The sequence below is a fragment of the Mirounga angustirostris genome, unplaced genomic scaffold (genome assembly GCF_029215605.1).
Source record: "Mirounga angustirostris isolate CCGP_5_RB_7025 unplaced genomic scaffold, mMirAng1.0.hap1 SCAF_11, whole genome shotgun sequence".
In the NCBI taxonomy this organism is placed as follows: Eukaryota; Metazoa; Chordata; class Mammalia; order Carnivora; family Phocidae; genus Mirounga; species Mirounga angustirostris.
In genome coordinates, this window is record NW_026991719.1 from 124,085,697 (window position 1) to 124,157,785 (window position 72,089).

At 41.3% G+C, this 72,089-nt stretch overlaps 1 protein-coding gene across 1 annotated transcript; it reads left to right on the forward strand.

Annotated features, from left to right (window-relative positions):
- Positions 1–19,143: 19,143 nt before the first annotated feature.
- Positions 19,144–36,807, forward strand: GABRE (gamma-aminobutyric acid type A receptor subunit epsilon). The gene is made up of 9 exons (XM_045883768.2): positions 19,144–19,275; positions 23,163–23,380; positions 23,808–23,875; positions 27,237–27,457; positions 28,171–28,253; positions 29,616–29,753; positions 33,744–33,896; positions 34,009–34,208; positions 34,472–36,807. Exons 1-9 carry the CDS (start codon positions 19,220–19,222, stop codon positions 34,814–34,816), a joined length of 1,482 nt encoding a protein of 493 aa, XP_045739724.1. The 5' UTR covers positions 19,144–19,219; the 3' UTR covers positions 34,817–36,807.
- Positions 36,808–72,089: the final 35,282 nt, after the last annotated feature.

The following is a 72,089-nucleotide window of genomic DNA, read 5'->3' on the forward strand; positions in this document are numbered from 1 at the left end:
GAATGAATAAACAAAATACACTATGTGGAAGACTACTCAGCAATAAAATGAAGGTGCTGTTGATACACACAAACACACCATGAGTCTCAACCTGAGCAAAAGAGGACTTTCACAACAGAGTACATATTGTATGACTCCATTTATATGAAGCTCTATAACAGTCAAAGTAGTCATCCTGAAAAGATGCTAGAACAACAGTTGCTTCCAGAGGATGGTATCAATAAGGAGTGACTGGGAAGGAACACGAGGTAATAATGGTGATGATAATGGTCTACATCTTTCTAAGGATTTGGTTTACTCAGGTGTAGGCATTTGTCAAAACTTAGGCGACATCTTTAGATTTCTGCCTTTCATTGTATGTAAATTTTAAATGGAAAGAAAAAACTGTAAACAAATATTGAACTCTAGTTAATGAAATGCCTAATGAAATATTTGTGAGGGAAATAACTGTTGTCTCTAATTTATTGAAATGCACAAAAAAATAAGATAAATAGTTCAATAGAGGGATGGATAGCTGTGATAATACAAATATAATAAAACAATGGTAGAGTCTAGATGGTTGTATAAAAGTATTTACTTGGCTGTATGTTTTTTACCTAAGAGAATTGAAAATATACATCCACACAAAAATTTGTACCCAAATTTGTGTAGCATATTTATTCATGTTTGCCCAAAACTGAAAATTATATGAATATCTATCAATAAGTGAGTGTATAAACAAACTGGTATTAAAACTAAATGAACTGCTACACATAACATGGATGAATTTTACAGATATAATATTTAGCAAAAGAAGGCATTCATAAAAGAATCCATGCAGTATGATTCCACTTATGTGAATTCCAGAATAGGCAAAGCTTCTGCACTGTGATTGAAATTAGGTAAGGGGCATTACCTGGGATGAGAGGCAAGAGTGGTACTTGTGGGGACATTCAGGAGCTTCTTAGAGTAAAGCAAATACTCTGCATCTTGATTGTGATGATGATTACACACTATGTACATTTTTTAAAAAAATCTCATGCAGCTCTAGTACAATTGAACTGGGTGCATTTTATTATATCTTAAAAAAAAATTATGCTGCAATGAAGCAGATTTTAAAAATACCTAAGCCAGATCCTGATTTTCTCCTGTCATACAATGGCTCCCCATTTCATCTCATGGTAAAAGCTAAAATACTCCCCGAAGCTTAAAAGTCCCTAATGATCTGCTTCCCTTTCCCTTCTCCAACATCTCTGACTTCAACTCTTAATATTCTTGGCCTTGCTCACTCCACTTTTGCTGCACTTGGCCCCCTTGCTTTTCCTTGAAACACGCCAAGCATGCTCTCACTTCAGGGACTTTGTACTCACCCTTCCCTCTGTCTAAAATGCTGTTTTTCCAAATATCCACAACACAGCTCATCCCTCATGTCTTCTGGGTTTTTACCAAATGTTATCTTCTAAATGAGGCCTTCACTGACGCACTATTTAAAATTGAGCACACGTGCACAGACCTAACACTCACCATACACTTTTCCCTTCTTCTTGTCTTATCTTATTCTTTTTACCTTTTTACCTTTACATAAGGTAAAACATACATGCTTTGCATATTATATGTGTCAGCCGTTCTCAATACCCCCTTGTTAAAATGTAAGGTTCAATTTTTGTTTTGTTCATTGTTGTGTTGCCAGAGCTTGTTACAGTGCTTGAGACATAGCAGAGTCCCAATAAAAATTTGTTGAATAAAGAAATAATCTTTAGGCTGATATGGGAACCTTCTTGGAGAGGAAATGTGACAGAAGTCAAATGGCAAACTATCTCCTCAGACCTGAACGGTGTGACATTAATGGGACTTCTGTGCAGCTGCCTACTGGCTCCAAACAAGATTCAAAGTCTTTTCTCATAAGTGAATTGGATATTTTTCATGGGAATAGACAAAAAAAAAAAAAATGCCTTTAATCCCCCAGAGCTGGGAGAGGGGATTTGGGGAGGTGGATCCTACTCTGAAGTCCTTGGGGCCAATATCTTAACATACAGAGTTGGATTGTAAGTTTGAGGAAGATGACTGGCAGGCAGAGTTCCTGGCTCTACAGGGTAGAAAAAAGGCCCTCCTCAAGGACTACTGTGGGCTTTAAGCCAAACCTCCTCATTTTCCCTGACCTCAGTAAACTAGATGGCACCATTAGACCTGGCAATTTGGGGGTAAGGAGTGCAGCCCAGGAGAGTATGCTCTGATGAAGAGAAGGAAAGAGAGGTGTGGAAGATGGCATCCTGTTTAGGGAGGTCAGACTTACTGGGGCTCCAGACACCTGATGGAGGATGACAGAGCCCTGGATTGGGCCTTAGGTAATAAAAGGGAAACTGACAGCCTACTGACAAAGGACCACTTTCCTGAGATTTGGCCTCTGCTCCACAGTTCACTGCCAAAAACACTTCTAACTTCAAAGGTACTTTTTATGTATTTAAGGGATGAGAATAAATGCCAAAGCCTCTGAAAGACCTGTTACAATTAAATAAAATCAGAAACTCAATGCCTCTTGGTTGAACGGCTTACAGGCTGGGGGAGAAGGACACTCCCTGAGTTAGAATCTAAGGATTATGGTTTGAATCACAGCTTGGCAACTCTGGCAATGAAATCTTGGGTAAGTCACTTTCCTTCACTGATTATCAATTCCATCATCTGTAAAATATGGGATGCTCATGCTAGCATGTCAGCTCTACCTCAGGGCTAACATGAGGATTAAATGAATGTGTGGCCAGGAGATATTTTAGAAATTGAGAAGGTCTGTACAGTATCAGATGCTATTGTTCACAGGTTCAGGTAGCACACTGATGAAAAACTAGCTGGCCAACTGGAGTAACTGGATACATTTAAAGATGGAAAGAAGAATCTTCCAGCTCACTTGATCCTGGCTCAAGTGAGTTTCTGGGTAATTGAGAGCAATTACCAACATGTAGTCTTCCCTTGAGTCACCAGCAAAAGAATCAAGTGTATGAATATGTCCAGGGAAGGGCCTAGGAATCTGAATTTTAACAAGTCCACCAAGTGATTCTGATGGCCGTAGAAGTTCAAGACCTGCTTCATCTGTCAGCTACACATGAAATTTCATTGGCCTTTGGGTCTATTTCTCTCTAATACTTAGCTCTGTTGATAGTCTTACTAAAGAGTACACCTGCTCCTGCAGGAGTTGGGTGGATCATCTTGCTTATAGCTGGGAATAAGCAAGCTGCTCTATTAATCACAAAGAAATAATCTGATTGATTGCTAAACAATCTGTTTACCTGGCTTCAACCACAGGTGGAACTGTTCAGAACTGCTCACCATATATTCCTGAGCCACCTGCATGATCTTTGTCATATATCCCACTAAAGAATCACAGTCAGTGAGTTTTCAGCCTTCAGCCTTTGCTAGGTTCTTGCTGGGGGTTGTCAGAGACAAAGAAATATTATAAACTATATTTCCTATGTTGTACATTACATTTCCATGTCTTATTTATTCTATAACTGGAAGTTTGTACCTCTTAATCCCCTGTACCCTTTTCATCCATCCTCCTATCTCCTTCCCCTCTTGTAACCATCAGTTTGTTCTCTGAATCTATGAGTCTTTCAGTTTTTGTTTTGTTTTAAATTACACATATGAGTGAAATAATATGGTATTTGTATTTCTATGACTTATTCGATTTAGCATAATACCCTCTAGGTCCATCCATGTTGTCACAAATGGCAAGACCACTTCTTTTTAATACTTTTCTAAAAGCATCAAGGAGCAGCCAACACAAATATTCTGACTCTTCTCAATGACTTTTTTTAGTGCTAGACTCTCAGTAAGCATTAGACTGAATTTCAAGTTAGTTTAGGTGACAGTTTTACTATGCTTTGCCAAAACCATGCTTTGCTATGCCAAGAAGTTACCAGCTTTCAACTCTATAATATCAATATATTTGTCCCCCTCCACACACATATCTGCTAGGTTTTTGTTATAGTAACGATACAATAATATTTTGTATTTCAAGATACAATTCCACTTTAGCTAAGGTAAAGTTAAGTTGTTCTAACAGAAACACAACAATAGGATGGCTGAGATAAAAAAGCAGTTTCTCACTTAACTGTCCTGATGTGAAGGATGCTGGCTGGCAAGTGGTTCTGCCCTTTTGAAAGTCATTTATGAGCCCGGGTTCCTTCCAAGTTGTTACTTGGCTATCCATTAGGGCACTGATATAATTGACATAATTAAATGTGGGTAACCACCATAAATGGGTCCAGCTGGTGGGACGTAGGAAGAGGACAAGGAGGAAACACACTGTGGTATTAAGGTACATACATTCCATTAGGGATAATATAGTTATATGACAGAATCTGACTACAGGAGATTCTTGGATATGTGGTCTAGCTGGGAAGCAATGTTCCCAGCCACAATTTTATTATTATGGAAGGAAATGAAACTAGATTTAAATGCACAGCTAGCAGTCTTGACCACACCCATTTCTCCTTGCTTCTTCCACACCCAGAAGCTACACTGAAACCTTTACTTGCATTTATACCTAAAGATCTCTGTATTGTTTAACTTAGCAAGCACTTTCTCAGCCTTTAGCCCGCTTGACCTTCCCAATAGCACTGTGAGGCAGGCAAGGTATGAATTTGGGTCTCCAGTGGAAAGAGAAATAAAACAAGGCTCAAGGAAGTTATCTGCCCCACAATGGCATATGTGTGGTCAAAACCCTGATCTTCCAATTCCAAGCATGTGTAATTTTTTACTCTTATATTCCATCTTTCTTCCTTTCTAATAATCATCTGCTATATGGTTCTTAGCTATTTACCTCCATTGCTGCCTTGCCAACTGCCTTCTCCTCCCAGGAAATGGTCAAAGCCACACAAGAATAGAACCTTTTTTACCTTGGCAGTTTGATGGTTTGTGTTCCCAGTGGGGACTCCTGGGCATAGCCAAACCAAGAAGTTTTCTGTCCTTTGTACTATTGCTTAAAACAGGTTCTCAATCATTTTGCACATGTCACTTGCACCCTTTGATATACTCTCCATTCTGCTCTGTTAGAGCCTTTGTTCATCTACCCCTTCAACTCTGGGCCCAATACACACTTCTGAACAACATTCATTATGCTTATCAATATTCATATCCACAGGCCACTTATGTAGCCACCCTTGTGCTTCAATAGTTCCTTCTTTACACAGGGACCAGGGTACTATTTTTAAACTTCAAGTCTGATCATGTCACTTATATGAGTTCACTAGAGCTGCCATAATGAAGTACCACAGACTGGGCGGTTTCAACAACAGACTTATTTTCTCACAGTTTTGGAAGCCTATAAGTGTCAGATCAAAGTGTCAGCAGGGTCTTCTGAAAACTATCCTTGGCTGGTAGACAGCCATCTTCTCCCTGTGTCTTCATATGCTCTTCCCTCTGTACATGTCTGTGTCCTATTCTCCTCTTCTTATAAGGACATCAGTCATATTGGATTAGGGCACTACCCTAATGACCTCATTTACTTTAATTACCTCTCTAAAGACCCTAGCTCCAAAAACAGTCACATTCTGTAGTACTAGGGGTCAGAACTTCAAGTATTAATTGGGAGGGACACAATTCAGTTCATAACACCACTCCTCTGTTCAAATCTCTTTAATGATCCCCCATTTCAGAGTGAAAAGTGGTGTCCTTTCAATGGTTCAGGATCCAGCCCCTGGCAATTCCCTGATTTTATCCTTCTACCACTCTCCCCTTTGCCTGCACTCCTTTAAGTCACACCAGGCCCAGTGCCATTTCTCCAACATACCAGGCATGCACCCACCCACCTCAGGGCCTTTGTATTCTTGTTCCTTCTGCCTGGAATGCTTTCCTCTCAGACATCCACATGGCTCACTCCCTCCATTTGATTCCCTTATAAATCACAGTATCCTATTTAAATAATGAACTGCACCTTCAGCACTACATTATTCCCTCCACTGCTTTATTTCCCTTCATAGCATTTTCCATCTTCTAATATATCACATTTTTAAAGTGTCTCCTCCCATAAAATGCAAGCTTTGTGAGGCCAGGGACATTTTCTGTTTTGTACTTCTATATCCCCAGCCTGTAAAAGAATCTCTGATATATGGTAGGTACTCTGAAAATATTTGCTAAAAGAATGAATAAGCCCTGCTTAGTGAGAATACAACTGAGTTGGGGGAAGGAAAGCCTCAGAGCAACCGAAATCACAATTATGAAGCCCATGCTCCACACCTTTTTGTGGAGGTGGGGGACAGTGCCCAGAGACTTTAGTTTACATAAAGTTCTATGAAACATATATATCTAAATTCCAATGGCAATACAAATGAGAAATGGCAAGAAAAAGTGATTTCCTTAAAGAAGAAGGCTTGTTGACAATCATGAGAAGCGGCAATTGACAGATTGTTAGTGAGGTCAGAGAAGAAACCCTGTAAAAAGAGATACACTGACTCAAAAAGCACATCCATTTGGGGCCATTTTCCATAAGAGTAGTGACTACATCTAAGTAGTGAGGAAGAAAACAATTGTCATAGCCAAGAACAGGACATGAAGTTCACAATAAGAACCAAGAGTAATTAGGAAGAGGTTGCATATATCTGGTGTGCTTTGTTTTGCTAAGGTAGAAAAATGTGCCATACCTGGAATATGTGGGTTTTTTCTTCCTAAGAAGAAAAATATGTGGTTTAAATAGCTATTTTCAAAAACCTGGATGCTGGAAGTGGTGAACTTTCTTTAGACTCAGTCATGCACATTCCTCACTCCCCAGGCTGGAAAATGTGATATAAGAAGTATGGCTGTTCTCAGCACAGCTCTGCTGCTCACTTTCTCCTGATCTGAGGATGGGAATAAATTGCTTTCAGTTTTCCTGAAGACATGAACCAGAGCTTCCATTGTCTCCCTTGGCACCCTCCTTCCTCCAACTCACCCCCAATTTGATGCTTGCCTTTTGGATTTTCCTCACTGCCTCCCCATGAGGACCATCCAGAAAATTGCCCTCCAGTTTATAAAGCCCTCATGTCTGTCTAACATGCCATGTGACACTTCACTGGGGTTTGTTTGCCAATCAAGCAAATCATAGTCATTCTCCCTGACCTACTTGGCAAGAAAGCAGGCCTGAGATGGGATGAAGAAACATGTCTGAATTCATTCCTTCTCTATGACACTCCCTGGGTGTTGACACCCAGAACCTGAAGCCCAGCCAGCCTAAGCCCTGGACAGAATCCAAGACCCAAACAGGGAGGCCCAGGGTGAGTCCAGTGAGTCAACAATCTAGGGATGCAGCCAGAGTTCAGAACCTCAAGATACAGTTAACAGAGCCAAGATCCAAAATACAAACTGAGTAACTTCAGTAGAAGCACAGGGAGGAGGAGGGTAGAGTAGATTTATGAGGAAAGCTGGGAAAAGTGAAGTTGCAGCATCCCCAGGTCCAGGAACCCAGTTAAGTCCAAAGGCAAGGGGAATCATAACATCACATTGATCAGAATTCTGTAGGCCCAGCTGCAGGCAGCTCATGTTTACTTCCATGAAAACTCCAGGATTCCATCTTCTGCCCAACTTTGTTCTTATTTTTCATAAGCTTTCTGAGGGACTTCAATTCCCATGGCTTCTCCCACTATCTCTGTGCAGCTGACTTTGCTATTTGAACAACAGTAGGAAATGTGTGGCATTCCGTATTAGGGGACTCTCATTCTAGCCCCAGCTCTGTTACTTCCTGGCTGTGTGATCTTAAGCAAGTCATCTAATTTCTCTGGGACTCAGTTGCCTCAGCTGGGAAGAGGGAAAAATAATGTCTACCTCATAGAATTGAGGTAAGGATTGAATCAAATCATGAAGATGAAGATGCTTTTTAAAACGTAAGGTGCTATATACAATATCATACATAGTACTCATAAGTCAATCTCTAACCTAGACCTCTGTCCTAAGCTCCAGCTTGATATATTCAACTGCCTCCTGGAACTTTCCACTTGGTCATCCCACAGATACCTCAGAGTCAACATATTCCAAACTACCAAAACTTTTATCTTCCATCTAAGGGCATTCTGCCTTTGTGATGGAGCCTATCTCAATGAAGGACACTTGAGGCACTAGGAGGCTACAACCAAAACTCAAAAGTTCCCATAGGCTGAACCCTCCTTCACCACCTACATCCAATCTGTTACCAACAACCAGGCTGAGACTAAACCTGAAGGACTCTCAGTCCTTTCTCTCTATCCCCTCTGCCTTGACCTAGGTCAGATTCTCAGTATTTCTCTCCTGGAATATTGCAATAGTATCTTAAGAGATTCAGCTACCTCTGGTCTCATACTCCACATTTCCAAATTCATGCTTGCCATCCCAGCCATACTAGTCTTTGAAAAATATAAATCTGACTATGCCAAACTCCTCTACTTAAATCATGCAATGTTCCTCAAAATAGATAACCCAGCCTTAGCATCTTGGCACTAGAGATACATGCCAACTTCACTCCCCACCCTATCCCCTTATGTACCCAATGCTCTCACCACTCCTAATCAGAAGCATCCTAAACAGACCATGTCTCTCTAACCTCCATGACCCTTTTCTATTCTGATATACCTTGAACCTTATCATAGAATTAGATCCTTCTTGGAGTTATGGAACTTTACAACCAATTGACATCAAAAGCTCCCCTGCCATAGCTTTCTTCAACTTCCAATGACTTTTTCCCCCAACACAGCCTCACACAGAAGGCAACTGCTAACTATGGAATATCCAAAATTCTAAGACAGCATGAGCACTGAACAGGGCTCTGGGTTAATTGTCAGATGCCTTTAAGTTCAGTTCTTGTTCTAGTTCAAGTTCTGCCACTAAAGAAAAGAGCCAACTATACTGTGTTATTTGTAAGATGGTCCTCAAAGACATTGTTGAGCAGCTGAATTAAGCAACTTAACGGCCCACATTACCTCTGGACCTCCTTATAAATGTTTTTGTTTTCTGAGTCAATCTAAGTACGGGTTTTTATTACTTTCAGCTAAAAGTACTATAATGTTCCAACACAATAGCTGAATCAAGCAATAACACAGGCCTGTAAAGTATGCATGGGAGCTATCATCTCTCTCACATCAATCAAGCAACCAAACAAAAATAAAAACAGGCTCAGAGAAGAAAAGTAATTTCCCCAAGAACACACTGAAATTCTATGGTTAATTCAATTGATTATGACAATTCTAAATAGTAGCTGCAGTCTGAATTATCAGGTGAATAAGTTTTGGTCCCTTCTAATTGTGCTATTAAGTTGCAGCATATTGGGTAACCAGATTTCCACAGGATATTTAGAACTGAGTGTAGACTAAGTAAACAGGCTCTGAGTAAAGTCCTAAGGGCTTGCCCATGAAGAAATGGTAGAAGCTTTATTGTCAACTTTGGGACATCCAGATGAGTATGATGTCTCTATATTCTTGGCTAATCTTTGGTCCATATAGTATCAGAAGCATTAGGATAATGTGTCACCTACTTATTTTTTTGTGTGTGAAAATGATTCCTGAATGTCAAAGAGTGCATACCTATAGAGGGGGAGCTCAAACCATGCCTGCCTATGTGGGAAGGGCAAAAGAGTAGTAGGGATGGGCTCTCTAATTTCTAGTTTAAATGTTTTGTTCTGGACAACTTAGAGTTGAAAAGCAAGGAGTCTGATTGGCCTTTCTAACTTCCCTCAGGTAATTCTTTACTTATGTCAAGGACATTTTGCTGTACAGCTAGTCTAAAAGTGACAAAAATGCCCTGTGAGTAGTGGGCAACCCATCCTTGGTTCAATCTAAGGTTGAATGCCCACTTGTGAGGGGAGACTATAAAAGAGATTCCTATTTCAGGAGGAAGTTAGTACCAGCTTCATCAAATCTTTTATAGTCCCTTCCAAATCCTGATTCCTTTTACAGCCCATCATACTAGGCCCTTAGAGATGAAAACATATTCTCTATCTTTTTCTCCTGTCAAAATTTCCCATAGAAATAGGAAGTCTCAAATTTATTTGGCCCACCATGGAGCCCTTTCTATTTCATACAAGAGCACCAGCCCTAATAATTTTGGAACTGAAGCCCAACCAGTGATATTATTGATGGTGCATCAGAAAAGAAAGAACACCTGCTCTTTACAAAGACCTTTTTACGTTAAAACTACATACTTCCTTGGTGAATTCACCTCCCAGTCTGTTGGAACCAATTGCTTTTGTAGAACAGGCTGCTTCACATTGTAGATTCAGTGGCAGAGCTTCCATACAGGGAGCCTCTCAGAGCACTTAACCAAGCTCAACACTCCCAACTGTTACAAATGATGGGCAACTGGTCCCAGCAAGCATTATGAACCTGCCAATCAGTTTTCCAAAGCCTTGGGAGGAGAAATGTCTTTCATGAAATAGGTTGCATTTGCCCAGAGCTCCAGAGAAAAGAAGCCTCTCTTGGGAATTCCAACAAAAGACTCCTTCTTTTCCTCCTTAACCTACAAGGCAAGGAAGTATGTCTGCTGAGGGAGGGCAAGTAAAATACAGACTCTTCCGTCTAGCTGCCTAGCTCCATCCCCACCAGGAAACCACCCTGCTCCCAGTCATTGTTGAAGAATCTGTTCCCTTGGGACCTTTGACAATTGGGAAAATCTTTCTAGAGCTGGGGTGAAGAAATGCAGCTCCTCAGGGCTATTAGCACTCAGAAGCTCTATCCCCTGAACTTCGGGCTTGGGAAAATAGGCAAGCCAGTAGACCATCCAGACTGTTTGGTGCAAAGTCCTGCAGCTCCGAAGGATGAGTCATCTGCTTTTACCACCACTTGAAATAAATGATAATGGCTTGGCAGCCTCTCATATATTAATAGCCTTGTCATTTTACCTTCCTCATGCTCCCTTTACTCCACAATGGAATTAGAGATGGCAAAACTGGTTTCAGAGCTGATTGCCCTGAGTGTTCAAGCTACCCAGAAGGTCCAGAAGGACCCAGGACATTTTTTGCACCCTGACCAGATTGACAGGCCATTGTCCTTATCCTGCAGTTATTCTTGGCTACATTACCACTTTTAATGGTCCCATGGTATTTTGTACTGGAAATTAACAGGTTTACTTCCTTATTTGAGTAATGCCTGTTCTTGCATAAGAATGTAAGCTTCATGAAGGCAGGGACTTAGTCTGGCTTTTCACTGTATCCCCAGCACTCAGAACAGCATCTGTGAGAAAGGAGAGGGGAGTTCAAAATGTCAGCCCCTCCCTACACAAAGAAGGAAGATACACAAAGAGGGCAGAAGTTGGTAATGGGGGAAATGTTTCATGAAAGGGAGAACAGGACTCGCTGTACCAAGGGGCTTTTTGATATAACATCCCATTTTCCCTAACCCCTGCTACAAACATGAGGGTCGTAGCTCAACCTATGGTTAATCTTAGACTTAATCATTAAGCTTAAGTGGTTAAAAGGAATAAAAACCTGGAGACTATAAGTGAAATGATTCCTCCTCTATTTAGTGTCTTCACTTTGCCCATATAACAGGAAACTTCAGTTGCCTGTGCTGTGCGAGAAACATTTCTGCTACTTCTCTTACTCCTCCCTAAGGAGAAGCAGTGGCCTACCTCATAGGTAAGACAGAGCAAAGGAAAACACAGCGATCCTTGGTTCTTCTGTGCCAGATTTCTGAGATACACAGGAAGGCCATCTGCCTTTTGCAGCTGCCTGTCCTCAGGAAAGGTAGTTAAGTTTAATTTGAGGCAGGGGTGAGGGATAGGATGGCATTTACGGAAGCCAATTTGGAGCCTCTGCTCCCTTTATTAAGGGATGTGGGGAATTATTTGTTCTTCTGAATCTGTCCGACCCCTGTATCTTATTTTTAAATTACTATGAATTTGGAGGGGACGGGATAGGGGTGCAGGTAATCATCTCCCTCAAACTCCAAGAAGACCCACCACATTCCACACCCCAGTTTCTGTAAGTCTCTGGGTTCATTGCTCTCTATATAGCACACCCATCCCTGCACTGCTCTGTGCTTCTGCAATTTTAATCAGACCCTGACCACTCTGGCATCCCCTATATCTTCAAAGCCTCCCACTAGCCCATCAGCACCTTGCTCTATGAGACAGAGGCCTCCACCTTCCCACCTCTTTATCCAAATCCAACTCTAGCTCCCCTCCACCTGGAGGACATGGCTTTCCCTGCAGGGCTCTCATTCACACACCCAGTTATTAATCCAGTCAATACACTGTGATAGGGCACCAGCTCTGGAGGCCATCTAAAGGGGTTTATTCTCCTGTACTCCATGTCCCTTAGGGTCTCAGGTGGGGCTGTCACCTACAATGTTGCTTCCAAACCATTACATCTTATCCTCTCTTGCTCACTTAATGACATCATCCTCACCCTGACTCCAATGTAGCATACTTTTCACTCTATACTTGGGCATTCCCATCAACTTATACACATGCTGTCTCTTCTCCCATATAACTTCTTGAGCCTCCTTCTTTCTCCAACAATTGTCCCATTTGGCTGCTGTCCTCTGCAATGAAATTCCCCCAAGGAATTGTCTATGCTCCTTATTTCCAATGTCCCATCCATCCAAAAGCACACACCATGCAAACTTCTTTTGTCAAGGTCACTAATGACTTATATATTGCTAACCACAATGATCAAGTCTTAGTCTTATCCCACCTGACCTTCCAGCAGCAGTTAACAATTGAATTCCTCCCTCTTTCTTGACTTCAGTGATGCCTCACTCTTGATTATTCTCTCACCTCACTGGTCACATTTCTCAGTCTTTTGGCTGGCTCTTTTTCTTCTCCCCAGTCTCTTACTGTCCTTGGTTCTCTTCTCTAGCTACACTCATTCCCATGTTCATCTCATCTAGTCCCATAGCTTTAAATGTCATCTCTATGCCATGTTATGTCACTCCTTTCCTCATAACTCTCCCAATGGCTTCCATTTTTAAGCAGAGTAAAAGTTAATGTTTTTTTCAGTGACACTACATGTTTTGCCAGCCCCACACCATTATTTCTCTGATCTCATCTCTCACTAACTCCTTGTTTACTCTACTCCAGATGCACTGGCTTTGTTGTTGTTCCTGGAACATGCCAAACATGCTCTGCCCTTAGGTAATTTTTATTGTTTGTTCCTTTGTACTAAAACACTCTTCTTTCAGACATTCGCATAGCCCAGTGCTATCTTCTTAGGGATGCTTTCCCTGACCATCCTATGTAAAATTGTAACCCACTCTCCCCAGCACTCTTAATCCTACTTACCTTACTCTGCTTATTTTTCTCCAAACCATTTATTACCCTCTAAAATGCTACAAATTTTCCCATTATATATATATTTTTTATGGTCAGCCTCCTCCCCTGGAATGTATGCTCCACAAGAGCAGGAATTTTTATTTTTCTCATTTCTTTAGCATCTAAGACAGTGCCTGGTGCCTGGTAACAAGTGTTGGTTGAATAAATGAATGAGCCTCTCTTTCTTCTCCTTTCCTTTTCTCCCTCCCTCCTCTGAGGAAGAGGTGTTCATCCTCCACTAGTAGATCAGTTCTGCGCACTAGACTCTGATTGTACCCAGCTACCTCCTTAAGGACTTCCTCCCCTCTGTCTTCCCTTCAATTGACTTCTTCCTTGTAGCCTATAAACATATCTCATTCATCTTTAAAACACAAAAATCAGAATTTTCCAAGTATTTGCTTCCCTCTAGCTGCTGCACTCTGACCTCCTTCACTATAAACTTCTTGAGAAGTTCTCTGTGTTTTCTGACTTCATATCCTCACCTCACATATTCATTCCTCACAGAAGACACTTTAGCTCCTTCCTTGGACCTCTTTCTCTTATTCTCCAAGGCTTTGGTCCAGGTCTTAGGGACCCAGAGAAGAATCAGACATGACCTCTTCATTAAGCCCCATCTCCACTTTTGGTCTGGGAAACAGTGACAGCTCTCCCTGCTTTCCAGCCAGACTTCTCAGATAAGCTGTGTTCATATTCTCCCTTCTCTCACTGACCCTTTCCTGCACTCCTCAACCCTCTGTGAACTGGCCCCCACCCCAAATGCTCCACTGCAACAGCTTGTGTCAAGCTTGCCAATGACTTCCTTATTGATAAACCCAGTGGGCATCATTCAATCCTTGTCTTACTAGAATGTTGTTGAACCTGCCATCCTAATAGAAATTCTCCTTTTTTCTGTTGGCTACTGTGACTGCTCTCTCAGGACTCAGGCTTATGCCATCTTCTTCCTCCCTGGGTGATTGCATCTAGTCCCATGGCTTTGAATAGCACCCATGTGCTGGGACTCTCAATCTCCATCCCCAGCCATGCCTCTCCTCCCTTGTAGACTGGACCTGAGTACCACCAGCCTAGGGTGTTCCCTCAGTGGTCCAATTCCCCAATGTCCAGAACCTGTTTTTTTCCAGTCCATTATCACCTTCTTGAAATAGGAGCCTAGCTCTGCCACGGAAATCTGGGGCTGGGCTCTTGCTCCCTGGTCAGACACTTCCTAGGTACTGTTCAAGACCTTAAGGATACCAGGTGTGCCTGCACTATTTTTCAGTAATTTATCAGTAATGGTGAGAATGGCACGTAAGTTTTGTTCATTCAGCTAGTATCTAGTGGAGGATCTGAAATTCAAACCCAGTCCCACCTGTAGGGCACAGGACCTAATCACTGCCCTGTGCTGCCTCTATCTCTACTGTCTATTTGTTCTGAATGCTGGTTGTCCCCTGTTCGCTCCTCCATCCATATTAGCTCCCAGCTTAGCCCTATAGAGAATTCTTCCTCCAGCTTGCTTCCCCAGTGTCCCAGGCATCTTGTTCTTGCTGTAAGCCCAGATACTTAACTAGCTAAGAATCTTGCACAACTTGTTGGGACCGGTATTTTTCCCTTGGTCTAATAGGAAAAACACGTTGTGCATGTGTTACAGTTTGGGCCAAGTGAGACAGGAACACACAGACTTTATGACCAGCAGCTCTGGTTTTACCCTTAAACCACATGTATAGCATGACACATGGTGGTTTGGTATTGGTTATTAAATGTGATCATTCACAAGTGACAAAGAGGTTGCTCACGGCTATTCTGATCAATGGGTAGCTTGGTTTAGTTATGAAAATGCAGCTGATATATTAACTTTTCTGTTTATATCAAGCTTGAATATCAAGTTGTAGAGAGATATATTTGAAGTGATGAGCCCAGGATAGAGAAGTGGGGAGACACACACACACACACACACACACACGCACACACACCTAGATAATAAATATGAAGGTTCTTGGGACATTAGAAAGTGAAACACAAAATGCAAGGGACAGTTCTCATTACTGTGACTAAAAGCTCTCTCCCTTCCTTCTGCCTTCCCTATTACTGTTCTGCCACCCTGGTCACCTGGGGAAGACCCTGAATCTTCTCTAGCAATCCAATTTCCTTTGCTTCCTCCCCCGCTCCAAGTAGATATCAATCGTGTCAGTTAAACCTCCCCCATGTTGCTCTCTCCCTTCTAATCATCCTGGTGGCTCTGCTCTCATTCAGATCCATACAACTCCTTTTCTGGGAGAAAATGGGCTCCAGTCTGTCCTTCCTGTAAACTCTCTCTTTTTTGTTTGTTTGTTTGTTTGTTTTTAATTTAATTTTATTATGTTATGTTAGTCACCATGCAATACATCATTAGTTTTGCCATTTTCCTCTAAAACCCTCAGTTTGTTTCTCAGAGTCCATAGTCTCTCATGGTTCCTCTCTCTAAAACCCTCAGTTTGTTTCTCAGAGTCCATAGTCTCTCATGGTTCCTCTCTCTAAAACCCTCAGTTTGTTTCTCAGAGTCCATAGTCTCTCATGGTTCCTCTCTCCCTCCGATTTCCCCCCTTTCATTTTTTCCCTTCCTTCTCCTAATGTCCTCCATGCTATTCCTTATGTTCCACAAATAAGTGAAACCATATGATAATTGACTTTCTCTCCTTGACTTGTTTCACTTAGCATAATCTCCTCCAGTCCCATCCATGTTGATGTAAAAGTTGGGTATTCATCCTTTTTGCTGGCTGAGTAATATTCCATTGTATATATGGATCACATCTTTATCCATTCATCTGTTGAAGGGCATCTCGGCTCTTTCCACAGTTTGGTTATTGCGGACATTGCTGCTATGAACATTGGGGTGCATATGGCCCTTCTTTTCACTACATCTGTGTCTTTGGGATAAATACCCAGTAATGCAATTGCAGGGTCAGGGGGTAGCTCTATTTTTTATTTTTTGAGGAACCTCCACACTGTTTTCCAAAATGGTTGTACCAGCTCTTGGCTGACCAATCAGAGGGGTCTCCTTGAAGAACAGTTCTGACATGCAATGTCTCTGTTTGAAAATCTTCTGTAACGTCCCCTTTGCCTACAAGATAAAGTACAGGTTCTTGGCTCAGCATTCAAGGACCAGAAATAGCCTGTCAAGCCTGCTTTATCTACCACAATGCCTCTTCATGCAAATGCTCCCAGCAAACTCTTCCTTGTTTTCTATCAAGCACCACACATTTCTGATTTCAATACCTTTGCTGACTCTATGTTTGGAATGCCCATATCTGCACCTCTGCCAGTAAGGCCCATCTATTGCTACAAGTCTCAAGTCCCTGTAAAACACAGACTCCTCCTGCCTGCAGTTTCCAGAACTGCCCAGCCAGAGGGAGACCTGGTCTTCCTGGGAATTCCAAGGCACTCGTGACTTTCTACCTTGTGCTAGTAATTTCTGAGAGAAGTCCCTTCTCCTCTCTTGAGCTACATATGTGAGAACCAAGACTATGTCCAAGGCCTTGCTTTATATCCCTCCATTGCCAAGTCCATGGCCTGGCTTAGACAAGCACACAGGAAGTACTAGGAGAGCTGCAACACAGTAATCAGGCCCTGTCTTTTAGAAGGCTCATGAATTTCCACAGGTCCTTGTAGCTATCCTATTGGACGAGATGGGTAAGGAAAATGGCAAAATGTGACTAATCTCCACCCTTAAGAGAAAGGTGCCCCAGGTGGGTCCTCTGACTAGAAAGCTGTAACTGCTTGCCTCTTTTGGCTGCCTGGGACTCGGTCATTTATTCAACAAATATAACTAATGCTGGTCATTAAACGCTGCACTCAACCCAGGAGAGTACAGGGAAATCAGTCAAACCTCCATCTCTTGGAACTCCAATGTCAAACCCAAGGCCGCTCTGCGCAGCACTCTGGTGCTAGACAGGAAGGCAGGCAGATGGTGGGCAGCTTTCTCCCTGTAGTAAGCTTGGGAATGCTCTGCATTTGCCTGGTCCCTGCTTTGCAGCATATCTCCCGAGGGCAAGAGTGGCTACATAATTTTCAGGGCCGAGGGAAAAATAAAAATGCAGGGGCACTTGTTAAAAAAATTATTTTTTGAATATTTTATTTATTTATTTATTTGACAGAGAGAGAGAGAGAGAGCACAAGCAGGGGGAGCAGCAGACAGAGGGAGAGGGAGAAGCAGGCTTCCCGCTGAGCCGGGAGCCTGATGTGGGGCTCGATCCCAGCACCAGTCCTGGGATCATGACCTGAGCCAAAGGCAGACGCTTAACGACTGAGCCACCCAGGCACCCCCTGTGTTCAAAAATTATTAAGAATTTCAAGAGGAGGACAGCAAAGCGTTAAACAAAGTGCAGCCCTTCTGCACAGGTCACAAGCCCATGAAGTTTGCCCTGCCACAGGGCTAGGAAACATGCACACAAGAGGCCTGAAAGTGTCCTGCAGTCTTTTCTTCTCCCTTGCACAGAGGCTGAAGGGAGGCTAGGTCCTAGTAAACTGGGTGGCACTGGGACATACACAGCTGCACACAGGCCAAAAACAAACATTTGTTGAGTGCCTACTTTGTGCCCCAAACTCATCTAGATTTCAGAGATATGGTGGAAAACCAAACAGACATGTTTTTTGGTTTGGTTTGGTTTCTGTCACTGAGCTTATTCCAGTGGGGGAAACCCACTATAAACAAGCTCACAAAGAAATGTCCAAGAATATCATCAGTTAGTGGACAGTGTTGTGGAGATGACAAAGCAGAGTGATGGGATAGGGATAGGGTGGTAGAGAGGGTGTATTAGGTTAGCTTGGTACAGCAAAGGCTCTCCAAGGAGCCTCCTGCTAGCTAAGATGCACACAGCCCCTTCTAGAGCAACAGGTGAGGATGCTGCTAATGTTTGGCATCAGCTTGACAGGCAAATCTCTGCAATCCTTTCCCCTATCAAGTGAATCATGAGGGTCTGGGTGACAAAGAGGAAGTCCAAGGATGCTTGAGACTCTTCACTATCCCCACTGAATGGGGGCACTGACCCCCATCCTCATGCCCACCCCCAGTGCTTTCTCACTTCTATTTCTGGCATGACCGAGAGTCAAGTCTCCAGAAAGATTTGGCCAGCCAGTCTTGGAGAGTTTTCTGAGGTCCCAGATGGTCCCTCTCAGACCCAGGCCCCAGGGCTAAACCTGGATCCACACTGAGTCACTCATTGCCTCTCTGCGGTTAAGGGAAAGTGCTCCAGTGAATGCCTAGGCCTGGTCCTCTGTTGGTGGGTCCTTCCTTGCCCCCAAATACCTGAGAAACTGGCCTGTGTAGTAGCTCAGATCAGAGCTTGCTGGGAGAGACACACCTCCCCCCACCAAGTCTCTCTTCTTCCCCTGTGCCAAGGAAGGTACTCAACCAGCTTCCTTCCAATGCCCAGAGATGTACTCTGAAGGCCTGGAAGGTCTGGAGTGAGGGTAGGGAAAATCTCAGAGGCCAGAAGACCTGGGGACGCAACAGGTGATAGGGGAGGGAGCCGAGGGCTGGAAGCCACAGTTTGATCCCGCGGTACTCTAGCGGACTGAAGGGATCCTATAAGGAGGCAGGAGCCCACCCAGTCCCCCATCTTGCCTAGCCGGGCCCAGTCTGTGGCCGCCCTCCCAGCCGCAGCCGCGGGCCTCCGGTTTCCCCTGCCCGGGGCCCGCGCCGCCAGCTCGCCTCTTCCTCCCTTTCCCGTCCCCCGCCCGTGGCTGTCTGGCAGCGCTGCAGTCGTGGCGGCGGGGGGCGGGGGGCCTTGGTGACAGGGCTTCCTCCTCTTCTCCCTCCGCCTTCCTTCCGCCAGCCCAAGCCTATCCACCCTACTCTCCGCAGCAGCAGCGAACACGTCGTCGATTTCCATCGGGGCTCAGGGGGCGGGGCCAAGGTGGGGGCGCGGGGCGGGGCGAGTGGGAGGAGTGGAAGTTGGAGCCCAACAAAACGCTGCACACCGCGCTCGGTGCGGCCAGACCGTGCGCAGCGACTTCCGCACAGGTGGTCACCCCGGTCCCCACCACGATGTTAACCAAAGTTCTCCTGATCCTCCTGGGCATGTCCATAATCCTTCCATCTAGGTGAGTCTCCATCCCGGGACCCAGGAGCTCTCTGCGCCCAGCTCCCTCTCCCCTGGAGCTAGGCCAGCTCCCCGGACCCCCGCGCCCCTGCGTTCCTCAACCGCCGCGCCCACCTTTTCCCAGCCCCCGCGCGAGCTAGCTGGATCCCGGGTCCCCGGGACGCGCTGCCAGCCTCCAACCCGCTCCCTCTAGGATGGGCACCCCAGACCCCTGAAGGAGCGCCCAGGAAGCAAGCCGGGACGCCTGTTCCCTGGCCGCTCCGGTCCTCAGACTCCCGTTCTCCAAAACCACGGCGACGGCCGGGGGGCACGAGCACGCTTCTCTCTCTCTGGGTCTTCAGTGGGAAGAAGCGAGTGGCCCGCGGGATGACCGACCAGCGTAGGCTTGTGCTTCTGAGGACTGGGGGAGACTTTGGGAAGGTGGCGTCCAGAAAGCCTCTCGGGCTTGGGGAACGAAACTGCGCCTAAATGCTGGAGTGTTGGCTTGTGTGTCCTCTCATTTAAATTTCTTTTTCTGAGCGCCTACTAACTACCAGGCACTGTGCCAGATAACTCTGACTTTACTTGCTTCCCTTCCCGCCGCGTCTCTTGGTGCCAGTCCCAGGCGCTAGCCCCAATTTAGTCCAAGGATTCCCGCCCCAGTTATCCACCCCACTCCTCTCTGCCGCCAGCCTCCCCTTTCCTCCTTCATCCCCCCTCCCACCAGACACCCTGCTGGGTGTTGGGCTGACCAGAGCCTGAGGTCAGAGACTGTTATTCTCTGAGGTCTGAGGTTTGGGTCCTGGATTTCAATCCCCATCCCCTTTTCCAAAGGCTAACAACAGGTTTCCCTTGAGCAGCCAACTTCCTTCACACTTTCTTCTGGCCCTGAGACTTTGCTAGGAAGGTTGTTCCCTGCACTTCTGACTTTATAGAGTAGGAGATGACTGCTTCATATTTTTGAGACGGTTTCCATTCCAGAAGTCTCCATGGCACTGGGCTCCTGTCTTGCTTATCTGTTTTGGGGAGAGGGGAGATGGCTTCTCTCCTCACCCCAGAATGCTTTAGCTCCCCTGAAGAGCTCCCTGCTGGCTCACCGGTGTCCTGGGATGTGGGGGTTGGCCTCAGCAGGGACTTGGCAAATATTTCTGAATGCGTGCTAGGAATTTCCAGCCATTCACATCCCTCCAGATATGAATTGAACTGTTTGGGAGAGCTGACATGGGGTCTGGCAGTGGGGGCAGAAGGAAGCATTAGGAGCAGGAAAAAAAAAAGAGCTGGGAAGAGGAGCTGTTGACATGGAAACTACCCTTCCAGTCCCCTGGAGTGGGTGGGGAGGGAAGGGCCAAGTAACTGGTGTTTAGACATTGTCAGCATGGCAACCCATGATGTCAGCAAAGAGCTGGAGGTGGCCTTGGGGTGTGTTGGCAAGGGCCACCTCAAACCAGGAAATCTTGCTCTGGTCCAGGCTCAGCCTCAAATGGTGGTGACTTTGGGCAAAGCCCTTCCCCCAGGTGGGATTCAGTTTCTTCATCTGTAAGGTGAAAAAGAGGGCTGATTTGGGGGGGGGGAACAACCCAGTGGGCCCCCTCCTAGAGCATTGCCAGTGCCCTCTTCCTCTCCTTCCCTCCCCCACGGTTAGTTGAAAGAGCATCCTCAGTAGTGGGAGGGGATGTGGAGTTTCAGCTCCATCTTGGACCATTGCATATAGAGGGATGTGAGTGCATGAAAAGGCCCCATGGAAAGATTCCCCTAGTCCAGTACATGAGTGTTTTTCAAGTTTTTATTATTTCTAGCCTTTAAAGGGGGCTTAATGGCTGGCTGAGGAAAGGTATGCAGTGTCAGCAGCTCCTTAACCTCAAGGATCCCAAGATGAGTGTGTTTGTTTTGTTTGTATTTTACTGGCAAGTGCTGTAGAACTACAGCGACCTCAAGACCTTCTGATATCATTTTCATCGCAGACATAGTTTGGGAGCATGGGGGCTTCAGTGGTCCCTGGGCTTTTGCTTGTTTGTTTACCCCTTGAACGTTGGGGCTCTTGTTGGCTTCAGACATTTGGGTGGTCTTGGCTGGCAGTGCCAGTCCTGATTGTGCCATGCTCCTAGCCACGTCACTCATTTTGCAGGGTGTCAGGCCTCTGTTCTCCCTCTGCCCCTCCAACAGTCAGAGGACTTGGGGGGAATGCCTCAGGGAAAGAGGACGTTTCTGCATGTGTTATTTGGAAATGGAAACTGCTTTTTCTCAAGCCCAGTTCTCCCCTTGCCCAGAGTGGGAATTAGCCACTTCAGACATGAGAAATGGCATAAATCTGCCACATCTGTATGCCAGTTAGGCAATTCTCAGAGCTTGTAATGCCGCAGGAAAATGCGTTTTGCTGCCCAAGTTGTCTGTGGTCTGCACCACAGAAACCTTGCCTATGTTGCTAGTCCTCTCCACCTACCCCCCACAAGCTTCACCATGTGCCCCCACCCGGTACACTCTCCTACCCAAAGGAAACCACTCTCCTGCTTTACAACATCATAGATTAATTTTGCTGAAGGTTTTTAAAAAGCTTTCAATTATAATTTTTTTCAAAGATATAGAAAAGTAGGGGGAACAATAAAGTGAAACCCCATGTACCCATCGCCAGCCTCATTAATTACAAATTCATGACCACAGTTAATTTCTCTGTCCCCCACCCACTCTCTATTTCAGCTTAAATTATTCTAAAGCAAATCTCAGACATCATAATCATTTCCTATGCAATTATTTTAGTATACATTTCTAGTCATAAGGACTCCAAACACATAATAAAATAACACTATGACACCAAAAATTTTAAAATAATTTTGTCATAGTGAAGAAACTATCCGGTCAGTGTTCAAATCTCCCTTATTGTGTCATAAATGTTTTTTGTTTTGTGTTTTAGTTTGCCTTTTGAGATCGGGATCCAAATAAGATCCATATATTAGCAGATTTTTATTAGCATTTTTATTTTTCAAAACAATTTTTTATTGAATTAGAACATATATGCAGAAAAGTACTCAAATCATTAGTGTGTAGCTGATGAGTTGTCAGAAAATGACCACACTGGTATCAATACACCCACATCAGGGACTAGAACATGACCAGAACCTCAGAAGCCCCCTGAAGCCCACTTCCTCACTGCTTCCCAGCAAAAGTACCAGGACCCTAACTTCTAACACCATCTGTGAGTTTCATACATTGCCAGATGGCTTTTTAATTTGTTGTTTTATTTAATTTAATTCTTATTTTTTGGCTGTGGTGCATGGCTGTGGCATTCAGGCTGGACTCCAGTCGGCCATCTCTCCTGGATGACAGTCTCTGAGTAAAGGACTCCTGCCTTTTCTCAGTGCTCAGAGCTTCCCCTCATCCCTGGCCCCCAACTCCAAAGCAGTGAATAACACAAAAGCAAAGAAATGCAGAATATTCCCACGGTGTCCAAGCCCTCTATGGGAGAGGCTATTCTGGCTTTCCGGAGCATTTCTCAGAAATCCTGGCCCTCTGCCTGCCCATTTGCTCCCCAGTGGTGCTGGTCAGGCAGACTGGAGACCAGGACTAGTAACGGCAGCTGGTTGGCCAAAGCTCATATACAAACACCCTCTTCACCTTACACTGAGAAGTTCTTTTAAAATCTTGAGCTTGGTTTTGTTATTGGGATATTTTTAAAATAAAGAATTACCATAAAGGAAGGATAGTATGGAAAGTGTCCAAAAAGCAGCAAGATTTAGAAGAAGTTAACAAATATAATCTGTTACTAGCTCAAAATATGCTGTTACCGGTCATTCTTTATGCCTTGGGATGCAGACTTATTTTGGTTTGCTTCTGTCCCAAAAGGCCTCAGCTGGGGCCCCTACAGAGTGGAGAACAGAGCTTCAGTTTTTTTGTTTGTTTGGTTTTTTGTTCTAGGAGTGAAGAACCTCATGTTGAATCAGAAAATGGACCTTCTGCCCATGAGGATGTCTATGGGCCCCAGCCCCAGGCTCCTGAAAAGAAGCTCCTCTCTGAGGAAACAGTGCGCACCCTTACTGGTCCCCATCGCAGACTTGGGAAACTGCCAGCAGCCACTCACATTCTGAACAGCATCCTGAACAACTATGACCACAAACTGCGCCCTAGCATAGGAGGTGAGTAGCAGAACATGGTTCTTCCCCTCCTGGAGCAGGAGATTGAGGGCAGAGGTGTGGGTATAGGTGACGGTGTCGTGCACATGGGCAGGAACATCTGCTGCTGACCTGTCAGGTAAGAGATATCAACTCTAGTTTCAGCAGTGCTCTTGACCTTGGTCTAGACTTTTTTTTCTTTTCTCACCCTCAGTTTTTCCAACTATAAAATAAGATGAGTAGACTAGATGACTGACCTTCAAGGTATGTCCAGCTCTTAACAGTCTGTGAATTGGATCTTGCCATGAAAGAACAAAGAAAGAAATAGCACTGGATGTTGAAACCATGTCTCTAGTCCTCACCCATCTCCTTGTTCTCCCCTCTGACCATGCCCTCCCCTGTCCCTGCCGCTATTTGACACTTACTTCGGCCACATCTGTCTCCTTTGCAGAAAAGCCCACTGTGGTCACTGTTGAGCTCTCTGTCAACACTCTTGGTCCTATCTCTATTCTGGACATGGTGAGTACTGATTTTTGATCACAGTGTCTTGTAGCCCAGAGAGCTGACCCATGGGCCCTTTCACATACTTGTTTTTTCTGCTCTGTGTCTAAGAGTTTTGTGGTTTTGGTTTTGGTTTTGTTTTGGAGAGGGGATATTATAACCAACACTGACTCTAGAAGGTGGGAAAAGGTAAGTCCCTTGTTGCCTGAAGGGGACTTTCAGAGTCCTGACCATATCTTCTGGTCTTTCATTCAAAATAAAAATAATAAAGCAACTTTAAACACCACAATGGAACTGCTCTTTTTTTCTGATAGTGATTTTTATAGATTTAAGTCTCTAGTTACTAACTCTTGTTGTAAGACTGCTGCTCTCATTTCTCTTTCCTTTTCCATTACTATCATTCTAGTGTCAGGACTGTCCTCAGCCTCTCTTATCTCTCCTTGGAATATGCAAAATTCAAGGTTTCTGCCTACCCCAGTCTACCTACTGACCCAGTGGCCTCCCATGTGATGTGCCTCCTGTAGGTCTGACCTGGCTTAAAGCGTGAAGTTCAACACCACACTTTAGTGGTCAAGGCCCTCCATGGCTGGAGCTAACCCAGAGCTCTGGTTTTATTTTTTTTTCCACCCCTTTAGAGACCACATGCTCTAGTCACAGTAGAGTATGGGTATTACCAAATCACCATGTACCTTTGAGTCTTTGTTCAAGCTATTTCCTGTTTGGAATGCCATTGCTCCAATTTTCTACTTGCCATAGTCTTATCCTTCAGGGTCTATCTCTAATAGCATCTTCTCTGACCTCCACAACTATTAATTGTTCCCTTTGTACTCACACCACACTCCTCTCTTTGGGATTCAGATTTTTCTAGCTTATATCATAGTTGTTTACCTGATCTTCCCTACCTCATTGTATTGTAATTATGTGCTCTTTATCTGCCTTGTTCTCCTGATTATGGTTTCCTTGGTGTCAAGAACTCAGTATATGTTAACTGAGCAAATGAATTATGAAAGATGTACTATAGAAGTCACTTTTTTCCCCTGATACCTAACAAGCCCAAGGGATACAGTCTAATAACTTAGCAGCCACTGGCACAGAACTCATGCAAAGAGGAGCCAACAACTTGATTTTCTTTGGCCAATAAAGTGCAGCTTTAACCTAGGCCAAGTGCCTTTAGAAGATGCCAAATACTCATGTGGTATTAAATTTCCCCCAAGAAGTCTGGTCTTTTACATATTTCCAAATAGTTCTTTAAAACTGTGGGAGTTCTCAGTTCTTGTACAGTCTACTTTTCCTTGGTAACACTGTGGAGTTTTGTATTTGGTAAGGAGGGAGTGTGTATCTCTCTCACACAACCAATGAACAGGGTATACTTGTCTCCTTGGACCCTCATGACAGCCTATGGCAGGGACGGCTGCCACTGGGATCTTCATTTTACGTTTGAAGCAACTGAGCCTCTTAGCAAGCATTCTGTTACCGAAGGAGTGTGGTTGTTTGAAGAGAGTTCCTACACCCCTCAGCTAAGCAGATGCTGCGTAGAGCATAGGATTAGTTCTTAGGGAGAGAAACCCGAGCCCATAGCATGGAGATTTAAATCAAATGTTTCTACCAGTTTCCTGGTTAAATTTTTGAAATATCTAGCCTGAGCTTAGAAGGTAGTGACCAGTCTGGGAATGATTGCCCATCATAGCATCAACAGTTGCTAAGGCTTTTTGCTGTGATAATTGTTGCAAGCAATCCTAATTAAGCCAATTCCTTGACACTGAATTTTTAGAGTTTCAGCTGAGCTAAAAAAGATGTACAACCCAAGCTCCCTTGCCAAACTGGGGAAAAATTGAACTGTTAGTTATCAGTTGCTGTGTAATGAATTTACAATTGGTATCTTGTTAAATAGAAATTAAATGCTCATTTGAAACACTAACATAGAGCAAGAGCACAGCATGCATGGATTGGGGAAGGGAGACTTCCCCTAGCTATAGTTCACATGGCCTAGGAATGAAGGAGGCTCCATAGGCCAAGTTGGAACTGCCAGCTACTTGGGACTGTAGGAACACTCTGAAGGCCACCTGTGAAGGCTGGTGGGGCTGGGTGGAGCAGGGCTGGGGGCTTCCATTTGAATGGTAGTTAGGCTTTTTTCTGTCTGCTTCTCTGGACTGCTCCAGGGAACCTTCTCAGTCTGGGAGGCTAGCTCCCAGCAATTTGGCAATGGCTCTCCACACCTCTTGGCCTAGGCAGCAAAGCCAAGCTTTCCCTTGAGGGCTCTACTGGCCTCTAAGCTGTAGGTTTCTGGTTGGTGTTCATTGTTTGATGCGAGATAACTCAGGAGAAAGACCTAGGGATTCTACAGGGGAAAATTGGACCTTGGTACCCAAACGGATTGTTGGTGCAAGTGAAATAAGCACTAGAGAGGGAAATCAGTGAAGGCCATCCCAGGGCAAGGTCATGGTAATGGTGCTCTGAGCATCAGAGTCAATATGCTGCCATTAGCTATTTGTGTGACTTTGGACAGGCCCTTTTCTCTCTGAGCCTCAGTTTCCCTACCTTTAAAGTAAAGGAAGTTGGGCTAGCCCTCAAGGTTCCCCCTTGGCCTAGTTCTGGCACTTGTTCTTCACACTACTTGCAATTCTATTGCAGTCTGTTTTTTACCCTTCAGTACCAGTAGAGCAAACCTCTAGCTTCTCATGCTTCTTCCTATTAAACATCCTTCTCAATGTTTAACAGACAGTTTATGGGATAGATAATATCATCTGGAGACCAAATAATCACAGGTATAGCTATGCTTATGCACACACATATTCAGAGGTCAGGTGCCCTTGTTTAAAATGAAAAACAAAACAATTATTCAAAAAACATGAGACTAAATACACACTTCTCAAAGCACTTCATTTTAAAATATAAGTCTGAAGAATGAAGGATTGAGGTTAATTAACATTTGTGCTCCCCAAATAAAACCTGAAAGGGGAAACTTCACCATATACAACCAAAGGTGTGTGTGTATTTGTAATGTTTAAGATGATTTTGAGTTGAAATCTTTGGTTTGCTATGGAAATGTGGAGGCTGAGAGGGTGTTAACCTGGCTCGAGTAATCTCATAACCCTACAAGGTAGTGGTGATGTGATGAGCCCAGCCTGCGCAATTAAGCCACAATTGCCTGTCTGTTTCTAGATGAAATATGTCTTCCCTGATGGTTGTTTATCTGGGAATGTTCCCTTCTTTTGGGAATACCTGGAAATAGAAACGTCCTACAGCCTAATTCATGTTGTTTTCCTCTGTGCAAACCTAAGTAGGTTCCTATCTGCTCAATAGGCCCTTCACAGGATGGCATGAAAATACTCTTTGCCTGTACAGCTCTAGGTGTGTGCTTTTCTATCAATCCCACCAGGAATACACCATTGACATCACCTTCTGCCAGACCTGGTATGATGAACGCCTCCGTTACAATGGCAGCTTTGAGAGTTTTGTCCTTAATGGCAACATGGTGAGCCAACTATGGATCCCAGACACCTTTTTTAGGAATTCTAAGAGGACTCAAGAGCATGTGATCACCATGCCCAACCAGATGGTTCGCATCCACAAGGATGGCAAAGTGTTGTACACAATTAGGTATGTCAAGCCTCTGGAATATTACCTCTTGGGACTCTTTTTACCAAAGAATCATGGATATAGGTTTCATCCTGAATGATACTTCAAAGGGCCTTTCCAGCTTTGCTAGACCTTGAGCTCAACCGCTTCATGTATAGATACAGACACTAGCCCTCAAAATAGAAAGATTACCTAAGGCCACACACCAAGTTCATGGCAGAGCTGGGACTGGTACCCAGTTATTTGGCTCCCAGTCCACAGGTCCCCCCCGCCACTAGAGTATGACTGCACTGCCTGGACAATTCCATCCCAAGTGGGCACTGGATGTAAAGACACGTGCATGGTTGTGGAATTGTCCAGGCGGAGCAGCAACCCAGCAGCTGGAAAGATACCTAAGAGCAGGCTGGACATTTGAATGTCTGGCAGGGGAAGGTTGTGTTATCAGTGGTATGAGGTGGGAAGGTGGGAGAGAGTGGGAGAATGTTAGCCAGTCCTGGAAGCTGGGATGGGTAAGAAACTAAAGCCCATCTAAATTGGTCCACACATTCCTCTGATGATGGAAACCAAAGTAACCAGATACTTTCAAGCTGTTCTTCCTCTCTTTTTGTCTCTCCTTTGAGCTCTTTGTTTCAAATCCTACTGTTGCCACTCATTGGTGGTGGTCCCCTGGCCCAAGGTGGGTGGATACCTAAGTGCTCGGGGCCAGCCTAATAAGGCTCCTTTCTCCCTTCCAGGATGACCATTGATGCTGGATGTTTACTCCACATGCTCAAATTTCCAATGGATTCTCACTCTTGCCCTCTGTCTTTCTCTAGCTGTGAGTACCTTCTTAGGTCTCTGGGGCCCCAGGGTCATGCTGAGCCCCTTCTTTTTTCTCATCCTTGCCCTTTACATTTTCCTGCCTCTGCTTTTCTCCTAAGATGGTGCCAGATTTGCCCAGAGCCTCCTCATCCCTCTCCTGCTGACAATACTGTGTTGCTTCACCTGGACCTTGTGTTGGGTTCTTCCCTCTTCCTTCCACTCCATCTCAAGTCAGTTACCCACCTCTGAAGTGTAATTCAAGTATGTCTGCTCCTCTCCATCTCCACTGTCAGTACCTTGGCTTAGGTCTTTGCCATCTTCCACTTGGGCTTTCACAACATCTTCACTTTAAAACCAAACATGTCCAGAACTAAATACATTGTCTCCTCCCAACCTCTACCCCCAAAACAAATGTGTTGCTTCTGTGTTCACATTTGTCTCATTGAAAGGCACCATCAGCCACTCAGTTGTCCAAGCCAAGAACTTTGATGCTTCTTTCTCCATCACCTCCTACATCTAATCAATCAACACATCTTGTTGGTTTTCCCTCCTGAGTCTCTATTGATCCTATTTCTCTGCATTCTCACTGCCGCAGCTTGGATTCCTGCCTTCATTCATTTTATTGCGCCCAGATTCCTGCATTGGCCTCCCAAAACTGGTCTCCCTGTCAACAAGCCATCTTATATAATGACAAGGGTGACCTAACTGAATCATCATCTAGACCAGTCATGTTTTAGCTTCAAATCCTCCCTGAACTATGATGGATCAATTCCAAATTCCTTAGAATGACCCTCAAGGTACTTCATTGACTGGTCCCTATTACCCATTCCTGTATGCTTCATCCAGCCTCTGTGAGCTAGCCATCCTGAACTTTTGGCATTTCCATAATCCATCAGGCATTTTCACCTTTCTACGCATAGAACGCACTCCTCACCCTTTCAGCCTCACCCATACAGAGAATATTTTACTTAGCTTTTAAGATTTATTGGAAATGTTACCTACTCTATGAAATCTTTGTTGGGTGTGTCCCCAAGTCGTCTTTCCCTCCTCTGTTTTTGCACTGTCCCATGGGTGGAGGTTTCTCAGCAATTTCAACAATTACAGAAGTATACTTACTATCTTACTCAATAAAATGTGAATGTTTGAGGGCAAGGCTCCTGCCTTGCTCATCTTTATATTTCCAGCACAGAGCCTGGTACTAAGGAATGCTCAGTAAATGCACGTACTGAATGGACTTCAACAATGAGGTAAGAGGGGCAAGGTCCCACAGCTGGTGAGGCCAGAGTCAGGACTCCAAGGCATTGCTCAGACTCCATGTTGGTGGAGACAGCTAGGCTTCCCAGTCTCACAGGACCCTCCTTCCCATGTTGCTTTACAGTTTCCTATCCTGAGAGTGAGATGATCTACAAATGGGAAGATTTCAAGCTTGAAATCAATGAGAAGAATTCCTGGAAGCTCTTTCAGTTTGATTTTACAGGAGTGACCAACACTACTGAAACTATCTCAACCCCAGCTGGTACGTGTGCCTTTGAAACCAAGGCTAAGCAGAGGCCCGGGGGGTGGTAAGGATGACTGGATGTGGCCATCCATACATATAAATGTATGTAATCATCCCATGGAAATATTGTAGAACATGACTCCTGTCTTGTAAATGCTAAGCACTTACAACTGTTTGCAGAGGAAACTGAGACTTTGTAACTACATCTCAGTCTCATCTGCAAAGAAGTAAGTGCTTTGCCAAATCCCTGAGAGGGTAGGTAAGTAGTTAAAGTTTTATTGCTGTCAGGATTTCAACTAGCTTTGTCATGTAGACCCTTCAGTTTCTAGGTCTTTGTTACAACCGACCTGTTTGGATGACTTTGGGGAATGGAGCGCATGTGAGTTCTCCATACCCAGAACCACTTCAAGCTGGTTGAGTGGGAAACAAAGTTGGTCCTAATGGGAAGTGGAAGCTAGAGTTCTAAGGTCAGCTAGGTGAGGGCTGGGATAGTATGGGGGAAGTTTCAGCAGTTACCATTGCTACTGCATCAACGTTTATTTTAAAGAAGCAGCTCTAACAAGAACTCTAACAGATTCCTGTCAAAGCCTTCATGGTGGATTCAACATGGCCATGGTGATCACTGGTTTTCTGACTTTGTCCCTAACAAGGACTAAAGGGGAGGATCCTGGATCTTTTCAATGTCAGCTTCCAATCAGATATGAGTGTCTTTGCTTGTGTTCCTAGGTGATCTCAATGAGAAGCTAAGGTCCCAGAGCAGCCCTGGAAACCCTCTTCACATGTACTGACCAAGTCAGGGCAGTGGAGGCACTGCCCTCATCATTTCCAGAATGCAGATGGAGCCAGTCACCCAACCAGCCATTTGCCATAGAAGGAGTCTTGCTTTGCTTCTGTGTGGCTAGGCAGAACATCTGCTTTGCTGCACTTACAGAGTTGGTCACTGGGTGAGGAATAGCTCATGCTCATCTGGCTAGAGTTTTGCTTGCACAGTACTAGGCAGGGGCAGAGGGCTATTTTACAAATGCTTTTCTTTTTCTCAGGGTCTCTGGGTAAGCAGTTGTACTACCTTTGACTTGGGATCCTTGCTCTTCTGCCAGCTAACCATGGGCCTGCCTCTTGCCTTTCTGCACCTCAGTTTTCCCAGACAGGTGGGGACCCATCATCAAAAGCGGCAGAAGAGACAAGGCCCAGGGGCTTTCAAGTCACTAGTGGTTCCGTTTAGTAGATGGTTGTGCATTGTTTCAAAATGGTGCCCTAGTGACTACAAAGCCCCAGAGCCAGCATCATCACCAAAGCAATGACAATAGGTAAGCACCAGCCCTCCTTGGGAGAGAGGAGGGTTCTTGGGGGAAAAGGAGGAGGGCTTCTTTCTCTTCTGCTAGAGGCTAGTTGTTCTTGAATTATGCTTTCTCCAGTATCATAGTTCTCTTTGAGGCTGGTCCCAAACTCTTCCCATCAGCCTCTGGGCAGTTCTTTCTATCTGAAGCAGATTTATGTACCAGCTCCTAAGGGTTCAGAATGTGGTGGTAGCTTGCTACTTTGGTCACCTTGGGCCTTGAACCAGAGAATCTCTACTTCAGAAGGCCTTCAGAGAGTGCAGCCTTGCCCCCAGTGAGTGAGTTAACTTTCACTGGTGGCTACTGAGACTCTGATGGAATCTTACCCATGATTAGGACTTCACTTTCTCACAAAGGAGATTCTTCCTTCTCTGGACAACTCTGTCCCTCAGAAAACTCCCTGTTCATCTGAAATTGGAGTTTCTGGAACTCCTAACCTTTAGACCTAGTTATTTTTCCCTAGAACTACTGAACTTACAGTAAGCCCGGTCACTCTTCCATGGGGTCAACATTAAAGGACCAGTATTATGGTCCCAGTCCAGGGTCACAATCTTTTATAGACTCTAAAGTCTAGTTTCTTTTTCTTCTTGTTCTTCACAGCTTTGGGTCCACTCATTCTTCTAATCCCAGTCCTCTGGACACAGTCTATTAAATTATGTTCCTCTAACAGCACAGGGACCAACTCTGGTCTGGCCAAATGAGAGATGAGCAGAAGCATCTTTAATTTTTTTGGGGGGGGGTTGTTTTGCTTGGCTTTGACTTTGGCTCCTCAGCCCTAGATACATTTTTTTCCCTTACCCATGCTCCTTTATTCCTCAGGAATAAGAAATTATGTGTTAGTATCCTTCCCTCAGCTTTCAGAAACAAATTTCCATATCTTGACAAGTGGAGAAGGTTGTTCTTTGGCTGGAATAAATAAGATAAACATACGAAAAGCTGATAGGATAATAAATTTTGCAACAAGAATATATATTTTGCAGGGAGTGGTTGTAGCTAAATAGGGATGTCTTAAATTGCAGTCAAGACCCCAGGGCAAGAGAACTAAGAACTTGGTAAATACATTCTGGCCAGTAGGCAAGTGTGAATGGTTCCTGCAGCAGCCCTGGGGGAGGAGTTCTATCCCCACAGTTACTAGTCTGAATACAGATATTCCACTGACCCCAGGCCACATCCTTACCTTTTTCCAGAGAACTCTTGCCCTTTAAGTGTCAGTGTTACCAAGGTGAGTAAGAAAGGCTGCTCTTCTTGTTTAGCTCCAACATACCTAAACCTGCTATGCAGGTGATCTACTTTCCAAAATAAGAGGACATGTGGACATGTTAGTGTTCTGGTCTGCTTTACCAAGCTATTGCTAGACAGTAGCAAGAGTCACTGAGCATCTGCTAAGTTCCAGCCCATGCTGGGCTTGGATAGGCAAGAGGCAAGCCACGGGGCTTACGTGAGAGATTTAAACCCTGAAGGGGTTAAAAAGCCCACCTAACTCAAAGCCAAGGAATTTTATAGCACCATTTAGGTAGAAGTTTGGAATTTAGCTTCACTAAGGAGCCAAAATTTGCGCTATCACAAACCCTATGTGATGTTGAAAATAAAATGGGAGTTTCTGGGCTCAGGAAAGCCCCCAGAATCTCTGGGGTCATGATGAGAACGCAGAGTGTTTGGGATGAGTGTGTCAGAATATAAGGCAACATGAAAGGTATAGTAGAAGATGCCACCTAGAGATGTAGGTTTTCATTAGGTACTATAAGAGCCATCATTATATAGGGGAAGAAACAACATCAAGGACATGATGCCCCAATTTTCACTTTCAGCTAATTCTTCTATTTTCTTGAAACATTCAGTTTGGATTAGGGTAATAAACTAAGAACAGGGAGTCTAGGTTTTGGATATTGGTGAAAATATGCAAGCCATCTCAGGGAATCTGAGAGTGTATGGGATTAGCTTACAGGACGGTGTGTGTGTTTGCATGTGTGTGTGTAAGATGTCAGTTGGAGCCAGGTCATGGTGGGCCTTTAGTGTCAGGTTAGAGTATGCATTTGATTCTATAGCTGTTGTGGAACAGGGAACCACCAGAGGTTTGGGATGGGCAGGTGATTTCTTTTGGCTTTTGATACAACAGTGCTAACTAAAGCATTTTACCAGCATATGAATGAATAGGAAGGAGGCCAAATGGATTCTGTGCTTCCCCCACCACAGCACAGGCCACTCTCAGTTTATTCCCTGAGCGTATACATTGTAAAGGCCAGCAGTGCATGTGTCAGGCTATGCTTCTACAGACTATTTATGGCACCTTAATGGATGTGAAGGTCTCAGTCTTCCCTCTGGACACTAGCTGTGTGGTCCTGATACCTAGAAGGCTAACTGATTTTTTCACTTTCATCTTACACTTCTGCCACCCTCAGAAGACAGACACCGGCTGTGGGGCAGTGGGCTGAGAAAGAAGCAATGAGGTTTCTGGCCTTGGCTTAGCTCTTAACTGACCATGGGTCTTGCAATGAGTCTCCTCTCTGGGTTTCTTCTGATTTTCTGTATATGGCACTGGAATAATGTGCCTCTCTCTTAGGACTGTGGTGTGGATCCCATGAGCTGAACAAGACCCTTAATGTGCATGTCCTATCTGGGGGAGACCCTCACGTCGGTGCTATAATGAAGTGGTATTTTTTATGTCTTCCAGGTGATTTCATGGTCATGACGCTTTTCTTCAATGTGAGCAGACGGTTTGGCTTTGTAGCCTTTCAAAACTATGTCCCTTCTTCTGTGACCACAATGCTCTCCTGGGTTTCCTTTTGGATCAAGAAAGACTCTGCTCCAGCCAGGACCTCTTTAGGTAAGTGGGTAATACATACAAATGGGCACAGAATTGCCTTCTCAAGGGTCCTTTCAGCAGTGTAATATATGGATTGGTAGCTGAGCCCACCTCCACTACTGTGCTTTCACAGGAATAACCTCTGTACTCACCATGACCACACTGGGCACATTTTCCCGTAAGAATTTCCCACGTGTCTCCTATATCACAGCCTTGGATTTCTATATTGCCATCTGCTTCGTCTTTTGCTTCTGTGCTCTGATGGAGTTTGCTGTGCTCAACTTTCTGACCTACAACCGGATGCAACCCCGTGCTTCTCTAAAACTTCGCCATGTATGACCTGGGTATGGGAGTGGTGGCAAGCTTTTGGAGTGTGGAGGCGTGCAAGTGAGGGCACTAGGACTCATGGCACACGGATGGCCAGTTCACCAAGTGATGGGGGTGGGAGAGTTGAATAAACTTTTTGATGTCATGCTGGGAAGGGGGGGGGGAGTCAAAAAGCAGTGTGCCAAGGATAGAACCTCCAGAAACCTTGGGACAACACCTAGACTTGATTCATCTTTGACTTTTCCCACTTCTTTCCTTGTCCGTTTCAGCCACATATTCATGCCCGTGCCCTTACCCCTCCCCGTGCCCGTGCCCACGAGCATCCAGAAGCTTTTGTGTGCCAGATCGAAGACTCTGAAGAGAGTGATGGAGAGGAGGGTCCATCTTGTCCAGCTCAGCAGTCTCTCAGCCGAGATACCATCCAGAGCCCTGGTGGTGGTTGCAAGTGGTGCAAGAAGTACTTCTGCGTGGTTCCCAGTTGTGAGGGCAGTATCTGGCAGCAGGGCTGCCTCTCCATCCACATCTACCGCCTGGATAACTACTCACGAGTTGTTTTCCCAGTGACCTTCTTCTTCTTCAATGTGCTTTACTGGCTTGTTTGCCTTAACTTGTAGGTGCCAGCTGGTACCCTGTGGGCAGCCTCCCCAGTTCCCCAGGAGGTCCCACAGCCCTTGTCAAGGGAGTCAGAGGAAAGCAACAGCAGCAGGAGGAGCAACAAGGCAGTGTCTTTCCTTCCCCATTCCCCAAATACAAGCCTGAATAGAATTGTTCTTTGCTGGCCCTCTCCCCTACCTGGCCCATTCACTGACTCTCCATTGCAGTCCATTTCAAGTAAAATGGCCCACCTCTCTATTACTCAAGGGGCATTAATGATGTTCAGGCTTAAATATCACAGGCTGTCAGTGACTAGCTCCCTAAGACCGTGCCCATGTATGAGTAGGTTAGCTATCTCCCAGTGCTGATACCCACTGCCTTTTTCCAGAAACAATACTGCCTTTGTGGTGCTCCAGGCCCAGCTCTGGCCTCAGCCTCGAAGTGCATAGACCAGCTGCTTGCCTGTTCCTGACATCTCCTTGCCTGTTCCTGACATCTCCTTGCCTGTTCCTGACATCTCCTTAAAATGTTGGGCAGCAGTATAAAGGGGAAGGGGACCCTAGTCCTTAGATCAGATTATTATATTCTTGGTTTTGTCTTCCTGCCCTCCCTTCCCCTGCAGATAGACACTGGTATTATACTTTTAGGAGGAAGGGAGCCAGTAATTGAGCCTCTTTGGGATAGTATCTCCCTCTGCTGCTGTGCCACCTCCTTCTCTCCCGACCCTCACGTCCATCCCTCATCTCACTACAAATTCAATGCGTTGCATCCATTGGGTATCTATTTTTGTGTATGGTGATAGTAATGACTCCCTGCTTTGTATGCCACCTTCTTCCTCCTCCTTGACCTCTGTGACGTTTTCTGTAATTTCCCCAGTGGCTTTCCCAGCCCCGACCCAGGTGCTAGGCCATGGTGACTTCTTGGGGCCAAGAAACTAAGAGAACTTTGCTTTGCAGTGGACATTACTGGCACAGATTGGTGCCCTCTAAAGGCACAACATAAGAGTTTTGCTACTTCCTTGGCCCCTGGACCCATGAGCCAGTCCACTCTTATCCTGGGGCACTCACAATCACAATCAATGAATTGAATTCCCTTAAATTTGTATAGCACTTTACCTTTTGCAAAGCACTTTTGACAAATTATTTCTATTTTGAGCCTCATCATAGCCCTGTGATATATTCAGGGCAGGATTCTTATCCCCATTTTGCAGATGAGAACCCTGAGGCACAGATTTCTATGGGACTATGGATCTCACTGGAAACTACTCAGGAGCCCACTGTCACCTTCTAGACCACATGACAGGGCTGGCAGCTCTGTTCACCATGATTTGATTCTATAGCCTCTGCTGGCACCCCAGTGGCAAGGCCCAGGTGGCAGCCTCTTCAGCATTGGCCTGCTCAATTCATGGGCCCCCAAGACCGAAACTCTCCTGGCTCTGGTAACCCAGTGAGGTGAATTTGGACATGCCCCAATGCTTGTATATGCTGAATGAAATCTGTGTCTGTATTTTACTGGGGGGGGGGGGGTAGGGTAGGGAGATATAGCTGCTTTTTGTCACCATCACCTGAAAAGGGGAAATGTATCAATAAATATATCAGCAAAGCATGAAGTTGTGGCTGGTTTCTTAGGCATTCAAGTTTGTTCTCAGTTCAGGATTTAAATCTTAAATCAATGACCCAATTATGGCTGCTCCGCTCTCCCATCCATGATTCCCAGACCTACCAAGCATGTACCATGTACCCTCTGTCAGTGGAAAACTGAAGGGAAGAGAGTGACCAAATGGTGGCCCCCTTTTACCGATTCCCTTACTTGCTCTTATGCCCCTGCTTCCCGCCATGTCCTTTTTGCTTTGTCCATCATTCTAACCTCACCTAGTCAGAAAGCTAGAAGTTTCCTGGAGATTATCAGACTCGGAACACTCCTCTCTCACTCTTTGCAGATGACATGATACTCTATGTGGAAAACCCAAAAGACTCCACCCCCAAATTACTAGAACTCATACAGCAATTCAGTAATGTGGCAGGATACAAAATCAATGCACAGAAATCATTGCTTTCTTATACACTAACAACACAACTGTAGAAAGAGAAATTAGAGAAACGATTCCATTTACAATAGCACCAAAAACCATAAGATAACTTGGAATAAACCTAACCAAAGAGGTAAAGGATCTATACTCTAGGAACTGCAGAACACTCATGAAAGAAATTGAAGAAGACACAAAAAGATGGAAAAATATGCCATGCTCATGGATCGGAAGAATAAACATTGTTAAAATGTGTATGCTACCCAGAGCAATCTATACCTTCAATGCCATCCTGATCAAAATTCCAATGACATTTTTCAAAGTGCTGGAACAAATAATCCTAAAATTTGTATGGAATCAGAAAAGACCTCAAATCGCCAAGGAAATGTTGAAAAAGAAAAACAAAGCTGGGGGCATCATGTTGCCTGATTTCAAGCTATATTACAAAGCTGTGATCATCAAGACAGCATGGTAATGGCACAAAAACAGACATACAGACCAATGGAACAGAATAGAGAACCCAGATATGGACCTTCAACTCTATGGTCAAATAATCTTTGACAAAGCAGGAAAAAACATGCAATGGAAAAAAGACAGTCTCTTCAATAAATGGTGTTGGGAAAATTGGACAGCCACATGCAGAAGAATGAAACTCGACCATTCTCTAACACCATTCACAAAGATAAACTCAAACTGGATGAAAGACCTCAATGTGAGACAGGAATTCATCAAAATCCTAGAGGAGAACATAGGCAGTAACCTCTTTGACATCAGCCACAGCAACTTCTTTCAAGATACATCTCCAAAAGCTAGTGAAACAAAAGCAAAAATGAACTTCTGGGACTTCATCAAGATAAAAGCTTCTGCACAGCAAAGGAAACAGTCAACAAAACAAAGAGGCAACCCACAGAATGGGAGAAGATATTTGCAAATTACACTACAGATAAAGGGCTGGTATCCAAGATCTATAAAGAACTTCTCAAACTCGACACCCAAAAAACAAATAATCAAGTCAAAAAATGGGCAGAAGACATGAAAAGACACTTCTCTGAAGAAGACATACAAATGGCTAACAGACACATGAAAAAATGTTCATCATCATTCACCATCAGGGAAATCCAAATCAAAACCACACTGAGATACCACCTTACACCAGTTAGAATGGCAAAAATGGACAGGGAGAGAAACAGCAAATGTTGGAGAAGTTGTGGAGAAAGGGGAACCCTCTTATACTGTTGGTGGGAATGCAAGTGGGTAAAGCCACTTTGGAAAACAGTGTGGAGATGCCTCAAAAAATTAAAAATAGAGCTACCCTATGACCCAGCAATTGCACTCCTGGGTATTTACCCCAAAGACACAGATGTAGTGAAAAGAAGGGCCATGTGCACCCCAATGTTCATAGCAGCAATGTCCGCAATAGCCAAACTGTGGAAAGAGCCGAGATGTCCTTCAACAGATGAATGGATAAAGAAGATGTGGTCCATATATACAATGGAATATTCCTCAGCCATCAGAAAGGATGAATACCCAACTTTTACATCAACATGGCTGGAACTGGAGGAGATCATGCTAAGTGAAATAAGTCAAGCAGAGAAAGTCAATTATCATATGGGTTCACTTATTTGTGGAACATAAGGAATAGCATGGAGGACATTAGGAGAAGGAAGGGAAAAATGGGCGGGGGGAATTGGAGGGAGAGATGAACCATGAGGGACTATGGACTCTGAGAAACAAACAGGGTTTTAGAGGGAAGGGGGGAGGGGGGATTTGTTAGCCTGGTGATGGGTATTAAGGAGGGCACGTACTGCATGGAGCACTGGGTGTTATTCGAAAACAATGGATCGTGGATCACCACATCAAAAACCAATGATGTATTGTATGGTGACTAACATAACATAATAAAATTTAAAAAATAAATAAATAAAATAAAATGGTGTCAACCTATTTATCAAATGCAGGAATACAGATTTAAACCACTATAAGATACTAGATACAACATGCCAACCAGGATTGATAAAATAATTGTCAAAAACCAGTGTCAATAAAGATGTAGAGCACCAATAAGACCTAAACATTGCTAGTAGGAGTGTAGATTGCTATAATCTCTTTGGGAAATATTAGGGAATTATTTACTAGATTTGAAGATATGCTCATAATATATCTCGGAAGTTGCTCTGGGACATTTTTAATAATTTCAATGGTAGAATCATTCTTAATGCCCCAAACTAGAAAAACCTCAAAATATACATAACTAGTAAAATGAATTTTTAACATGGTGGTTATTTATACAATAGAAAACTAAACAGCAATGGGAATGAATAAACTCATGCTATATCAACAACATGGATGAATCTCACAAACATAACACTGCGTTAAGGAAGCCAGACATAAAAGACTATATACAATATGATTCCATTTATATAAATCTCAAAAATAAATAAAACTGGAGTATTAGTCAGCTATCATCTTGTGGTGGGAGCATCAACAAAAGCTGTGTAGGCACCTAAAACTCAAGGAATTCATCTCTCTAACAAGAACATTCATCCAAAAAGTGTGATGTGAGAGAGTCCCTTTTTCTATTTTTTATTTTCCCACAATGTAACCATTGAAGAAAAACCATTCAAGGGAAGTGCACAGCAGAGTGGCTAGACTACAGACCCACTTTCTAGCTAGAGGACCAAAAGGGAGTCCCTTAAGGGCCAGAGTGTGGTGGAGATCACTGAGAAGAGGGAATGTGAGAAAGGAATTCCATCAAGTGGTGTATCAAGTCCTCAGTTCAACTCCAGCTACTCATGAAAGAATCAAGTACATATGGAACAAATGTCACTTTACCCATTAACAACAAAACACATATTTTCAAGCACATATGGAATATTCACTAAAACAGACAATATTCTTGGTCATAAGACAAGCATCAGTAACTTTTTTAAAAACTTGAACCCATGAAGAGTATATTATCTAAACACAATGGAATCAAATTAGAAATCAAACAATAACAAATAAAATGGGAAAAATATCACAACACTTGGAAATTAAACAACACATTCTTAATCAATGGGTCAAAGAGAAAGTCTTAAAATAAAAATGCACTGAAGTGAACTAAAATAAGTGCAACGTATCTTAACTTGTGGAATGCAGCTAAAGGAGTATTTAGAGAGGAAATGATAACATTTAATGCTTAGATTAAGAAAGAAGAAAGATCTCAATTCAAGAATCTAAGCTTCCACCATAACTGGGAAAAAAGAGGGGGAAAAAAGCAAGCAGAAGAAAGGAAATAAAGAATAAGAAATTGATGAAATTAAAAAAAATAAGTAGAGGAAACCAAAAGCTGTTTCTTTGGAAAGATCAAGAAAATTCATAAAACTCTAGATAGACAAAACAAAAGAGAAAGAAGACATAAGTGGCTATTATCAGGGATGAAACAAGGGATACCACTACAAACCCTGCAGACAGTAGAAGGATAGAAAAATACTAAGAAAAATTTAGGTAAACTAATTCAAAAACTTAGATTAAACTGAACAAATCCTTAAAAATCAGGAACCACCAAAATTCATCCTAGATAAAATGGATACCCTGACTAGTACTATACATTATTACATAAATTGATGGAATACTTTAAAACATTCTGAAAAAGAAATGCTTAGATCCAGATGGTTTCTCTGGCAATTTCTCCCAAAGTTTTGAAGAGCTATCACCAATTCTATAAAATCTCTTCCAGAAAATAGAACAGGAGGGAGATTTTTGCAACTCATTTTATAAGGTTAGCATTACCCTAATATTAAGACTAAGATAAAATAGCATAAGAAGAGGAAAAGTACAGATCAATAACCCCTCATGAACCAGATGCAATGATCCTCAACAAAATAATAGCAAATAGAGTCTAGCAATATATAAAAATAATAATGCACCACAACTAAATGGGATTTATGTAAGAAATGCAAGGCTGGTTCAGTATCATAATTAATCAGTGTAATAAACCATTTTAACAGACTGAATAATTTTATAATCATCTCAGTTGAAGCAGAAAAAATATTTCAAAATAACACACAATATCCATGTATAATAAAAATGCTTAGAAAACAAAAAATAAAAAGGAGCTTACTCAACTTGATAAAGAACATCTACAAAAAACGCACAGCTAATGGCAAACTTTATAGTAAAAAACTGCATGTCTTCCTCCTAGGATCAGGAACAAAGCAAGGATGTCTACTTTCACTGTTCCTACTCAAGATCGTGTGGAATTCTTACCTTTGGATTAAAGAAAGAAACATAAATAAGAGGTGTATAGAGCAGAATGGAACAACAGTGTCCTTAGTCTCAGAAGACACACTTGTCTATGTAAAAAATTTCAAGGAAACTATTAAAAACTCCTAGAACTAACTAGTGAGCTTGGCAAAATATTAGGGTAGAAGGTCAACATACAAACATAAATCATATTTCCATATAACAATAAATATTGGAACACAAATTTTTAAATACCATTTTCAATAGCTTAAATAAACGAAATACTTATGTATAAATCTAACCGAAGATAGTATCTGTATGCTGAAAACTACAAAATGCTGATGGCAGAAATCAAATAACTGAATAAATGGAGAAAACATGAACTGAAAGATTCAACATAGCGAAGTAGTTAATTCTCACCAAAATGATTTATAGAGTCAAAGCAATGCTAATCAAAATCCCAGAAGTTTTTATAGATATAGGCAAGCTGATTCAAAAAAGTTTATCAAAACAGTGTGGAGGTTCCTCAAAAAATTAAAAATAGAGCTACCCTATGACCCAGCAATTGCACTCCTGGGTATTTACCCCCAAAACACAGATGTAGTGAAAAGAAGGGCCATATGCACCCCAATGTTCATAGCAGCAATGTCTGCAATAGCCAAACTGTGGAAAGAGCCGAGATGCCCTTCAACAGAAGAATGGATAAAGAAGATGTGGTCCATATATACAGTGGAATATTCCTCAGCCATCAGAATGGATGAATACCCAATTTTTGCATCAACATGAATGGGATTGGAGGAGATTATGCTAAGTGAAATAAGTCAAGCAGAGAAAGTCAATTATCATATGGTTTCACTTATTTGTGGAACATAAGGAATAGCATGGAGGACATTAGGAGAAGGAAGGGAAAAATGAAAGGGGGGAATTGGAGGGGGAGACGAACCATGAGAGACTATGGACTCCGAGAAACAAACTGAGAGTTTTAGAGGGGAGAGGGGTGGGGGTACGGGTTAGCCCGGTGATGGGTATTAAGGAGGGCACGTATGGCATGGAGCATTGGGTGTTATATGCAAACAATGAATCATGGAACACTACATCAAAAACTAATGATGTATTGTATGGTGACTAATTTACATTAGTAACAATAAAAAACAATAAAAAACAATAAAAAAAAGTTTACCAAAGGACAAAGGAACTAGAAGAGTTAACGTTTTTATTTTAATTTTCATTATTTTAATTTTATTTTTTCCAAAATCAAGATGTATCATTTTATTCCAGTATAAAGATCTTTTAAAAAGATACAATTTTATCAGTGTTTAGAAAAAAGTTATTTCCTGGGGTGCCTGGGTGGCTCAGTAGGTTAAGCATCTACCTTTGGCTCAGATCACAATCCCAGTGTTCTGGGATGGAGCCCAGAGCACTGTGTCAGTCTCCCTGCTCCAGCGGGGAGCCTGCTTCTCCCTCTCTCTCTGTCCCCTCACCCTGTTCATGCTCTCTCTCTTTCTCTCACCTCCAAATAAATAAATAAAATCTTAAAAAAATAGAAAAACTTATTTTCTTTTAAAGCAGTTAACTCTTCCAATTATATTTCATTTTCATGGAATATTAACATTAATCTGAATAGAAAGTTAGTTGATGTATTCGATGAGAATCCACTGTGTCAGAAAAATACTTCTACCAAGAAATCCTATAATATTTATAAAAATCAACAGTTATGGACCTTAATATGCAGTAGAATATAAGGTCAAAAAGTTACAAATAAGATGTAAAATGATTAAATTCATCAGAATTCTACATTCTCCTGGGTTAACCTAACACTACATAGTTTAAGAGAAAACCAATGAATTTTCCATGAATCTTTTAAAATCAAGAGAAATTTATTAAATTTCCTTTCCCTCCTTTTAGAAGGGATACATTTTTTAAAAGTAAAACAAAGTTTGAAGAACCACACTAGCTGATTTTAAGACTTACTAATCAAGACCATGTGGTATTGATAGACACATAGATCAATGAAACCAAATGGAATGTCCAGAAATTGATGCACACAAAAATGGCCTGTGGAGTTTTTACAAAGAACTAAGACAATTCAATTGAGAAATGTTGGCCTTTCAATAAATAGTATTGGAACAATTAAATATCCATATGTTAAAAGTGAATCTCTTACCTAAACATCACACTTCATACCAAAATTACGATCTAAATGTTACATTCATGATCCAATATTTTTTCCCCTCTTCTTTTCAGCTTCATTATTTTCCATAATTTTATCTTCTGTATCACTGATTCATTCCTCTGCTTCTTTCATCCTTGTGGTCATTACATCCAGTCAGTTTCAAAACTTGGTTATAGCATTTTTATTTCAGTGTGATTAGTTTTTATGTCTTTTATGTCTGTGATAAAGGACTCCCTTGTGTCTTCTATGCTTTTCTCAAGCCCAGCTAATATTGTTATGATTTTTTTTTAAATTCTGGTTTAGGCATATTACTTGTATCTGTTTTGATTAGATCCCTGGCCATGGCCTTTTCTTGTTCTTTCTTTTGGGATGAATTCCTCCGTCTTGGTATTCTGTCTAGGTCTCCGTCTTCTATGTTTTAAGAAAGCCTGTTATGTTTCCTGCTCCTGAGAGTTTTGGCTTTATTAAGAAGAGGTCATATACTGTTCAGGGCCTGGCACTTCAAGAAGTGGTTCTGGTGTTTGCTGTGTGCACTCTGCTGCTGTGTTTTGGCTGCTCTTTCCCTCAGGTCAGTCACCTGCAGAAATTCTTGCCTATAGTGTGGAGATTTTGGACCTTGTCCAGAGTGTGGCAAGTTTTACCCAGGTGTGCTCTGATCTGCTTGTTAAGAGACCTGATTCTATTTCCACTAGAGCTGAAGCTTTACAGCACTCTATGGTCAGTTAACATGGTGTGTTTAGGGGGTTTGTTATGGCCTTCAGGGGGAGGGGCCCACTGCTTCTGTTCTCAGGCATGCTTGCCCTAGAAAAGCAGCACCTGTAGAGGGGGTGGGGCTTGGTGTAAGTGGTTTAGGCCTCCACTTGTTGGTGCTGTGCTGCTTAATGAAGTTAGTTCATGCTGAAGGGTAGGGGAGAGAAATAGCACCAGCCCCCTCTGTCCTCTCTGGAGAGGGGTTCATACACACTGCTGTCCAGGAAGCTTTTACAGAAGAGCGAACAATCAACCCTTATGTGTCCCAGGTGTCCCTCATCCCTGCCTTCACCCTGTCTGTATCCAGGCCATTTACCCACCTGGCAGCACAATGCACCTGTATTTTATCCCAGTCAGGCTGGCTGAGTTTTAAAACTCCAAACTTTAGGGACCTGGTGTGGTGTAGGCCCATGCTGGTCCTTTGGGGGAGGGTCTCACCTCACTGGGGCTGGGGCAGGTTTTTCCCAGAAGGGCAGTCACACCAAAGCACAAGAGCTTGAAGTCTGGAGTAAAGTGCATCAAAAAGCTGCCCCTCTCATTTTGCCAGTCATCGGCTTTGGGAAAGTGTTTTCTTTGTGCAATCCCCTGTGTGCTTCTCTCCTCTCTCCCTCCCTCCTCTCTCCCTCCTCTCTCCTTCCTCTCTCCCTCCTCTCTCCCTCCTCTCTCTCTCCTCTCTTTCTCCTCTCTCTCATCTCTCTCTGTCTCTGTCTCTCTCCTCTCCTCTTTCTCTTCTTTCTCCTCTCCTTTCTCCATGATCAGGGTTCCCTCCCCTCTGTAGCATCTGCAATCCTTTTCTCCCCCAAATCATGTCTCTGTACCTCCTACCTTCCATGATGTGGCCCCTTCTCTCCCTCTAGTTGTGCAGTTTATTCTGTCAGTTCTCAGATTTATTTCTTGGGTGTTCAGAATGATTTGATATTTATCTAGCTGTATTTGAGGGATGAGGCATGCCTAGGGTCCTCTTATCACTCCCTTGTCTTAGATAAAAATATTTTATAGATAATATTGTCACCAAATATTATCTTTCTTTTCAATATTCATATCTCTTATTTATTTTGATATTCATAGCTCTATGTGTTCCAGTGCAATTTTGAAAAGTAGAGGAGAGAAGCATACATTTTTTCATCCCTTGATTTAATGGGAAATGTTCTAACATTTCACATTTAAGTGTTTGCTATAGAATTTAGGAATTTGAAATTCCAGTCTAAAGTTAGTTTACTTTTTTAAACCATGAACTTGTTTTGAATTTCTTTTCAGAGGCATTTTATGTACCCATTGACATGATCAAGTGTTTTTTTTTTTTTCTCCTCTAATTTGTACAGGGAATTATAATTGAAAATATTTTCTAATGTTAAAGCATATTTTTGTTCCTCAGATACAGCCTATTTGTTCATTTAATTCACTGTTATGTTGAATATGCTATTAGGTTATTTAGAATATTTGCTGCTATGTGAGTGAGCTTAGCTCAGGTGTTCTTTTCATGGGGTGTTTTCATCTGGGTTTTGAATGAAGGAGCACTAGCCTGGAAAAATGAGTTGAATAATTGCCCATTTTTGTATGCTTTGGTAGAGTTTACCTAAGATGGTAATTTGGTTTTCCCTATTTGGTAGAACTGGCCTCCCAAATTGCCAGGTCCTGGAACATTTGATGGTGGTTCAAGTTTTTTTTTCTTTTTATTTTATTATGTTATGTTAATCACCATACATTAAATCATTAGTTTTTGATGTAGTGTTCCATGATCATTGTTTGCGTATAACACCCAATGCTCCATTCAGTATGTGCCCTCTTTAATACCCATCACTAGGGTAACCAATCCCCCCATGCACTTCTCCTCTAGAAACCTCAGTTTGTTTCTCAGAGTCCATAGTCTCTCATGGTTCATCTCCCCCCAACCCGATTTCCCCCCCTTCATTTTTCCCTTCCTGCTATCTTCCTTTTTCTTTTTTTAAACATATAATGTATTATTTGTTTCAGAGGTACAGGTCTGTGATTCAACAGTCTTAGACAATTCACAGCACTCACCATAGCACATACCCTCCCCAATGTCCATGACCCAGACACCCCATCCCTCTCACCCCCCAGCACTCCAGCATCCCTCCCACCCCCCACCACTCCAGCAACCCTTATTTCCTGAGATTAAGAATTCCTTATATCAGTGAGATCATATGATACATGTCTTTCTCTGATTGACTTATTTCGCTCAGCATAATACCCTCCAATTCCATCCACGTCATTGCAAGTAGCAAGATTTCATTCCCTTTGATGGCTGCATAATATTCCATTGTATATATATACCACATCATTTTAAAAAAAAATTTATTGTTATGTTAATCCCCATGCATTACATCATTAGTTTTAGATGTAGTGTTCCATGATTCATTGTTTGTGCATAACACCCAGTGCTCCATGCAGAACGTGCCCTCTTTAATAGCCATCACCAGGCTAACCCATCCTCCCAACCCCCTCCCCTCTAGAACCTTCAGTTAGTTTTTCAGAGTCCATCGTCTCTCATGGTTCGTCTACCCCTCCGATTTCACCCCCTTCATTCTTCCCCTCCTGCTATCTTCTTCTTCTTTTTATTCTTAACATATATTGCATTATTTGTTTCATACGTACAGATCTGAGACTCAACAGTCTTGCACAATTCACAGCGCTTACTAAAGCACATACCCTCCCCAGTGTCTATCACCCAGTCACCCCATCCCTCCCACCCCACACCCCACTCCAGCAACCCTCAGTTTGTTTCCTGAGATTAAGAATTCCTCGTATCAGTGAGGTCATATGATACATGTCTTTCTCTGTTTGACTTATTTTGCTCAGTATAATACCCTCCAGTTCCATCCACGTTATTGCAAATGGCAAGATCTCATTCCTTTTGATGGCTGCATAATATTCCATTGTGTATATATATATCACAACTTCTTTATCCATTCATCTGTCGATGGACATCTTGGCTCTTTCCACAGTTTGGCTATTGTGGACATTGCTGCTATAAACATCGGGGTGCACGTACCCTTTCTGATACCTACTTTTGTATCTTTGGGGTAAATACCCAGTAGTGCAATTGCTGGATAGTATGGTAGCTCTATTTTCAACTTTTTGAGGAACCTCCACACTGTTTTCCAGAGTGGCTCCACCAGCTTGCATTCCAACCAACAGTGTAGGAGGGTTCCCCTTTCTCCGCATCCCCGCCAACATCTGTCATTTCCTGACTTGTTAATTTTAGCCATTCTGACTGGTGTGAGGTGGTATCTCATTGAGGTTTTGATTTGGATTTCCCTGATGCCAAGCGATGTTGAACACTTTTTCATGTGTCTGTTGGCCATTTGGATGTCTTTTTTGGAAAAATGTCTGTTCATGTCTTCTGCCCATTTCTTGATTGGATCATTTGTTCTTTGGGTGTTGAGTTTGATAAGTTCTTTATAGATTTTGGATACTAGCCCTTTATCTGATATGTCATTTGCAAATATCTTCTCCCATTCTGTCGGTGGTCTTTTGGTTTTGTTGACTGTTTCCTTTGCTTTGCAAAAGCTTTTTATCTTGATGAAGTCCCAATAGTTCATTTTTGCCCTCGCTTCCCTTGCCTTTGGCGATGTTTTTAGGAAGAAGTTGCTGCGGCTGAGGTCGAAGAGGTTGCTGCCTGTGTTCTCCTTTAGGATTTTGATGGACTCCTGTCTCAAACTGAGGTCTCTCAACCATTTTGAGTCTATTTTTGTGTGTGGTGTAAGGAAATGGTCCAGTTTCATTCTTTTGCATGTGGCGATCCAGTTTTCCCAACACCATTTGTTGAAAAGACTGTCTATTTTCCATTGGATATTCTTTCCTGCTTTGTCAAGGATGAGTTGACCATAGAGTTGAGGGTCCATTTCTGGGCTCTCTATTCTGTTCCATTGATCTATGTGTCTGTTTTTGTGCCAGTACCATACTGTCTTGATGATGACAGCTTTGTAATAGAGCTGGAAGGCTGGAATTGTGATGCCGCCAGCTTTGCTTTTCTTTTTCAACATTCCTCTGGCTATTCGGGGTCTCTTCTGGTTCCATACAAATTTTAGGATTATTTGTTCCATTTCTTTGAAAAAAGTGGATGCTATTTTGATGGGGATTGCATTGAATGTGTAGATTGCTCTAGGTAGCATTGACATCTTCACAATATTTGTTCTTCCAATCCATGAGCAAGGAACGTTTTCCCATTTCTTTGTGTCTTCCTCAATTTCTTTCATGAGTATTTTAGAGTTTTCTGAGTACAGATCTTTTGCCTCTTTGGTTAGATTTATTCCTAGGTATCTTATGGTTTTGGATACAATTGTAAATGGGATCGACTCCTTAATTTCTCTTTCTTCTGTCTTGTTGGTGTATAGGAATGCCACTGACTTCTGTGCATTGATTTTTATATCCTGCCATTTTACTGAATTACTGTATGAGTTCTAGCAGTTTTGGGGTGGAGTCTTTTGGGTTTTCCACATAAAGTATCATATCATCTGCAAAGAGTGAGAGTTTGACTTCTTCTTTGCTGATTTGGATGCCTTTGATTTCTTTTTGTAGTCTGATTGCTGTGGCTAGGACTTCTAATACTATGTTGAATAGCAGTGGTGATAGTGGACATCCCTGCCACGTTCCTGACCTTAGGGGGAAAGCTCTCAGTTTTTCCCCATTGAGAATGATATTTGCTGTAGGTTTCTCATAGATGGCTTTTATGATATTGAGGTATGTATCCTCTATCCCTATACTCTGAAGAGTTTTGATCAAAAAAGGATGCTGTACTTTGTCAAAAGCTTTTTCTGCATCTATTGAGAGGATCATATGATTCTTGTTCTTTCTTTTGTTAATGTATTGTATCACGTTGATTGATTTGCGGATGTTGAACCAACCTTGCAGCCCAGGGATAAATCCCACTTGGTCGTGGTGAATAATCCTTTTAATGGACTGTTGGATCCTATTGGCTAGTATTTTGGTGAGAATTTTGCATCCATGTTCATCAAGGATATTAGTCTGTAATTCTCCTTTTTGATGGGATCTTTGTCTGGTTTTGGAATCAAGGTAATGGTGGCCTCATAAAATGAGTTTGGAAGTTTTCCTTCCATTTCTATTTTTTGGAACAGTTTCAGAAGAATAGGTATTAATTCTTCTTGAAATGTTTGGTAGAATTCCCCTGGGAAGCCATCTGGCCCTGGGCTTTTGTTTGTTGGGAGATTTTTGATGACTGCTTCAATTTCCTTAGTGGTTATAGGTCTGTTCAGGTTTTCTATTTCTTCCTGGTTCAGTTTTGGTAGTTGATACATCTCTAGGAATGCATCCATTTCTTCCAGGTTATCGAATTTGCTGGCATAGAGTTGCTCATAATATGTTCTTATAATTGTTTGTCTTTCTTTGGTGCTGGTTGTGATCTCTCCTCTTTCATTCATGATTTTGTTGATTTGGGTCCTTTCTCTTTTCTTTTTGATAAGACTGGCCAGGGGTTTATCAAATTTGTTAATTCTTTCTAAGAACCAGCTCCTAGTTTCGTTGATCTGTTCTACTGTTCTTTTAGTTTCTATTTCATTGATTTCTGCTCTGATCTTTATTATTTCTCTTCCCCTGCTGGGTTTAGGCTTTATTTGCTGTTCTTTCTTCAGCTCCTTTAGGTGTAGGGTTAGGTTGTGTACTTGAGACCTTTCTTGTTTCTTGAGAAAGGCTTGTATTGCTATATACTTTCCTCTTAGGACTGCCTTTGCTACATCCCAAAGATTTTTAACAGTATTGTTTTCATTTTCATTTGTTTCCCATGAATTTTTAAAATTCTTCTTTAGTTTCCTGGTTGACCCATTCATTCTTTAGTATGATGCTCTTTAGCCTCCATGTATATGAGCCCTTTCTGACTTTCCTCTTGTGATTAAGTTCTAATTTCAAAGAATTGTGGTCCAAAAATATGCAGGGAATGCTCTCAATCTTTTGGTCCTGGTTGAGACCTGATTTGTGACCTAGGATGTGATCTATTCTGGAGAATGTTCCATGGGCACTAGAGAAGAATGTGTATTCTGTTGCTTTGTGATGGAATGTTCTGAATATGTCTGTGAAGTCCATTTGGTCCAGTGTGTCATTTAAAGTCTTTATTTCCTTGTTGATCTTTTGCTTAGAGGATCTGTCCATTTCAGTGAGGGGGGTGTTAAAGTCCCCCACTATTATTGTATTGTTGTCAATGTGTTTCTTTGCTTTTGTTATCAATTGCCTTATATAATTGGCTGCTCCCATGGTAGGGGCATAGATATTTACAATTGTTAGATCTTCTTGTTGGATAGACCCTTTAAGTAGGATATAGTGTCCTTCCTCATCTCTTATTACAGTCTTTGGTTTAAAATCTAATTTGTCTGATATAAGGATTGCCACCCCAGCTTTTTTTTGGTGTCCATTAGCATGGTAAATGGTTTTCCACCCCCTCACTTTCAATCTGGGGGTGGCTTTGGGTGTAAAATGAGTCTCTTGCAGACAGCATATCGATGGGTGTTGTTTTTTTATCCAATCTGATAGCCTGTGTCTTTTGATTGGGGCATTTAGCCCATTTACATTCAGGGTAACTATTGAAAGATATGAGTTTAGTGCCATTGTATTGCCTGTAAGGTGACAGTTACTGTATATTGTCTGTGTTGCTTTCTGGTTTATGTTGCTTTTAGGGTCTCTCTTTGCTTAGAGGACCCCTTTCAAGATTTCTTGTAGGGCTGGTTTTGTATTTGCAAATTCCTTTAGTTTTTGTTTGTCCTGGAAGCTTTTTATCTCTCCTTCTATTTTCAATGACAGCCTAGCTGGATCTAGTATTCTTGGCTGCATATTTTTCTCATTTAGTGCTCCGAATATATCATGCCAGTTCTTTCTGGCCTGCCAGGTCTCTGTGGATAGGTCTGTTGCCAATCTAATGTTTCTACCCTTGTAGGTTACATATCTCTTCTCCCGAGCTGCTTTCAGGATTTTCTCTTTATCTCTGAGACTCTTAAGTTTTACTATTAGATGTCAGGGTGTTGACCTATTTTTATTGATTTTGAGAGGGGTTCTCTGTGCTTCCTGGATTTTCATGCCTGTTTCCTTCCCCAAATTAGGGAAGTTCTCTGCTATAATTTGCTCCATTATACCTTCTGCCCCTCTCTCTCTTTCTTCTTCTTCTGGGATCCCAATTATTCTAATGTTGTTTCATCTTATGGTATCGTTTATCTCTCGAATTCTGCCCTCGTGATCCAGTAGTTGTTTATCTCTCTTTTCTCAGCTTCTTTATTTTCCATCGTTTGTTCTTCTATATCACTGATTCTCTCTTCTGCTTCATTTATCCTAGCAGTTAGTGCCCCCATATTTGATTGCACCTCATTAATAGCCTTTTTGATTTCTACTTGGTTAGATTTTAGTTCTTTTATTTCTCCAGAAAGGGTTTCTCTAATAACTTCCATATTGTTTCAAGCCCAGCTAGTATCTTTAAAGTGATGATTCTGAACTCTAGATCCAACATCGTACTAATGTCCGTATTGAGTAGGTCCCTGGCAGTCGGTACTACGTCTTGTTCTTTTTTTTGAGGTGATTTTTTCTGTCTTGTCATTTTGCCCAGAGGAGAATAGATTAATGAGAGAACAAAATGCTAGCAGAGTAACAACATCCCCAGAAAATATACTCTAAACAAATCAGAAAAAACCTGAAGCAGTGGGAAAAGAAAGGGAAAGAGAGAAAAAAAGAAAAAGAAAAATAAGAAAAAGATAAAGATAAAAACAAACAAAAACAGAACAAAACAAAAACAAACAGAATGTGATCAAATATTATCAGGCTGGTATATAGATCAGTGCCACACACTAGATTTTGGGTGTATTTTGGTCTTTTAGAAGAAAGTGCCTCCCAAAATTTTAAAGAAAGAAAAACTTATATATGTACAAAAATAAGGTTTGATATGATGAAGAGATGGAATATGACTGTAAAGATGGAAATTATAAAAGATTTTATAAAAGGAATTGATAAGAAGTTGGTTGAAAAAAGAAAGAATAGGATTTAAAAAAAAAAAGAAAAAGGAGAGAATGTGATCATGCACGGGAGTAGAAAAAAAAAAGTACAGTAGAGATTTAGGGTATATTTTGATCTGTTAGAAGAAACTATCTCAAAATTTTAAAGAGAGAACAACTTATATATATATGCCAAAAATACGGGTAACTACTATGAAGCGATAGAATATGACTCTAAAAATGAAAAATAAAAATGTTTTTTAAAAAAGGGATTGATAAGATGTTGGTTGAAAAAGGGAAAAAGAAAAATTCAAAAAAAAAAAAAAGACAGTTAAAAAAAAATAACTTTGAAAGACTACAGAATCATGGTAAAAAAAAGCCATGGATTCTATGTGCAGTATTCCCCTAGTGCTGGAGTTCTGCCATTCTCATTGGTCTTGGCTGGCTGTTCTCACTGATCTTCTGGGGGAGGGGCCTGTTGTCATGGTTCCCAAGTGTCTTTGCCGGAGGCGGAATTGCCCCGCCCTTGCCCGGTCCGGGCTAAGTAATCAGCTCGGGTTTGCTCTCGGGAGCTTTTGTTCCCTGCAAGTTTTCCATACAGCTTTGGAGGCGGAGAGTGAAAATGGCGGCCTCCCAATCTCTGCCTCGGAGGAGCCGAGAAATCGGGGCCCCGCTCCTCAGTGCGCCCCCAGAGAAAAGCAGTCAATCACTCCCGGCTCCCCGGTCTCCAGCCGCACTCCATGCTCACCTGGCCTGTGACCGTGCGTTTCTATCTCTGGCCCCCGACCCCGTGTGGAGTCTCCAAACCCAGCAGATCCCTGCAGTGTGCTCCTGCACCTCTCCTCCTGGGGGAAGAAGGTGAGTCTCCCCAGATCTGCCACTTGTTGGGTCCCTGCTGGAAGAGCAGTGGCCCGACTGTGCCGCAGATCACAGTTTATGGCAACCCCGAGCTGAGAGCCTGCGCCTGGGCTCCGTCTCTGCAGCAGGCTTCCCCGCTCTGATACCTGGGAGCTCTGCCACACTCAGTCGCCCCCCAGTCTTTCTGTGACCCTGAGGGTCCTGAGACCACACTGTCCTGCGAGGGTTCCACCCCCCCCACTTAGCCACCAGAGTGATGTCCCTCAGCGGAGCAGACTTCTAAAAGTTCCGATTTTGTGCTCCGTGGCTCTATCACTTGCCAGTAGCCGCCCACGAAGGCCCCTCCCCCACCGTCTATCCTCCCGAATATCATCTCGGATTCACTTCTCCACACGTCCTACCTTCCAGGAAGTGGTCGCTTTTCTGTTCAGAGAGTTGTTGCTATTCTTTTCTTTGATCTCCTGTTGAGTTTGTAGGTGTTCAGAATGGTTTGATTCCTATCCAGCTGAATTCCTGAGACCAGATGAAATCCAGATCTCCTACTCCTCTGCCATCTTGCTCCCTATCCCCCACATCTTCTTTTTTTTTTTTAAAGATTTTATTTATTCACTTGAGACACAGAGATACAGAGAGAGAGAGAGCACGAGCAGGGAGAGAGGCAGAGGGAGAGGGAGAAGCAGGCTCCCTGCCGAGCCAGGAGCCTGATATGGGGCTTGATCCCAGGACCCTGGGATCATGACCCGAGTGGAAGGCAGATGCCCAACCATCTGAGCCACCCAGGCGCCCCTCCCCCACATCTTCTTTATTCATTCATCTGTGGATGGACATCTTGGCTCTTTCCACAGTTTCGCTATTGTGGACATTGCTGCTATAAACTTTTTCTTCTTTTTCCTTCTTTTTTTGTGATTTTAAGTTTCTATTTTAATTCCAGTTAGCATAGAGTGTTATATTAGTTTTAGGTGTACAGTATAGTGATTCAACAACTTCATACATCACCCAATGCTCATCACAACAAGAGCACTCCTTAATCCCCATATCCTATTTAACCCAACCTCCTACCCACCTCTCCTCTGGTAACCATCAGTGTGTTTCCTACAATTAAGTCTATTTCTTGTTTTGCCTCTCTTTCTATTTTATTGGGGTCCCCTTTGCTCATTTGTTTCTTAAATTCCACATATGAGTGAAATCACATGGTATTTGTCTTACTCTGAATGACTTATTTCACTTCGCATTATACTCTCTAGCTCCATCCATGTCATTGCAAATGGCAAGATTTCATTCTTCTTATGGTGGAATAATATTCCATATCTTTGTGTATATTCCATTATATACTTCTATACATTATGCAGTATGTATACATATGTGTACTATAGAGTATGTATACATATGTGTATATACATATATACATTATATATACATACATATATACATTATATATATACATTATATTATACATTATAATAATTATATACATTACAATACATTATACATTATATATGATTATATACAATGTATATATACTATACAATGTATATATACATTATAATAGATTATATACATTATAATACATTATATATTCATACATTATAATATGTACATCATTACATATTATATATACCTATACAATGTGTATATACATCATATACACATATACAATGTATATATACATCATATACATCATTTTCTATCTTATATACATATACAATGTATATATACATTATATACAATGTAAATATATATGTTATAATAGATTATATACATGATATTCATATATATAATATATATCATATAGCATGTATATATATCATGTATATATACACACACATTTATGTTTATAACATATATATGTGTATATAATGTATATAATGTATATATAATGTACATACACACATGCATATTCCATTATAATGGAATATACATATAATGGAATATTATATATAATAATGGATTATATGTATTCCATTCCAAGCCACAAATTCTGCTCTGATAACACTGGACCATATATATATAAATATATCACAGCTTTATCCATTCATCAATTGATGCACACTTGGGCTGCTTCCATATCTTGGCTACTGTACATAATGCTGCTATAAACATAAGGGTGCATGTATCTCTTTAAATTAGTGCTTTTGTATTCTTTTTTTAAATTTAAATTCAACTATCCAACGTATAGTACCTCATTAGTTTTTGATATAATGTTCAATGATTCATTAGTTGCATATAACACCCAGTGCTCATCACATCATGTGCCCTCCTTAATGCCCATCCACCAGTTACCCCATCCCCCTCCTACCTCCCTTTCCATGACCCTCAGTTTGTTTCCTGGAGTCAAGAGTCTCTCATGATTTGTCTTTCTCTCTGATTTCTTCCCATTCAATTTTCCCTCCCTTCCCCTATTGTCCTCTGCACTATTCCTTATGTTCCACATATGATTGAAACCAAACGATAATTCTCTTTCTCTGATTCACTTATTTCACTTAGCATAATTCCCTCTAATTCCATCCATGTCGAAGGAAATGGTACATATTCATCCTTTCTGATGGCTGAGTGATATTCCATTGTATATATGGACCACATCTTCTTTATCCAGTCAAGTGTTGAAGGACATCTCAGCTTCTTCCACAGTTTGGCTATTGTGGACATTGCTGCTATAAACATTGGGGTGCAGGTGCCTTTTTTCACTATGTCTGTATCTTTGGGGTAAATACCCAGTAGTGCAATTGCTGGGTCATAGGGTAGCTCTATTTTTAACGTCTTGAGGAACCTCCATTCTATTTTCCAGGCTGGCTGTACCAGCGTGCACTCCCACCAACAGTGTAAGAGGGTTCCCCTTTCTCCACATCCTTGCCAACATTTGTTGTTCCCTGTCTTCTTAATTTTAGCCATTCTAACTGGTATAAGGTGGTATCTCATTATGGTTTTGATTTGTATTTCCCTGATGACAAGTGATGTAGAGCACTTTTTTATGTGTCTGTTAGCCATTTGTATGTCTTCATTGGAGAAGTATCTGTTCTTTCTCCTGCCCATTTCTTGACTGGACTATTTGTTTTTTGGTTGTTGAGTTTGAGAAGTTCTTTATAGATCTTGGATACAACCCTTTATCTGTAATGTTATTTGCAAATATCTTCCCCCATTCCGTAGGTTGCCTTTTAGTTGTGTTGATTGTTTCCTTTGATGTGCAAAAGCTTTTTATCCTCACAAAGTCTCAATAGTTCATTTTTGCTTTTGTTTCCTTTCCCTTTAGAGACGTATCTAGTAAGAGGTTGCTGCAGCTGAGGTCAAAGAGGTTGCTGCCTGCCTCTCCTCTGGGATTTTGATGGATTCCTGTCTCACATTTAGGTCTTTCACCCATTTTGTGTCAATTTTTGTGTATGGTGTACGAAAATGGTCCAGTTTCATGCTTCTGCATGTGGCTGTCCAATTTTCCCAACACCATTTATTGAAGAGACTGTCCTTTTTCCATTGGATATTCTTCCCTGCTTTGTCAAAGATTAGTCGACTGTTGAGTTGAGGGCCAATTTCTGGGTTCTCTATTCTGTTCCATTGATCTATGTGTCTGTTTTTGTGCCAGTACCATACTGTCTTGATGACTACAGCATTGTAATAGAGCTTGAAGTCCGAAATTCTGATGCCTCCAGGTTTATCTTTTTTAACATTCCTTTGGCTATTCAGGGAATTTTCTGGTTCCATACAAATTTTGGGATTGTTTGTTCCAGCTCTGTGAAAAATGTCGATGGTATTTTGATAGGGATGGCATTAAATGTGTAGATTGCTCTGGGCAGCATAGACATTTTCACAATGTTTATTCTTCCAACCCATGAGCATGGAATGTTTTTCCATCTCTTTGTGTCTTTCTCAATTTCTTTCATAAGTGTTCTATAGTTTCTAGTGTGTAGATCCTTTACCTCTTTGGTTAGGTTTATTCATAGGTATCTAATGGTTTTTGGTGCAATTGTAAATGGGATCAATTCCTTAATTTCTCTTTCTTCAGTCACATTGTTAGTGTGTAGAAATGCAGCTGATTTCTGTGCATTGATTTTTGTATCCTGCCACGTTGCTGAATTGCTATAAGAGTTCTAGGATTTTGGGGTGGAATCTTTGGGGTTTTCCACATAAAGTATCATGTCATCTGCAAAGAGTGAGAGTTTGACTTCTTTGCCAATTTGAATGCCTTTATTTCTTTTTGTTGTCTGATTGCTGAGGCTAGGACTTCTAGTACTGTCTTGAACAAAAGTGGTGAGAGTGGGCATCCCTGTCATATTCTGGACCTTAGGGGAAAAGCTCTCATTTTTTCCCCAGTGAGAATGATATTCTCTGTGGGCTTTTCATAGATGGCTTTTATGATATTGAGGTATGTTCCCTCTGTCCCTATACTTTGAAGAGTTTTAATCAAGAAAGGATGCTGTATTTTGTCAGATGCTTTTTCTGCGTCAATTGAAAGGATCATATGTTTCTTCTCTTTTATTTATGTGCTCTAACACGTTGATTGATTTGCGAATGTTGAACTATCCTTGTATCCCAGAAATAAATCTGACCTGGTTGTGGTGAATAATCCTTTTAATATACTGTTGGATCCTCTTGACTAGGATCTTGGTGAGTATTTTGGTATCCAAGTTCATCAGAGATATTGGTCTGTAATTCTCCTTTTTGATGGGGTCTTTGTCTGGTTTTTGGATCAAGGTAATGCTGGCCTCATAGAATGAGTTTGGAAGTTTTCCTTCCATTTCTATTTTTTGAAACAGCTTCTGTAGAATAGATATGATTTCTTCTTTAAATGTTTGGTAGAATTCCCCTGGGAAGCCATCTGGCCTTGAACTCTTGTTTTTTGAGAGGTTTTTGATTACTGCTTCTATTTCCTTGCTGGTTATTGGTCTGTTCATATTGTTTATTTCTTCCTGTTTCAGTCTTCGTAGTTTATAAGTTTCCAGGAATACATCCATTTCTTCCAGATTGCCCAATTTGTTGCATATGTTGCTGATAATGTGTTCTAATGATTGTCTCTATTTCCTTGGTATTAGCCATGATCTCTCCCCTTTCATTCATGATTTTATTAATTTGGGTCCTTTCTCTGTTCTTTTGGGTAAGTCTGGCCAGAGGTTTACCAATCTTATTAATTTTTTAAAGAACCAGCTTTTAGTTTTGTTGATCTGTTCTACTGTTATAGTTTCTATTTCATTGATTTCTGCTCTAATCTTTATTTCTCTTCTGCTTGGTTTAGGCTTTATTTGCTGTTCTTTCCCCAGGTACTTTAGGTGTAAGGTTAACTTGTGCATTTGGGATTTTTCTAATTTTTTGAGAGAGGCTTGGATGGCCATGTACTTCCCTCTTAGGACCACCTTTGCAGTATCCCATAGGTTTTGAACCAATGTGTTTTCATTTTCATTAGTTTCAATGAATTGTTTAAGTTCTTAATTTCCTGGTTGACCCATTCATTCTTTAGCAGGATGCTCTTTAACCTCCAAGTGTTTGAGTTCCTTCCAAATTTCTTATTGTGATTGAGTTCCAGTTTAAAAGCATTGTGGTTTGAAAATATACAGGGAATAATCTCAATTTTTTGGTATTGTTTGAGACCTGATTTGTGACCCAGTATGTGATCTATTCTGGAGAAAGTTCCATGTGCACTCAAGAAGAATGAATATTCTGTTGTTTTAGGATGGAATGTTCTGAATGTATCTGTTAAATCCATCTGTTCCAATGTGTCATTCAAAGCCATTGCTTTTTCTTTTTCTTTTTTTTTTTTTGGTAACTTTTTTATTGTTATGTTAATCCCCATACATTACATCATTAGTTTTAGGTGTAGTGTTCCATGATTCATTGTTTGTGCATAACACCCAGTGAAAAGCCATTGCTTTTTTGTTGATTTTTCTGTTTAGATGATCTGTCCATTGATGTAAGAGAGATGTTAAAGTCCCCTACTGTTATTATTATGAGTTAGTTTCTTTATGTTTGTTATTTTTTAAATTTAATTTTATTTTCTTATGTTAGTCACCATACAGTGCATCATTATTTTTTTTGATGCAGTGTTTCATGATTCATTGTTTGTGTATAACACCTAGTGCTCCATGCAGTGCGTGTCCTCCTTAATACCCATCACTGGGCTAAACCATCTCCCCACCTCCATCCCCTCTAAAGCCCTCAGTTTGTTTCTCAGAGTCCATAGTCTCTCATGGTTTGTCTCCCTCTCCAATTCCCCCCTTCATTTTCCCCTTCCTTCTCCTAGGATGCTCCTATGTTGGGTGTATAAATATTTACAATTGTTACATCTTCTTGTTGAATTGTCTCCTTTATTATTATATAGTGTCCTTCTTTGTCTCTTGTTACAGTCTTTGTTTCAAATTCTATTTTGTTTGATATAAGTATTGCTACTTTGGCTTTCTTTTGACATCCATTTTCATGATAGATATTTCTCCATCCTCTCACTTTTAATATGCAGGTGTCTTTAGATCTAAAATGAGTCTCTTGTAGGCAGGATATAGATGGGTCTTGTTTTTTTTTTATCCATTCTGATTCTCTGTATCTTTTGATTTGAGCATTTAGTCCATTTGCATTCATAGTAATTACTGATGGCAATGTATTTATTGTCATTTTATTATTTGTTTTGTGGTTGTTTCTGAAGATTTTCTATGATCCTTTCTGATCTTCTTCTTTGATAGTTAGCTGATTTCCCTTGGTGATATGTATGGATTGCTTTCTCTTTACTATTTACATGTTTATTAGTAGTTTTTGATATATGTTACCATTAAGTTTACATATAAATTCTTCTACATATAGCAGTCTATATTCAGTTGATGGTCATTTAGGTTTGAACCAGTTTTTTTACTCCTCTCCTCTCCATGTTTTAGGCATATGTTTTTATATTTTACATACTTTTATTTTGTGAGTTCCTTGACTGATTTCTTACAGATATTCATTTTTACTGCTCTTATTTGTCCTACCCTTATACTGTCACTTTTGTTCTCTCCTTTCCACTTGAAGAGTCCCCTTTAATATTTCTTGCAGGGCTGGTTTAGTGGTCAAGAAGTCCTTTAGTTTTTGTTTGTCTGAGAAACTATTTCTCCTTTTATTATAAGTTCTAGTCTTGCTGGATAGAGTATTCTTAGCTGCAGATTTTTCCCTTTCAACACTTGGAATATATCATGCCACTCTCTTCTGGCTTGGAAAGTTTCTGCTGAAAAATCTCCTGCTAGTCTTATGGCTTTTCCCTTGTAAGTTACTGTCTTCTTTTGCCTTGCTGCTTTTAAAATTGTTTCTTTATACTATTTTTTGTCTATTTAATTACAATATGTGTTAGTATGGATCTGCTTTTGTTGATTTTGATGGGAGTTCTCTGTGCCTCTTGGATCTGGATATGTTTCTTTCCCCAGATTAGGAAAATTATAAGTAGTATTTCTTCATATAAATTTTGTGCCCCCTTTTGTCTTTTCTTTTTCTGGGACTTGTATAATCCAAATGTTACTACCTTTTATGGAGTCACTTAGTTCCCTAAATCTATTTTCGTTTTGCATAATTATTTTTTCTCTCTTTTGTTCAGCTTGATTACTTTCCATTACTTTGTTTTCTAGGTCACTAATTTGTTCCTCTGCTTCTTCCATCCTGTTGTTCATTCCATCAAGTGTGTTTCTCATTTCTTTTGTCGATCTCTTTATGTCTGCTATGTTATTCCTTATCTCAGTGTTAAGGGTCTCACTCTTGTCTTCCACTCTTCTCAAGTCCAGTGAATATCCTTATGATCATTACTTCAAATTCTTTTTCAAGCATGTTACTTATATCTGTTTTGCTTAGATCTCTGGCCATGACCTTGTCCTCTTCTTTCATTTAGGATAAATTTCTCTATCTTCTCATTTGTTTAGTCTTTGTGCCTGTTTTTGTATATTTGGAATGTCAGCTACATCTCCTGTTCTTGACTGTAATGGCCTTATGAAAAAGAGTTCCTTTAGTGCCCTGCTATATGGTGTCCCCTGCTTCCAGAGTACCTCCAGTGTGTGCTGCATGCACTCTGCTGTTGTGTCCTGGCCGCTTTAGGCCAGGTATCTGCAGAGGCTCTCTTTGCCTCTTGTGGACAGTTTTTTCCTTGGTCTGAATGTGATGAGTTTTAGCTAGGTGTGCTCTTGTCTGCTTGTGAAATGAGACTTGTTGCCACTGCTGCAGGAACTGAGGTGCCAATAGACTCCTGTGTCAGAAGATATAGTGTGAGCAGGGGTTTGGGCCTGTCTTTGGGGGAGGGGGCCTGCTGGGCTTGGAATGAAGCAAGTGTGACTGGGAGGGGTGGTTCCACCAGAGCAGGGGTGGGTTGGGGTTGGGGTGGGGCAGGGTTTGGTGTAAGCAATTTAGGTAGCAAGTGTCAGTGCTATGCTGCTTCCTGTAGGTGGCCCTGTGCTTATGCTGGGTGGTGGAGGAGGGAAATAGCACCAGGCAGTTCCTTTATTCCTGGAAGCGTCTCTCTATGGATGCTGTCTTTCTGGGATGTGCTCTGGAATGAAAGAATAACTTCCCCACTGTGTGACTCAAGTGCTCTTCAGATGCTGTTTCCATGCTGTATGTCCACAGGTTGTTTGTCAGCCTTCTCTCCAAGAGCAGTGTAATGCCCTCCAGGCTCTATCCCAGCTAAGACTGCTGACCTTTAAAACTCCAGGTTTTAAGCCCTGCTGGATGCCAGAACTCACAAAATTTGGCCCCTCTTGCTTTCTGAGCCAATTGCTATGGGGACTCATTTTCCTCATATGCTCCCTTCTGTGCTGGTCTGTATCTTGCTCTTCTCTGTAACTGTGGCTCCCTCCCCACTGCAGAGGCAGCCATGATCTCTTTCCCAAACCACATCTCCATACTTCCTACTTTCTTTGATGTGGCCTCTTCTCTACCTTTAGTTATGGAGTTTGTTCTGCTAGTCTTCAGGTCAGTTTCTTGGGTATTTAGGATGATTTATAGTTATCTAGTTGTATTTGTGGGATGAGGTGAGCCTAGGGTCCTCCTACTCTGCTGCCATCTTCCAACTGTGTCTGAGGGCCCTTTTTTCTTCTTTTTCCTGTTCATTTTAGTTTAATTTCTCAGGACTTGCTAGACGTTTATTATTTTATTTTTTATTTTTTAAAGATTTTAATTATTAGAGAGAGAGAACAGAGGGAGAGGGAGAAACTGACTCCTCGTGGAGCAGAGAGCCTGATGTGGGGCTCGATTCCAGGACCCTGGGATCATGACCTGAGCCAAAGGCATATGCTCAATTGACTGAGCCATCCAGGTGCCCCTGTTTTATTATTTTAAAGAAGTACCTTGATATTTACATTTATTTATTAAGTTTATTTTTTATTTGCTTTTGTTTGTGTATTTTCTATTTTATTAGTGTCTGATATTATTTTGATTGTGTTCTTTGTCCTGTATTCCTTTGGTTAATATTGGTTTTCTTTATTCCAGCTTCTTGAATTGAGTGTTTAATTTAATTTCAGTGTTTTTTGTTTTCTAAATAATTTTTAATGAATGCATTTAAGGTAATAATTTTTTCTGTATATTGTCACTTTCATGAATTCCATAGGTATATGAAGTAATCTCATTATCTTTCATTCACATCCAGATATTTTAGTTTTATTTCCTCTTTACCCAAGAGTTATTTAAAAGTATAGTGATAGTTTCTAGGTGCTTTTTTCATCTATCATACACCTATGTACCTACCTATCTATCTAATTTATCCATCCATCCATCCATCATCAATCACTTCTCTATCATCCATCCATCTATCTCACTATCAGTCTATCATATGTTTGCTTATTTTTGCTGTCCATTATGGTACAAGAATATGGCTTGTATGTTTCTATTTGGGAAAATGGAGGACGTTTTAGTTTGCTAGTGCATGATCAACTTTTACAAATGTCCCATGAATATTTAAAAAAACATTTTTTTGTAGTTTGAGTACAAAGCTCTATATATTTATGTATATTTAAATATCTATCATCTATTATCTATCTATGGTAAGCCCAAGCTCCTGTAACAAAGATAACCTGAAACAATATGACTTAAGGTAAATTGTCATTAATTTCTCTTTCATACAATTCCGAATTGATGTAACCTAGGTTTGCAGACAGCTTTTCTTCACCTGCTCATTCTGGGACCCACAAACCTTCCATTTTGCTGCTTTACTATCCCTTGAATGTTGTCCTTATTTATAAGATTTGAGCTGGAGCTCAAGCACATATTTATTCCAAGCATTAGGAATGAGAAAGAAGATATCCAATGGAAGTTGTTTTTTTTTTTTTAATTTCATTAACTTAGGCAGAATTTGTACACATCATGGCTGCATATGTGACATATGAAAGAACTTAGTCACATGGCCTCATTTGGTGAAAGGAAGGCTAGAAATAGGAGACTAACTGGATAGCCAAGTGTAACAGTCTTCACAATATGCATTTGAATTTTTACGCTTTTGTACATTTGTGAATTCAGTTATTAAATGATATTTATCAAATCTTACATATTTTATTATTAATTTTATCTCTTCAACCTGTTCATTTCTGAGGAAAAAAAATGCTAAAATTTCCCACTCTAGTTGTGCATGTGTCCATTTTTTCTTGTATTACTGATATATTTTTGCTTTGTACATTTTAAAGTGATATTTTTAAGTGAATAAATATTAAGGATTACTAAAAAACCTATACATTTTAATATGTTTAATGCACTTTACCTTGACATTTACTCTGTATGATGATATCGTCCCTCCTTTTTCCTTTGTTTTGGCATTTGCCTTGAGTATACTTTCCATCTGTTTCTTTTCCTACTTTCTTATTTTGTCTTAGCAATGACCTAGAAATGATGTGTAACTAGATTTCTTTTTAAAATAAGTATGCATGTCTTTTTCTTTTAATAGGATAAGTTTAATCAACTTACTTATATTTAAATCACACATATTATTTAATGCAAATTTTTATAACAGCTTTATTGGGATCTAATACTTTAAAATTCACACACCATACAATTCACCTATGTATAAATCCATGATTTTTAGTATATTCAGAGTTGTATAACCATCACAAAAGTCAGTCAATTTTAGCACATTTTTATCACCCTAAAAGAAACTCTATACACTTTATTACTCCCCAGTGTGCCCCATATTTGCTAAATATAGAAAACCAATCATCTCCATTCTGTCTCTCTAGATTTGCCTCCTTTGGACATTTCATGGGAGTTGAATCATATAATATGCAATATTTTATGACTAGCTCCTTTCGTGTAGCATAATGTTTACAAGGTTCACCCACTTTTTATTTTTTAAAAGATTTTATGTATTTATCTGAGAGAGAGAGAGATAGCGAGAGGGAGACTGAGCAGGGAGGAGAGGGAGAAGAAGGCTCCCTGTGAGCAGGGAGCCCAACACGGGGCTCGATCCCAGGATCAGGAAGGACCTGAGCTGAAGGCAGATGCTTAACTGACTGAGCCACCCAGGCAGCCTGTTTTAAAATGCATCAGTACTTCATTCCTTTTTAAGGAATAATACTCCATTGTATGGATATACCACGTATTCTAAATCTACTCATCCATTGATGGACATTTGGGTTGTTTTTACCTTTTGGCTATTGTAAATAATGTCACTATAAATATCCATGTACAAGTTGCTTATTCATATGTTTTTACTTCTCTTGGGTATATACCTAGGAGTAGCATTTTTGAGTCAAATGACAACTCTATGTTTAACTTTTTGAGGAAGTGCCAAACTGTTTTCCAAAGTAGTTGTACCATTTTACATTCCCACTAGCAGTGTATAAAGGTTCCAATTACTGCACATGCTCACCGATGCTTGCTATTATCTGTCATTTTGATTATAGCCATCCTACTGAGTGTTAAGTGGTATCTGACTGGGGTTTCAATTTGCATTTCCCTTATGACTATCTTTATATTAAGCATCTTTTCAGGTGCTTGTTGGCCATTTGTTTATCTTCTTTGGAAAAACACCTGTTTAAATCCTTTCCTCATTTTTAAATTGAGTTGCTTATCTTGTGGTTAACTTGTGAGTGTTCTTCAAGTATTCTAGATAATTGATATCACACACGATGTGCAAATATTTTTTCCCCATTTCATGGATTGTCTTTTCACTTGCTTGATACTGTCATTTTGAAGTGCAAAAAATTTCAATTTTGAGAAAATCTAATTTATCTACTTTTTCTTTTGTTGCTTGTGCTTTTGGTGTCTTATCAAAGAAAACATTGTCAAATCCAAGAACATGAAGATTTACCCTTATGTTTTCTTTTAAGAATTTTATAGTTTTAGCTCTTACATGTAGGTTTTTGTTCCATTTTAAGTTAATTTTTGTATATGGAATGAGGCAGTGGTCCAACTTCATTTTTTTTTTTTTTTTGCATGTGGCTATCCAGTTCTCCCAGGACCACTTATTGAAAAGACTATTCTTTCCTCATTGATTTGTCTTGGTACTCTTGTCAAAAATCAAATGAACATAGATGTATAAGTGTGTTTCTGGACTCTTCTACTCCACTGATATATATCTATCCTTGTGCCAATACCACACTCTTTCTATGACTGTAGATTTGTAGTACATCTTAAAAATTGGGAAATGTGAGTCTTTTTTTTTTTTTAAAGATTTTATTTATTTATTTGACAGAGAGAGACACAGTGAGAGAGGGAACACAAGCAGGGGGAGCGAGAGAAGGAGAAGCAGGCTTCCTGCTGAGCAGGGAGCCCGATGCGGGGCTCGATCCCAGGACTCTGGGATCCTGACCTGAGCCGAAGGCAGACGCTTAATGACTGAGCCACCCAGGTGCCCCAGGAAATGTGAGTCTTCCAACTTCATTCTTCTTTTTCAAGATTGTTTTGGTTATTTGGGGTCCCTTATGATTCCATACAAATTTTAGGAAGGGAAATTTTACATGTTACATTTCTGCAAAAAAAGCAATTGGAATGTCAATAAGGAAGATATTGAATCTGTAGCTCAATTCATGTTGCACTGCCATCTTTACACTATTAAGTCTCCCATTCCATGAACACAGTATGTCTTTCCATTTATTTAAGTCTTTTTTATTTTCTTTCAGCAATGTTGTATAGTTTTCAGTGTACAACTATTACATCTCCTGTTTAGCTTATATTTGTAGTGGATCTACAGTATCCACTTACTTGCTTTTCATTGCAACCTCCATTGCTTTTGAGAGTGGTTTTAGGCTTGGACTTCTCCCTTATCTGTATCGAATGAGGTCAAATGAAGTCAGTTCTTTTAGAAAGCACTTCAGAGACTTCTGTTTTTATGGATTCTCTCTTCATTGTCAAAATCTCTGAGCCATGGCTCTGGGGCTGTAGGCAGGGACAATGTATTACTTATTTCTTAGTAATACCCCCGCTTTACTAGGTTGGGGCATGGCATGGAGGGGAACTGGTCAGTAGCCTCAGATATTTTTGGCTTGTCTCTCCTGGAATGGTAACTCTGCCAGGGAGAGGTAAATTGGAGTCTCAGTATTCACAGTACACTATTCTTGTGGTAAAGTCTCTGTTACACAAGTGGGGGCTGGATGGAAGAAGGGAGGCTCCACTTCTCAGCCTCACTCTCCTAGAACTTAGCCTCTGCAACAGGTAGCTTGGGATGGGATGAGAAATGCTGATTCCCATCCTTCCCAGAAAAATACCAAAGCCCTTAACTGGGAGCTAGATGGAGAATAAGCCCTATATTCTTGGCTGCACCCATCTGGAGTGCAGTTTCCTTCACACTGTTCTGGGAGGGATGTGGGAGGGCGTGGGTCATGGTTCATATGGTCAATGCCATAAACCCACAGTTTATGTGTTGGTAAATTTGTTTGAATAAGTGTTTCTTCATTTGTATATGTCTGTAGGACCATTTCCAAATATTTTAAATGATTGTTTTAAAAATAATTTCCACAAATTTCACTGGGGAGTAAATCCATGGAGCTCTTCATGTTGTCAGTGCAAGAAATGGAACTCTCTTGATATAATTTTTGTTACTTGGTTTTGGTTTCCATGACTTCTGCATTTTCTTCTTCCCTCATTTTTGTTAGATGAATAACATTGTATTATTTCCCTCTACCATAATCGGCTGTTTGGTAAGTTCTACTTTTTATTTCCATCATGCAAGTTGTTGCCTTCAAATTTCTAGCAAATACATTTAAATTTACAATCTCCATCAACAAAGAATATAATCAAAATTTAGTTTCTCTCCCAGATAAGACTTTTGTAAGCTTTTGTTTATTTTCTGCTCCTCCCATATAATCCAGGTTTCATTGATATCAACTGAATTTTTATTTTGAATCATTTTTAGTAGTATATCCCTTCTATTTTATAAACCATTACATTAAAATTATTAATTTTATAGCTTTATTATTAATAACTATTGTGAACGGCAAGTTTTATTTTTTGCTTACCACTATTTCCTATATTTTGCTTTCCTTTTGCTTGAGTTCTGTTTTTCTTTTGCCAGAGTATGTTTCATACTAATTATTTCAGTGATACTGAATGGTTTGTGAGTTTCTTGAGTCTTTGTATGGCTGAGACAGCCCTTATTTTGCCATCATACTTGATTGGTAATTTTCCTAGCTAGGAAATTCTAATTTAAAAATGTTCTTCTCTTGACATTTTATAGGCTTTAATCCACTGTTTTTAACATCTTGCATTGTGGATGAGAAGTCTGAAATTATTTGGATTCACATTATTTTTGTAGGTAACCTCTTCTTCGTAGAAAATTAGTGTTTCCCCTTTATCAATGGAATTTGAAAAATGATCTAGGATGTGTCTAGCTTCCTTGTGATAAGTCATTAATGCCATCATCCATATGTTTCTGGTTCTCCTCCTGGGTACATGGTAAATTGTATTTCCCACACCTCATGAAATTATCTGTGCTCATGTGACATATATTGGCTAAGATTTGAGAAGAAATGACCTGTTCCTTCCATGAGAAGATTTAAGAGTAGTACAGAGTTTGCCATATTCACTTCTCTCTGCAGTAGTAATTCTGAAAACCCATATTGATCTAAAGCCTCTGTAAGCCTGGTCTGGGTACTACATTAGCAAAGCCCTCTGGCTGCCCAACATTGAACAAGCAGTATAAGAAAGAAATAAATCTCTTATTGTTTCAAGCCACTGATATTTTTGGATTGTTTATTTTTACTGCATAATCTAGCCTATTCAGACTGAAACAAGACAGTATTACCATAACAAAAAAATAACAATAAGTAGCATTGGCTGAGGTACCAGATAGTGGATACAAAATAAACTGTTATCAGGGGCTGGAAGACTGGTGATCCATGTTTTATAATGATGAAATATTTGCTGAAACTGTTGCCTGCATTAATTTGTAAGGCACATAATTTACCTAATGAATGTTTAGCTCTAAGGGAAGAGATTGTAATACAGAATGTTGGCACTGTGTGTTAGTCATTGTTCACCACATTTGACAAGTTATTACAAGAAAATGCTGAGGTCAGAAGAGAATTGGCTGTTGTGCAAGCAGTGTGATGAAAGGGAACATAGAATCCAGAAATGTGAGGACTTGTGTGATGGGAAGAGGCAATTGCTTCTAGCTTCAATGAGTAAAAGGTAAAACAAAGAAAGTTTCCTGGTAACAAATTCTTCTTAAAACAGCCCTATAGCAAGATTAAATCAAGGGCATGGCCATTTGACCATTGTAAAAATGTCTGAATGGACTGTGTTATCTCAAAGGGAAGATCAAATTAGGGCTGTTGCCACAAGTAAATCTTTTCTGTTGGACAAGTGTTTGAGGGAAAATAAACTTAAGGTCTAGCTCCAATAAATGCCTGCTGGCTCCAAGTACTCACAATTAAGTTGTGAGAAACATGACTATGAGAAAGCAAATAAATATAGCAAATATGCAAAGTGTGTGTAGTAATGAATTATGGGTATGATTATTGACATTTGGATCTGAATCAAACTAAATAGATAAGAAGCCTGGAATAAATTACTGTGACTGTTTAAGACTTAAAATTACCCTTGGGCTCCAAATATACTATAAACAGGATGTAGATTATGAGTTTTTCAGCCTCCAGGAATATATATTTTCCAATGTTCATTCCAGACGTGGTCTAGGAGGGTGACACAAAAGAAAGAAACCCTCTGAAGGCAGAAACAAGGTTCATAGAGAAAAATTGACCAGGGATCTCTTCCCAGGGAGCAGAATCAGGGCTTAATTAAGGAACATTCTCACTTCCTACACAGGGAACTCTTTCTGCATCTGTCTAGTGGGATTTAAGAGTTGCTATTAACCAGTGATTGTGTTCTGATTCCTATTCTTCTCTCCAAAAGGGATTGTTTATTGTGATTCTTTTCCTATCTCACTACTGAATGTTGAGTATGAGGGGGTAGACAACTTTTCTTTTTAGTTCATATTTCTCTGGACTAAAAGCGGACACCTATAACATAGTTAAACAAAACAACCTCTAAACACTATTCAAAGAGCCTAGATTTTGAGAATGAAAGAGTGATTGGATGGGACTTTTCAATTCCTCTCTTGGGGAGAGGTAAATGTGTTCTGCATGAAGAAAGGAGAGTAGACGAAGTATTCAGTGATGAGAAAGGAAGACTGAAGTAGTTTTAGTGTTATCTACCAAATATTCAACTTCTCTTCTCAAGCACATGGTAGGTAAAATTTCTCTTCCCCACCCCTTGAAGTTAGATGTGGTCATGTGATTTTCTTTGCCCAAGAAATGTGAACCAAAATTATATGTTTTACCCAAAGACAAGTTTTAAGAACCACAGTTTTCCACATTGTTTTACCCTATGTGATCATGGAACAGTGTTATGATGAAGTCTCCATCAGTGTAGATAAGTGTAGATCCCTGAGTGGTTACAATGAAGAGTTCTTGTGTTAACCTCCAGTGGACACATAGTTTGAGAAAGAAATTAACCTTTGTTGGGTTAAGCTCTGTAGTTGAGGTAGTTTACCACCACAGCATAACAGAGCCTAATCTGACTAACGCAGTTTGGTCTTTTGTCTTCTCTTCAATGCTTCTCCCCATTCCAGCTGTCCTATGCCCTTTGGGTGGTCAATCTATCCATTCTGAGTCTATGGATAAGCATGGTTTTCCTTAGTGGCAGTCAGGAACAGGTTAAACAATCAAGGAAGTATGGTGCCACAATTATTTGTCCAAGGCAATCCACAAAAGCCATGAGGAGAATGATACCTCCCATCTTCCATCTCTGGGATTTCCTCCTGTGTAGCAAAGCAACTGGTAGAAAGCATGACATAATATGTCTGCACACAAAGGAGGCTTGGAGTAAGTGGACCCTAAATTCACTTTGTCTCATGGATACAACTAGATAACACTCACATCAGCATAAATAATCTGGAAAACAACCCAAAGGCCAGCAGAAAAAACTTCACAATTAAAGGTAGAGAAGAGGCCATATCGAAGAGGGTAGGAAGTGTGGAGATGCAGTGGGGAATGAAACAAAGTGCAGTGGGAGAGAGAGAGGGAGAGCTGTGGGTGTGGAGAGGGGAGAGAAACAGACTATCACACTGGGGAGCCCACATGGGGAAGACAAATCCCCATGATATTTGGCTTTGAAAGTGAGAAGGAATGAATTTCATGATTTCTTACAACCAGCAGGACTTAAAGCTTAGAATTTTAAAAATCAGCAGGCTCCTTCTGGGAGAACCTAGAGGGTGATAGGAAGCTGAGTTCCCACCCTTAAAGAGGCAGCATGAGAAACAGCCCATAGAGTTATAGCATAGAAGCAGCAGTTTGAAAAATGCCTGGGACATATGGGAGGGAGAGTAGTTTACTCATCTTGGAGGGTCAGGGATCACTGAGGGACTTCTCCAGGAGCAAAGGAGCTGGAAGACACCATCTCTCTCCCTTGCCCTCCAGCATAAACAGCCACTTGCAAAATCACTGTGGTACTGACACTCACTACTTAACATGCTTACACCAACACCCACCCATCCCCTGTGCCTTGGTGGATCCCTCCTTCACAGTGATGCTTGCATCAGTCCTGGCTCTGTGGGTCCCCTCCTCCAGAAGAACAGCACAAACCTTGCCAACACTTTCTCCCAACCTGTGCATTTTGTGAAGCCTTGATCCCAGTAGTGGCAGCTGCGGTGTCAGTGGGTCCTGTGGAAGCTCAAGGTACATCTTGTTAAAACTACATGCCCAGGACACTTTGCTCACTTTGTGGATCTCCCATGCTGGCCCTGGTCCCAATAATGACAGCAGCAGTTCTCATTTGCAAGTAGACCAGCATGCACCTTCATAAAACTGTACCCCACTCCAGCTGGGGACCAAACACTACCCACAACAGTAAAGAGAGCTTCTGCAGATGACTGGAGTGAAGGAAAAAGCAGCCAGAACACAACATCAGGGTGCACACAACACACATAGAAGACATCCCCTGAAGTCCTAGGTCCTGGTGAAAAGGGGACACTGCACTGCACGGCACTACAAGACCTCTTCTTCATAAGGCCATTACTTTCAAGAGCAGGAGACATAACTGACTTGCCTAACACAGAGAAACAGACACAGAGAGTTAGACAAAATGGGGAGACAGAGGAATATTTCCCAAATGAAAGAACAGAAGAAAACCACATCAAGAGACCTAAGTGAAACAGATATAAGTAATATGCCTCATAGGGAATTTAAAGTAATGATCATAAACATATTCACTGGACTTGAGAAAAGCATGGAGACATCAGTGAGATCTTTAACAAACATAAAAAAAGAACCAATCAGAGATGAAGAGCACAATAAATGAAATTTAAAATACACTACATGGAATAAATAGGTTCGAGGAAGCAGAGGAGAGAATTAGTGATCTGGAAGACAAAGTAATCAAGCTGAGCAGGTGAGAAAAAAAAGAAATGTTGCAAAATAAGAATAGACTTAGGGAAGTCAGAGATTCTATCAAGCATAATAATATTCACATTATAGGTATTGCAGAAGAAGAAGAAAGAGAAAATGGGGCAGAAAATTTATTTGAATAAATAATAGCTGAAAACTTCCCTAATCCAGGGAAGGAAACGGATATACAGATCTAGGAGGCACAGAGAGCTCCCAGTAATAACAACTCAAGAAGGTCTACTACAAAACACATAGTACTTTAAATGGCAAAAAAGTGTAGTGATAGAAAATTTTAAAAGGAGAAAGAGCAATTGTAAATAGTGTTGATTCCTTAATTTTTCTTTCTGTTATTTCATTATTGGTGTATAGAAATGCAACAGATTTCTGTACGTTGATTTTTTATCCTGTGATTTTATTGAATTTGTCTATCAGTTCTAGCAGTTTTTCAGTGGAGTCTTGGATTTACTATATAGAATATCACGTTATTTGCAAATAGTGAAAGCTTCACTTCTTCCTTGCTAATTTGTA

Coding starts and splice junctions, on each gene's coding strand:
- GABRE (XM_045883768.2), top strand. CDS start 19,220: ATGTTAACCAAAGTTCTCCTGATCCTCCTGGGCATGTCCATAATCCTT. Junction 19,276..23,162: donor TCCATAATCCTTCCATCTAG/GTGAGTCTCCAT, acceptor TTTTTGTTCTAG/GAGTGAAGAACCTCATGTTG. Junction 28,254..29,615: donor CCCTCTGTCTTTCTCTAGCT/GTGAGTACCTTC, acceptor GTTGCTTTACAG/TTTCCTATCCTGAGAGTGAG.